The sequence below is a fragment of the Schistosoma haematobium genome, chromosome 5, assembly GCF_000699445.3.
Source record: "Schistosoma haematobium chromosome 5, whole genome shotgun sequence".
NCBI lineage: Eukaryota > Metazoa > Platyhelminthes > Trematoda > Strigeidida > Schistosomatidae > Schistosoma > Schistosoma haematobium.
Genome location: NC_067200.1, coordinates 99862 through 162768, shown reverse-complemented (window position 1 = coordinate 162768; position 62907 = coordinate 99862). Strand labels below are relative to the sequence as shown.

At 36.4% G+C, this 62907-nt stretch overlaps 2 protein-coding genes across 2 annotated transcripts; one reads left to right on the top strand and one right to left on the bottom strand.

Annotated features, from left to right (window-relative positions):
* Positions 1–9910: 9910 nt before the first annotated feature.
* Positions 9911–23032, top strand: TEKT2_2 (tektin 2 (testicular)). Its single transcript, XM_012945046.3, has 7 exons — positions 9911–10009; positions 11557–11751; positions 13871–14126; positions 16824–17038; positions 19516–19738; positions 21087–21310; positions 22811–23032. Exons 2-7 carry the CDS (start codon positions 11594–11596, stop codon positions 23022–23024), a joined length of 1290 nt encoding a protein of 429 aa, XP_012800500.1. The 5' UTR covers positions 9911–10009; positions 11557–11593; the 3' UTR covers positions 23025–23032.
* An 11921-nt stretch (positions 23033–34953) lies between these two features.
* MS3_00008903 (uncharacterized protein) lies at positions 34954–62663 on the bottom strand. The gene is made up of 8 exons (XM_051217250.1): positions 62633–62663; positions 61798–61875; positions 61651–61761; positions 58639–58836; positions 53262–53572; positions 44354–44587; positions 37263–37370; positions 34954–35592 (listed from the first exon to the last, which is right to left on the bottom strand). The coding sequence occupies exons 4-8, from the start codon at positions 58766–58768 to the stop codon at positions 35503–35505; spliced, it is 873 nt and encodes a 290-aa protein (XP_051064615.1). The 5' UTR covers positions 58769–58836; positions 61651–61761; positions 61798–61875; positions 62633–62663; the 3' UTR covers positions 34954–35502.
* Between the last annotated feature and the right edge of the window lie 244 nt (positions 62664–62907).

Below are 62907 nucleotides of genomic sequence, written 5' to 3'. Positions count from 1 at the left end.
TCCATCGACTGTCTACATTTATGCGAACGCTGCCTCCGGTGTCAACTCGAATACAACATCGACAGGTCGCTCTCCCTAGAGAGTTATCTACCTGTTCACATGTTTTTGTACGAGTAGATTCGGTACGCAAACCTTTGCAACAACCTTACGAAGGCCCTTTTCGCGTGATCGCTCGTCACGAAAAGACCTTCAAGGTTGATCGACACGGCCGCGTCGAGATCGTCAGCATTGATCGTCTCAAAGCAGCACACGTCGATGACAGTGCCCTATCTGACAACCTGAGATTCAATGCTAGACCTAGCAAACCTACTAGCGGGATCCTCAAATCATCTACAGGTCCCACGCTAGATACATCTGAGACCTCATTCTCACGTCCCAGTCAACAGCACGCGTCATCTGCACCGTCTACGGACGAGACGACAGTCTCACGTCCAGATCAGCAGACCACGCCGCCCTTGACTTCGGATGAGATTGCAGGCTCACGCGACGCGAACGAGACTGCCGTCTCACGTTCCGGTCGCCGAGTACGGTTACCCGTACGCTTCCGCGAATAGTCGCACAGTCAACAACCGATACGGTGTAGGGTTATTCCTATACTACACGTATGCTACACTCTTCTTTTTTTGATTTTCTTTTTGTTTCCTGAGCCCACGCCTTCGACCATCTACGTTTGGTTCCGTCGACTTCAGTCAACTTTGGCGAAAGCTGGCCTGATCACCCATGCTCTTGTCAACGTACTCAGTCGATATATTGGTTTCGAATGCTTGGCATATGCTTGGTCCCGAACATGGTCGTTATGGTCGCTTCTGGTTCATCGGCTCAACGTGGTTTCGCCCTTCGTCTGCAGCGTTTATGGTCCGGACCCGTACGAACGCCCTCTTCAGATTCTGGATACAAACCACTCTGGTGTAGCATGCCAATTCAAGCAACAAATACAGCACATCGCTCCTGGTACCGTTCTCCGAAAACGACCTTCGTTGGCAACTCGACGATCAACGATCGCTTTCCTGTTCGCCAATTCTTCCGTCCTACAATCGCTCGTCAGCCGATCAGTCCCACGATTCAAACCGCTATTTATCGAAAGTGTAAACCCTTTCTAGCGGGGGGCTCCTGTAGTGACTCACGTTTATCACGAGAACACGACTGGTTTAATAAAAACAATTATTATTATAACCAACTGTACCAGTGTTTGTTTTAATGTGCTTTTGTTTAACTGTGCTAATTGTAGCCATTTTGTGCTTCCATTATTGTTCCGCGGTTTTTGGTACTGTTCGCACGTACTCCTGTCTTCTGCTTTCGCTTGTACCTCTTCTTGGCACGATCTCGGTATTCGTTCAATACCACGAGATCGCCAACGAAATAAATCTGGTTACATTCAACTCTCGCCTTCTGATTTATCTGGCACGTGTTTCCTGGTAGCGGTGTTCACAGTTAATCTCAACTCGACGCCACGCTACAAAGTCAAATAAAACCGTTGAACCTAGGTAAAACTTTGTACTGCTAAACTGACAGAAAATGAGCGGCACCTTTGTCACTGTTAGCGTAAGACTTAATACCGTAGGATACCAATACTCCTAGATCTTCTTTAACTTTAAACACATCTAGAGGGGAGTTACGTACGATGTATGTATGGTGTGCAACACGTCTCTGATGAACTCCTCTACACTGTGAAGTTTTGATTGCAATATCGTTATTTTGCGGCAAGCTTTGAAGTCGAATCAGATCCTTCTGAAGTACTAGCTTATAATTTTGCCTGGTAAATTCTCCTCGTAGTTTAAAATCACCAGCGAAGTGTAATAAATTGGATTATACTTGCTGTGGAAGATCATCCATTTCGATCAAAAATGAGGTCATGGTACGGAACCACAGGAAACCTCACTAGGACATTTCTTAGTCCGATGAAAGGTAAAGTATTCTCTGTCCATAAAGAGCCGATCACTGAGAAATAAAGTTATTCGGTCCATAAATGATCATTTAATACTTAAAATTTTGTGCCGGATGTAAACGATCCAACATGTATACAATAAATCTATGACTTTCATGATTTAAATAGTGGGTATTCATGTTTGACGGTTACAGAGTTAGGAAAAACACATAATATACTCTTTTTTAAACATGATCTCTTAAACTCTGGCACTCAATGACCGCGTAAATTTTATTCATCGTATTATGTTCGGATTTTCCGAACAACGTAATTCACTGAGGGATATGGTTAATCCAAACCGCATTTAATAACCAGATGAACGAACGGATATATTCTCGAAAACCCTCTTATTTTTGTGTTGTCACAAAAAATCTGTGACAAAAGATTCTATACCTGTACTACCTAGTATACAGTGCAATTCTATTAAATGACCTTTTATTCTCGTGTTTCTAAACGCGTACAATCTCAAGTGATTGAGTCAACCTTCGTAAGGATTTTTTATTGATACTATGACCATTTTCGTCCCACATTTCTGTACTTGTTCTGAAAGATTCAATTCTCTTTCAATAAAGTGAGGATGAGACGTCATTGCAGTTTTCGAGATATGAGCGGATGTGGTCTCCAGTCGAGGTGCGACAAGATCACGAGTGATCATTCCCACCTTATTTCAAACAAAGTGGAAAGGTGAACAAACGCCAATTGGATTCCCATGATGGTTGTTGCCAGTATTCAAGCTTTCTGTTATCAACGACTTTGTATCACTTATCGACGAAGTTTCAGAGGCGGTGACCATGGTGGAAGTCGGCCTGGTGCAGCCCTCTATCTCGAAGTTGCATCGCCTGACTCTTTTTTACATTGGATATCTATCAGTTTTGTCCCCACTCTTCTCGTTAAACTGTGTCTTATCGGGATTCTTATGAATCAGTCAATGGCTTATAGCCTTCAACAGTTTCATATTGTCTGCTCAGGTGAGGAAACTCCTTCTGTAGCTCTTCAAGGGTAACTGTCGGTCCCAAGCCTGGACAAAGGAGCAGGGTTGGGCATGACGTCAGCAACCCCATATCTTAGAATACAGTCTTGCTAAAACAACGTTAACCAGAATAAACAATTTGAACTTCGTCCTCCGAGTTGAAGGGAGAATTATGACACCTTATGGCGAAATCTGAGGTTGTTCGCGAATCACGATGCCGATGCCGCCATCTGCAAACCAGAGCAACAACTATTACATGTACATGGAATGTCCAAAGAATGTCGGAAATTGGGAGGACAGGTCAAATGACTAAGGAAATGGGGAGATAAAACTTGATGGTTCTCGGAATAAGTGAAATCCGCTAGACCCTAGTTGGACGGAAAAGATCAGTTTTGGGGAAGCTTCCGTTGTTTCACACATAATAGCAGTTCCTGCCAAAGAAAGAAATGAAAGCGCTGTCATTGAAGATGGGTAGCAGTCAAAAACGCATGCAGGATTCAGGAAAAGGGGAAAAAAGACGGCAATTATAAACAGTAGGACAAGAACAGAGAAAGTCAGAGCACAGGCCGAATACACATAAGCAAACAAGAGAGTAAAGTGAAGCGTTAGATCTGAAAAGCAGGAATAGGTAGCAGGTTCGATAATCACATTGGAAGACGTTTCAAGAAACGGAAATATGAGATAACCAAATGATACAAGAAGAAATTGACAGAGAATTATAATACAACAGAGCAAATATTCATGAACTAAGAGAGCAAATCAACCACTGAGATTCATTAACAAAGGAAAGCATGGACAGAACACTTTGAGGAATTCTTGAATAGGCCAGCTACATTGAATCTGTATAATTATGGTCTACCATGATATTAGTACTGCTCCAATAATAGAATTTATCCTAAAATTGTAGACTTGTCGTGATATAACTAATCTATAAGATCTTACGTGGAAGTCACATCATCGTCTACATCAACTTACTGTATCACAGCAATTACCAATACATTATGGAGAACAATCTTAGGCTAGAGAAGGAGTAATATATTTAATATGAATAAAAGATATAGGGTAACATTCCTCAGGTACCATGATTGCATGGCCGAGCCGTGCCATCCGATCAACTCCAATTAATTCAACCCAATGTTCCCGCATTTTCCATCGTTAGGTATTTCTCCGCGTTAAATACTGAATATCTATTTTCCCAGTAGTCTCGTGTTCACCTTTGAGGATTGTGTGGTTATGGTCCAACGCCACTACAAACCCGCTGAACGTCGAAGTAGCACACAAACACACCTCTCTGTATAATGCGCCCCACCGACGATCAAAGAAACCAAGGTGGCCTGCAGACAACTCTGGAGTGAGAAAACCGTAGGACCTGACAACCTACCGGCTGAAGCACTGCAGTCAGGCAGAAGTAACTGCAGACATGCTTCACACTGTATTCAGGAAGACTTGAGAGGAAGAACAAGTGTCGACAGACTGGAAAGAAGGACACCTCATCAACATACCAAAAAAGATCACGCTACAATCTGTATCCGCAAACGTTTTCATTAAATTTTTCCCTGAACTTGGTGAAAGACTCAGTAGATGCTGAACTACGATTTTATCTGGCAGGATTCCATAAGGATCGGTTGTATACAGATCAATCAAGGTAGTACGAAACATTGTTGAACAAAGGAGAGAAGATGGTGTTTATTACCAATAATAATGATGACGGAGAGATAACCTCATATCTGTAGGGCAGAACTTTTCGTTAACTCACGGTTTCCTATGGTCTAGCGGGATGCAACTGACCAAGTGTATTGATGCCAGTTTTCCATGCCGAATACCTGAAATTGGTTTTACTTCTACTGCAAGCAAATCCAGACTATTGCGTTAACCCAAAGCCCGCCCACTTCTCCATAATTTTGCGCAGTTAAAACAATAATAGCCACGAAAAGAGGCATTTTTGTACCTACAAATCGTGCTCTCCTTACTACGGCTGCAATTAAACGCAACTCAATTTCGTAAATGTGCCCTTCAGCTTAGCAACCAATCAGAATGAGGCGGGAATTATTACATCCGCCATCTTCGTAAGCAATGACGGTAGGCTTTCTTCGTTCTGTACTTCTTTCAGCTATTTATTTTGCGTAGCTGTGTAATTTAATGTCTCAGTGTGCTAAAATGCCGCAGTCAGTGTAATGTCCTATATGTTGGTGTGAAGTTTATTTCGAATCAGCGATGTTTTCTGGGTTTTTGCTGCTTCTCCTCAAGTCAATGTTTATCTTTAGGCAATCTGGCTAGTCTTGTGTTATAAAATGTCGGCCGGCTTTCTTCGTTCTGTAATTTTTCCGCTATTTCTTTTATGTAGCTACAGAATTTCATGTTTCAGTGTGCTAAAATCCAGAGGTTAGTGTTAGAGCAAAATGTTGAAGCAAAATGTTGGAGCAAAATGTTTCCTGATTTTGCTCTGTTTTCTGGGTTTTACCTGCTGCTACTGAAGTCACTGTATTTATTCAGCGAAGCTGGTTAGTACTAACATATGACCTTACGTTTTTAAACGACAATCGGTTATGTTTTACGCTGTTTTCTAGATATCCAAAGCCGAAGTTCGTTTGTATTTAGCTAAAATTGTAGATATATGACTGACAAGATTATTTTGTAAATAGTTTTTAATATTATTTGTACTTGTTTTGTCAATTTTTCACTGTATGTACATTCACCATTAAATGACTGTACGTGTTGTTTTAGTCAATGACCTTGAAGACATTTTCCGTTCATTTTTACGCACGCGCATTTCGCTTTCTTGAAGAAGGCAGATCAGAAGTATGGTGGCGAATGGATGAGGAACCATGTGAATGGAAGGGATTCAAAACAGCTCAAAGTTTAAGAATATGTATATTTCTGTTACGTAGTAAGGGGGTGAACTTATCCGCAACGCAACCATGTAAACTTAATGTATCGCCCAGGGTCATCTGTGCGTTCAAGTAACCACAGATTTCGTCATTTCATAATGTATTTTTAATTAAATAACTAGATTATGTAGTCAATTTTTCTCTGTTTTTAATTTTTATTCGCCATGTCCGACTGCGTTACACTGTACGTCCATTGCATGCTGAGATGATATCTCAAGTCATAGTGAGTTTATTCACATAGTTGATTGTTTCCAGATAGACTGTCAGTGCATGATTTTACTGAAGAAAGGTTTGTTGTACTGTAAACTGTGTATCTATGAACAACTCCCTGTTGTCTTCAGTATGAAAGCAATATATATGTATCCTTCTTTTTTTCTTAGGTAAGTTCAACTGGCCTATATTTCGTGTTTTGGTTTTATCGGCTTAATTATGTCTATTTAACTTCTTTGAGCAACATGTCTTTGCAAGTGAAACAATAACTATGACAATTGCTTAGTTTATTGTTCGTGGTTGTCGTATAATTCAGTTTAGTTGAAAGAATTATGATATACTTAAGTATAGTGCTTGAAGCCTGCAACGAAACAGATCAGTTTAGTAAGTAGAGTTGCCTGTTTCTAATGTGTATACGTATTCAGATCAGTCTGATTAAAAATAGGAAGAAAGACGTGCCTTTGATGCTGTTGCTGTCATACATTATAAGATAGCGATAAGTATATACTTAAACATGTGTTTGGTGTTTATTTTTAAACTGTACATCTATCACTGACCATATTTCATGATCACTGTCATTAAGCAATTTCCCCAGCAATACTATCGGTAGCAAGATAGCTAAGTGTCTGGGCTTTTAGTTGCCCGCAAAACAGCAGTATACAGTCTTGGAAGATGAGTGTTCTGTGTCTCAATTAAATGCAGCTGGCTGTGGACAAACGTTAAGAATCTTTTTGACAACTGGGACTTTTAGTTTATCAGATACTTACTCTGCTTGTATGTTTTCCTGTTAAACTAGACACAGATGCATGGGAATACTTAAATGGGAGCAAAATAACAACAGCATTGCAATACGGTATTAAGCCCATGTTATGCTTTGCGCAAGTAATAGTAGCTGACCTTATCTAATATTCATGAACTCAAGGTAAATCACAACTGCATAAATTCTTTGCTAAAAAACATGTAATTTGTTTATTTATCTATTTCACATTTCTGACTAAATTCAACATTATTTTTTTCATTTAGAATGCAACAGGAGTGAGCCTTCACAGACCCTAAAAACTGTTTCCCCCTTGGAACTATGGCCCTATGGAACTGATTACGGGAGACCCAACGAATAGCAGATTATAAAAAGGATGCTTGACTTCCATTTTAGTCTCACAACCACTTCCAGTATTTTTTGACTTTTACTCTTTCGTTTGGAAAAAAACAACAAAAACTGCAGCTTAACATTACCAATACAACTTCTAAACGGGAACTTGATTTAAACCTTTGTTTGATATTCGATTCTTAATGAAAGTTCCCGAATAAATTTTTGAATCTAATGCTACTTTGTTTTATCTACTTAATCGTTGCAAGAAACTTGTGATAAGCGAGCCTCTCAGCACCTAGTTCATGTGTTCAAATGGTTGTGGATGGAATGGAATGAGCTTTCGCTTGACAGGCTTCCGTGTCTAGTCTCAGAGGGTCACCAAAACCTTTAGGCAGGAACCTAGGTATGTTAACAATAAAGGAGGAAAGAGAAATGGGTAAATCATAGTATGATACTACCCTCAATCCTTAAGAATAGATCCACTTGCCTCTTAAAGGACTCCTGGGAAGTCGCTAGGACTAGCTCGGCGGGCAGTGGATTCCAGCATTTGACAACTCCTAAGGAGGAGAAGTTGAGTCTACAGTCCGTTCTGCTATGTTGTGCCTCTAGTTTCTGGGACTAAGCTTAAGTAGGTGTTTTAGGGGATGTCCAGAAGTGTTAAGGTTATTGTAAGCCATTAGGTCACCTCTAAGACGTCTATACTCTAATGAGTAGAGGTTAAGTGATTGGAGGCGCTTTTCATAAGGTGATTTGGTGCATATCTTCGTCATTTTCTTGCGAGACTTACATACTCGGGTCCTCTCATAACTTATTCTAACCACCATGGGTTGTCACGGCAGCTGATGGATGGACACGCGTTACACATCCTAACCATACCTGCGCCTTATCTTATAGCTTCTAATTCAAATGACAAGCAAGCAATGCCCCTACCCGCACTAATGGAACACTAGTAACTCAAATGCACCCCGTATGGTACCTTACACTGGTTTACACACTCGCTTAGCTCTTTAGTGAGAATATTAATACGGTCCTGCTGAAAGTCCCATGAACCCTTTTACCTTCATCAAAACAAATAAGTCTGTATTTGCTGCATATAGCAATTTTATTTTTCAGAAGTAAGATATAACAGTTAGAATTGGAGTAAAATGGCAGTATACAGCAGATGCACATGGTACATGTCTTCATCGATTAACCGAAATAGATAATACGGATATTAGCTTAAAAGGCTTATTTAGAAAGACTAGTGTCTAATTTGAACTTACTGCGTGAGAAAGTTATACTGGAACTACGATTAATGTATGAATCTAATCCCCCAGGGCGTATGAAGCACCCAAACTGGAAGACAGTTGTCCGAAAATAATCCGAATATGAAGGTGAAAATTTGCAGGTATCCTTCATCGTGAGGGTGAACATATTAGGTAACGGTTGACATCATACCGTAAAAAAACACAAGTTTGCGAGTGGTGAAATATGATCTATGAAAAAGTGAGCTTAATAACAGTCACTTACCTTTTGACTCCCTGACCATGACCCTTCGGCTTCCTTTTATGACCGAAATTACACACTGATAGTAGATTTCCGGCTTTTCAATGCTAAGCTTGCTTTGACGCACGATGTAATGAGTACAACCCCTCTATTACTGCTATGTGGCATATTTTTCATAACAAACCGTCTGCAATAGATTGGTATCATCTGTGACTTCATCTATAGTTGTCGGAAGTCTGTGTCCTTTCAAATTCAATACCGATATACCCTACTGCTGTGCACTCTGTATTAGTTTCACTCGGTTGGATAGTGTTGTCCATAATACTGAAGAAAACTTCGAAAAAAACGCAGATTGTTTCCTTTCGTTTTGCCGATAACATCATCAAGGACAGTTAGGAACGAACATGCGAACAGTTCGTCACAGGCGGCAACAACAATTATTATAGCTAAATGAAAACGAACTTCGGCTTCCGATATTTAGAAAACAAGGTAAAACATAACCGATTGTCGTTTAAAAACGTAAGGTCATATGTTAGTACTAGCCTGCTTAGCTGAATATATACAGTGACTTCAGTAGCAGCAGGTAAAACCCAGAAAACAAAGCGAAATCAGGCAAATTTTTACTCCAACGTTTAGAGTATTACACTAACTTTTGGATTTTAGCACACTGAAACATGAAATTCTGTAGCTACATAAAAGAAATAGCGGAAAAATTACAGAACGAAGAAAGCCGGCCGACATTTTATAACACAAGACTAGCCAGATTGCCTAAAGATAAACATTGACTTGAGGAGAAGCAGCAAAAACCCAGAAAACATCGCTGATTCGAAATAAACTTCACACCAACATATAGGACATTACACTGACTGCGGCATTTTAGCACACTGAGACATTAAATTACACAGCTACGCAAAATAAATAGCTGAAAGAAGTACAGAACGAAGAAAGCCTACCGTCATTGCTTACGAAGATGGCGGATGTAATAATTCCCGCCTCATTCTGATTGGTTGCTAAGCTGAAGGGCACATTTACGAAATTGAGTTGCGTTTAATTGCAGGGAAGTCAGACCTTCGATACGGTCTCCCACTCTGGTCTAAAATTCAAACTGGTGATACCAGTAATACATATGAATTGTCATTCAAGAAAGCTCTTTTCACGCAGAATGCCGATTTTTTCATGAACTCGTTGTCGACCAAACTGACAGTAATTGTTGTACATGAGTACATTCAGGAAAGACGCGCTTTAACGGCACCGCTCATGGTCAGAACAACTAGACCGTAGTGTTAACGGGAAACGATAAATGAATGAACTACTTTCAATGCCGTTACTTATTTCATTTGCTTGCAGACATATTGAAGTCAAAAATCTTATCCTTGAGGCTGAACATTTTGTTCGAAATAACTTTTGTATCGTAGCAACTGCAGCGGTTATTCAACATTGTTGTAAGTTCAGCACTTTAAAAATAAAATTATTGCAGCGTAACTTTACAACGTTTACATGACGTCAATGATAGGAAGCTAATATTCGTCATGAAATAAGCATACAGCCTTGTATTTGTTTACTGTACGTACTGGAATAATTTTATCAGTATCTTTAAATTTAATAAATACGCCAAGGAACAGATTAAACATGTCTCGCACCTTTAAATAGGTCTTACGCCTACAGTTTGTTTGAGATCATTAAATCGACTTTATTCAGTCTTTATACTCAGCCAACCCAATCTCTCAATTTCGGGGAATATTTGACTCATTTCAGGGAAATTTCGGAGGAATGGCACCAAAACCTCAATATTTCCCCAAACCTTCCCCTAAACCTTGGTGAAGGTCCTTTGACTTTCGGGATTTCCTCAACATTCTCCAAAATTTCTCCAAACTTTGGAAATAGGGAAGTAGATACCAAGCGAACTGTTTTGATGATGTCACAGGTATTCAGTGTTTGATAACGCTTCTACCAGTAACACCTTCCAATATGATTTGTACCCACCGAGAGAAATCAAAAGACAGAGTCGAGGAGATCGGAAGAGTTATTTGGTGATAACCAAAATATCGGAATTCTCTGATCTAATCTGGCTAGCGATTGCGGTTGTTGTTGAGCACGGCGTTACCACACGTGATCTGGAGCGGATGCATGACCGAGCGCCTTCAGCTAGATGAGTCCACTAAAACATATAGTCAGCATCCAATGTCGAAAACTTAGAGCTATTTGTTTTGGGGATTTATTTACCGCTACAGTTTATGAAAAATATGTTCGAAGGGTGTTATCGTAGTAATGAAACAATGAAATACCAAATACTAATATTGAGTACGAAACTAATTGAAAATAGTATACAAAGCTAATATCGGGTAGTTCGAACATTATGGTCGCAGAAATGAAGATCTAACTGCCCTGTAAATTGTTCTTTCGCTTGTCAAAAGTTATAAGACAAAAAAATAAAAATTATGATGCATAGTTTCACAATTAAATTCATATTCAGAAAAAATCATGAGTTTATGTACTTGTTTTCCAATGGCCTTCCAAAGCTTCAGACTATCCATTTATCTAACCAACCGATCAGACTTTAATAAATTAAAAAAATGATAATCAGCTTCTCTTCAGGACTCCGTCTAAGATGTCGACGTAAGATTTTAAATATAGCAAGGTGAAGTTTCAAGTCAAGAGTCTTCTCACAGGAACCGGCGGAACGGATCAAAAATACAAAACAAATGTCTAACCAAATGGGTCTATGTGTCAAAGTTGAGCCATTCTTTTTTGCATGGGATGACCGAGTCGTTTAACTGACCCTTATTGCTGCATATATTAGCAGGTTGGGTTTTCTCATCTTTAATAATCACTTAGCCTGACCAGTCGCCCATGTTCAGTATAATTTGGGCTTTGTAAATCTAATAAACTATACTATACTTCCGAATCCGTTTTTTCATAAAATTTAATTTCATTAAAGCAATTCAAACTTTGATCCAAACTAATTTTTAGTCGTAGAACTTGGTCTCAGGTTTTTCTAGGTAAACTGTCGAACTGTCAGATTTTACATGGCAACTGTAACAAAACCGGATACAAAAAGAACGTATCTTAGTTGGTTTGAAAATCTCCACACTGAAGGAAAGGCGGCTGAAGGTTATCGGAATATATCATATGATAATCGTCAATTGGTTAGAGCTACACGCATCGAAACAGATATAAATACAAAGTACGTTAAAATTAATGCGTTTGATCTAGTAATAAAGTTTAAAACACATAGAACATAACATTAGATTGCCATTGGTAAATCTGTTTATATTCTTTCCATTAGGTGCTTTTTAGTTATTTCGTTACACTTATATGATCATTTTTCTGCGGCCTAGAGATAAGTTATTTATCGTCTGACATTTATTCCTCATCTCACATTGACCGGGTTATAGGCAGGTCTGACAAATTGGGTTTGAGAAAGTGCTTGCTATCATCATCGTTTCTCGAATTTTACATTCTATTATTGTTTAGTTATAATGAGAAGTTAATTGAAAGGTTTTTTCTTTACTCAGCTTATACCATCAGCTTCAGTAAAATCTGCAGTGGATTGAGTGTTTTTTAACCAATAGATTATAAACAATGAGAACTTGAGGAAGGATAGGCATGAATCTATATTATCGCACTTTACACCAACACAATGATATGAAACTATCAATTAATCCAGAATGATCATGGCATTAAAGTAATAAGATTAAAATGCACAGAAGTAAGCTTGAAAAAATAACACCCTAGCATAAAAAGTTTGAAAACTTTTAAAGCTCGAGGTATAGAGGAAAATAATGAACATATTATAATATGTTATTACTATGGAATGTTCGTGAATATGAGCTACAGTTATTGCGCTAGAAGTATGAAACCATTGAAACAGTTCAGACGAAGTCTCAATATGGCTATCGTTAACAAAATTTCAGCTTACTGGTATGCCAATCATTGCGAAATATAGATGTAAAAGGTGGGCGGTCATGATTCAGAGATTCAAAATTCATGTTATTGAATAAAGTTTTACAGCCCCAACTTCTTTATTAAATTTAACCGATACAGTAAGCCTTAACCCTAGAATAGTTACTCAGTGGTTATATTTGATGGAGTCAGTGCTTCAAACAACATTTGTAATCGAATACTAACAACGTAACTTGACTTTTACCTCAATGGCCTGCATCTGACAGTCATAATGCAGTGAGAATATCACCAACGATGGTGAATAGTTTTTTAAGTTACAGTTTTTGTAAACGAAAACGAATTACTGAAGTTTGAGTGTAAAGCTCTGAATAACAGAGAAGAACAAATGCCAGTGATATTATTAAATGACGGTCATGCAGTATTGTGAATTAGGCGGAGTCTTGTTCTTTAAGCTGAATCATTGGATTGTGAAGCTTTCACTGTTTTTCTTAACATTTCACTTCTATCTGAAGTTTGTGCTGATGTTATTAACCAAAAGAACAATGAAATCTCCACGATAAAATCATCCAGCGCAAAGAACAAAACTCCATTCAAATCATCAACTTGAGTGATAAATACTCCTCACCATCTCAAAATATTTTTGATCGACTAGATTTAAAAATACGAGTCATATAATTCCTATCCAACCATTAAAACGTGCCACGATTGTTGGCAGCCATGAACGTCTTAAAGGTACATGGAAGAGTTTTGAATGAATATAAAATAAATGTTCTTTGTTTTCTGGTCTATAATAGTACTTGAGTTGATATTGCTCATTGCTGAAAAATAATCACAAATTGGACATTGTTTATGATTTTTCATACTCATCACTGTTAATTTCAGTAAATATTTGTTTTAAAGTGTCGTACACTATATTAGTGACCATTTGTAGTTTTTTTTAAAAAGGAGATTATTGTAAAGCATTATTGAATGGTTAGGTGTAAATTATTAAGGTGTGCAGAAATTTCGGCTGAGTAGTCATATATTCCATTAGAGTTCAACTAAACGAATTCATAAAGAGACTCATGTTCATGATTTTTGTTTAGCATCCATTGGTTTACAGTTGCAAATTGAATGAATTTAGCAGTTTAGAAATATAAAGATTGAGCGCTCACCGAGAGACCCTATGGTCATGACTTTGATCATGTACACGAAATGTTGAAGAATCTCATAACGTGGCGAAAGACTGAGCTAATGCGTCCCGGTGTTCAACGGTTGTCCAACTAAGATCAGTCTGTGATGCAAACTATGAAATTCAAAAGTCTTGATCAACCATATTTATAGTAGCCACTATTGAATCGTCAGTTGGTATAAATCTATTTTTATTCTCTTGTCATACCACATTTGTCTTGTTTAAATAGATATGATCAACTCCAAACAAATAATCATTTATCTGATCGTATATGGATTGTACGTCAATGGCGTGATAAATTAATTACTCAATTAAATAAACTCAAGCAAAAAGATACTCATTTAAAAGCTGTGAAACATAAAACACAAGAATTTATGACTAAATTAAATGATTCATCTGATGTCAACATTGAATCTCTAACACATTTGGATCATAGACAAAATGATGAAAATATTATTGATCCTGTTTTTAAGGAATTAAACAAGGTAACCTTTCTCGTGTAAATAGCCATAAATTTTATTATATAAAATATTGTAGTCATTAATTTACTCAAACTTTTAGTTTGCTCACAAAACTAGTTCTGAAATCTAGGAAGTGAATAGGTTCGGATAACAGGATTATTAGCCAACTGAATAAACTTATCATTAAGGGATTAAGACTAACACTCATACTGAAAAGATAATCCTTGACTGGTGTATCAAGTTACGTGGATTCAAATCTCACAAAGAGGATTAGTTACCACGTGATTATGAACACTTTGTAATGACAAATATTTAGTAACATAAAATGTAGGCCCATGTATTTTTGAATATACCCTTCAACCATCGAACAACAAACAAACTGTACTATAATATCAAGTTACTTAAAGTAATAAGTAAGTAATATAGGAGATATCAGGTGTAATTCTTTATAATGACAGTTATTCAATTGATTAATAAAATCTGCAGTTTAGTCAAGGGTTAATTACATAATGAGCAACTATCATTATTCAAAAATTAGTTATTTACAAAATATGGATACTGTAGTGATTAATAGTAAAGATACAGGCTGGCCTAGCAATGTTTCAACATATAAATAATGTGAAATATACTTAAAAAAGTGCTAAAAGACAATGTATATAGGGAACATGAATAAAGTTAATTATCAGATTTATATTAAGTAGTCAGAGATTTGTAATTTCATGACTTCTAATTCTTAGTACCATTCGAATTATAATAATCTAATGGCAATGTAACCACTAGTATAAATCATTCAATATCTTAGGCTCCTTCGCCTCTAGTTAGTTGGAGGCCATCGTCAGAATATCTTAGATATATGTTTCTCATTAATTAATATTCATCCGTATGGGAATGTGTAACTGTAATTTTGAGGAAACTGAAATCGAATTCAAACCATCCAGTTTAACTAACGTCTAACGTCTGTTACTGATATTGATGTCATTATGATTGAAACTGAAATATGAAGAAGAATGATAGCTATAGTGAATAATCATGTTTCAATATTGCCCTCATATTTAAATAACCAGTCATTATAATTTTAAAACTCAATGTAATAATAGAATCAATAATTTTATTTGATTATGTATTGCATAATAACTGATTGGACGAATTCACATTCGACCATTTATAATTTATCTATTACCAGATTAAATCAACTTTGAAATATTTACCACCATAACTTTATATTGGAGCTTGCATTTTAGACTCTTAGTTGATACTGAATATTTTTTTAAAACACAACAAATCATTTAACTTAGTGATAAAAATGTGTGCCCATCAGCTGAGCGAACGTCACACAGCTAATAATAAGAGGAAACTTTAACTCACTAAGTTGCGGTGTAATCGTCGAAACTAAACAATCATTTAAACAAATCATATATATTACTCCGCTAACACAGATAAGGATGTGTAATCTGCAATCTCGATTAAGTGCTTGGCTGACTTCTTTCGACAACGTGCCTGGTTTAGAATTTTTCATCTTAAATGGTGTGTGAGTACAGAAAAGTGGTAAACCAATCGTCTCCTAGACTATCAGCTCTCCACTTAACGTTAAGATTTTGGGTTCGAATAGGTGTGTGGAAGACACTAATGAAGAGTTCAAATGTAAGTTGAGGGAATTACTCAATGCTCCTTATTTCCTAATGGTTTTCTGGTTGATGTAGTTCTATAAACAAAATTACCTGCAAACTGAACTATTCTTCACAAGTTATCAAACTGAAAAGTAGGACGTTGAAGGATCTCCTATGTTTGTGTATGGCAGCATACATAGAGTTTCAGAACTAATGTAAAATTTAATCAAATAATGATTATCCATTTAGAACCAATTCTTGATATCAATGTATGGAATAGAGAAAATAACAAAAGACGATATTAGCAATCAAGGAAAACGTTTCACTTTTTTTCTTGTAAGAAATTGAAATAATGAACTCAGGTATACATGTTTTGCCATTCATTAGACCAGAAATGAAAACGGAGCTGTCATATCCAATTCTTGCATGTCGCATAACAATGTGAGCAATATAACATGACAGTATTAAATATCTCTGGTTATTCATGTAATGTTTGGGCACTACACTTAAAAAAGTACAAGTATATATAAACGCTTGTCGACACAAAATGCCCAATGTCCGTCGGTTGGATAACATCAGCAACAGCCCACTATGGGAGAGAACAAATCAGCTTTCTGACGAAGAGGAAATTAGAAAAAGACCCTCGGAGTGGATAGAACATACATCATGGAAATCATCAAACTGCATCATGAAGCAGGTCCATACTTGTAATCCTGAAGGAAACAGGAAAAAAGGTAGACCATAGAACACATTACGTCAGGGATTGGAAGCAGGCATCAAAAGGATGAATAGTAATTGGAAAGAACTGGAAAGGATTGCATAGGACAGAGTTGGATGGAGAATTCTGGTGGGTGGCCTACGCTCCTCCACAAGGTGTAACAGACCTAAGTTAATAAGTACGTAAAGGCATTGTAGTTAGTGACTTGGTCACGTCTCACAAAAGTAAAACGGTACAGTGCGAACTGTTGTACACTCTACTTGATCATTAATTAAAATTCATATAATTAATTGATAACATTTTAGTATTGAATAACTGAACGATTAAATAGGGAAAATTTCTTTGAAAATTTTCACTGTATTCGATTAGTAAAATATTCATTTTTAATTTTATCAGGAACGTGATCTATTGAAAGAAATACAAACAGATCTTCAACGACAAATCGACGAAGCAATTCATTTATTAGTTGAAATAAATAATGTAGCAAAACCATTTTATTCGGATATTTTTAATAAAAATGAAGCTGTACATATCGATATTGATGTTTATAATTTGAATGAAAAGTCATCTTGTATTAGTCAAAAACCGTTCTGTGAACGTTTACCAGAAAGGTGAGTGAATAACCATCACTGATTGAAAACAGGATATTTATTCATCGAAACGTTTGATGAGTTGATACAGTTTGATCCTCTGGTTATGTTGTCACGTCCATATCTTTATTGGTGTATTAATATAATCTCACCGACTTCCAACTTACGTCACCTATAGAGATGGCGAGATATCCATCTATTAATTAAAGGACAAGTATACTGAGCAGCAGTTCAATCCGTCCTATTTTACGGCTGAGAAACTTAGACATTAAGAGTAGAAGACATGCGTAAGTTAGTAGTATTTGATCACAGATGTCTTAGAAATATGGCGTGCAATTGCTGGGATCACTGGGTAAGTAATAGTGAGGTTAGACGCAGAGTATTGGGGAACGATGGTGAATCAGTAGATGAGGTTGTAAATCTTCGTCGACTGAGATGGTTGGGCCACGTGTCACGTATGCCTGAACACCGATTACCACGACGTGCAATGCTGACTAGTGTAGGGAATGGTTGGAAGAAAGTTAGGGACGACCAAGCCAAAACGTCGTATAAGTGCTTGAAGTCACTAACTTCTATTATTAGACATGTTGGTAGATGCAGACTACATGGTTGGGGTCCGCGTGACTATCGTAACCAATGGTTGGAGACTCTTGGTGACATGCCTTAGAATCGATCACAATGGCGTCGATGTATGCACTCTTTATCTTCCCTTGAACCGTGGAATTAAAATTGCTTTATACTTTTTTTCCATGAACTAATTCTTTCTTCCTTTACTACATCTCTATGAACAATCTTTCTTATATATGGTACTACCATTGAAGTAACTACTTCTATGAATTTGGTGTTCATCCTGTTATGCTGATGAGGTATGGCAACTCGGACCGATGAATATATGTGCCTGGTCATACGTTTTAACTGACCGATTCACTTAATTTCCATTTGAAAAATAGAAGAATGTAAATCTATTTTTCTTAATAAGCATAATGAGTATATTGAAGATAGCTACTATTTTCTGACACTAAGTGTCTTCTTAAAAAATTGAGATTTGCGTGAATTTTCTTATAAACGAAGCTTACTGAAATCTTTTTCTTTTTTACATGGTGACTGAATAAGAGACAGCTTAGAATACTGAACAGATTTCTTGACGTTTTTTCAAAGATTTCAACGTCTATGTATTTCAAGATTTTTTCTTTTACTCTATAGAGTACTGATGGGATTCAGTCAGTCACTCAGTCAAAACTATAGGACTTTGTACATATACACAATGGTCTAGGCTTCTGCATGGCATTAATATAGCCTTATGAAATTGACAAGATCCATGACATGTGGGTTGAAATAATGGTAGTGTCAGCGATTGTAAAGTGGAATGGACAATAAGGCATGGAACGTATGAATTAATATTAAAATTAGAAGTAAAAGGAAATATAGAAAGTGAGTGGATAAGCTCCACTGAAACTGCTTTTGAACACAATCACCTAAGGTTTTCAAACGCTGACCATGGTTCTTGCACTGACTTAAACCAGTCAGTCTGCATCTATCAAATTGATTTTGATCATTTCTAACTTTCCACTAATCCCAAGCTAAATTAACCAACATCGGATTTCCAAAATCTGGTGATTAAATTTACATAAAACTTGTCCTATTCACCTTGATCGATGACAATTGACACTCATTGAACTAACTTTATATATTCCACTTACTCTCAGCATTAACCCCTTGTCTCTTCCACGAACAATTCTTTGAGGAAATCTCTAATTATACAATTTGAACTTAAACACGGCCTCTGGATTCAAAGATTGCGCTCGATAATCATGAATTAAAACTAACATAAATGTTTTTCATGCTGTTCATAACATATAAATTGAGGTTGCAATCACTCTCTGTGTCTATTGACAGAACAATATGGTATGAATATGGAAGTATATGTTCATTCCGTTAAGTGTTCATACACTTATCATCGAAAATATTAGAGTATCTTTGTTTTAATAAATTTGAATTTGTGACAGTAAACTACCTTTCAACTAACAAATTTAACGCTAAGTTGAAGGGATTTTGCGGAAATTGGTTTAATTTCTACGTTGCATTCGTTACAGATTGATTTTTTATGAGTACCATTGAAGCAAGCACTATTAAGCAACTGTTTCATCCTAATTTGGAACTCCTAATAAGTCTCCATCAATGACTCCTCAAGAGGTTGGGTCCAGGGCTTTAGACATCACACCGAATGAAGAACTACTAGAAACCATTAGAGACATGAAGGTCACGGGTTTTAACTCTGCGAGAGGTGAGAGCACACACTACCGAGGAGTCACATATTAGGACGAAACAGCAGTCAATTGCTTCCTAGTTTTCAGTAGTAATCTAACTAAGATCAATCTATGATGAATATTACTCGTGAACTAATTAAGACTTATCATTTTACCCCTAAATTTATTCAATTGTTCCATCATAATTCTCAATCATTCATTCAGTTATTCTTTTTCCCTATATTTACATAGCTCAATAGATTTGCAAACATGGGAGAACATAAGTTATCAAACTTTAGGAAATGCTGAAAATGTAATTGAAAAGGCTGATGATTTACTACATCGATTGCATAATAGTCTGCATAAAGCAATCAACAGGATGGCGAGTAAAGCTAGTCAAGTAGATAATGAACTACGTAGGCGTATACATGATACTCTTAGATCATTACGTGAAATCGAATATCAAATTAAAAGTGTAAGCTATAAATCTTATTAGTTGAAATGATTTTCATATATTCATTGTTTGAGTCATCTTCATTTGGGTGTGCTTTAAAATTTGTTAACTCTTTAATTTCTTATGATAAACATACCGGTGCCTATTGATTATTTATATCAGCTGGAGAATTATTAAGAGTCTGGGGACATTGGATAACTGATTCTTACGATATTGGAATTTATGGACAACACGTTCCCCCACGAGACTGAATCTAGGAACCAAGACTCTTTTTGCCTGCATGATATCACTTAGTCAATTAATCGAGGCTCTTGGTAAACTATAACAAAGCTAACCTGAAGAAATTCATGTATTACAAGGTTTAAGGATTCGAAATCAATACGCGGTTCAGTTTAGCTTCATAAGTAGCTTAATTATAACTTTCTGAAAAAAAATTCTTCAGCCGCAACAAGTTTATCAGTGCTGAAAATTACTTATTTTACTGATTATCAGTGTGTTGAAAAGATACATAAACTATGATTACTTCAAACGGTAGCTTTCATTCGGTTCACTGAATATTAGGGTAATACGAAACCGAACTACTAGATTTCTAATTTACAGGACAAATGTAAGAAAAAACTATTAGAATTCTGTCAGCTAGACTCGTTTACGTGACAATATTTTTGATTATATGGACGACAAATGGTCAATCATTGTGTCAAACAACTATTTACTCGATGACATTACATTTAATCACTTTCCATTTAAAATATTTTAATTTTTTTTAACTTAAAACAATTATTTTAAAGGTGTAATAATGTTTATCAGGAAGTTATACAACAATCATGCTTAAAAATTATTGAGAACTTGAATCGAAAATCTTTAATGGGACTGTTTAGACAGTTTTATAATATGCATGAAATATTTTCATAAAAATGTTTTAAATAACTTTCGGTATGAAAAATTATTTATTTGTTAAATTATATTCTAAACTTTTTAAATAAAGATGGATAGTGACTAGCATTGGAATCCAGGACGCATGTTTCGTCCTATTTTGGACTCGTCAGCTAGATGTAACTACATCCCAGAGTTGATGTTCACTCTGGGATTCGAACCTAGTACCATTCTCTTCAAACTTTGTCGCGTTATCCACTTAGAATCAAACGCGCGTCCTGGATTCCATTGCTAGCCACTATCCATCTTTGCTTAGAATACTTGTGAATCAAGGCAATATCGAGACAATTCGCACAGTATGCACATACGCCAATAAGAGATTGTTCAATTACAGTCCTAAAGATCAATGGGAAGATTTAAGTGAAAAATACTAGGTGAATTTATATTCTAAACTTTTTTTTCGTACACTTGTCATCAGCATGTCTTATCATTGTAGACTGAAAATGAAAGAGATGAACATTTAAAAGATATAAAAAGTTTAGAAGATACTGTACGTGCAAAAAAAGAAAGTTTAAAATTAGCCGAAACACGACTGGAGAAACGTCATAATAGATCGGGGAATGAAAATATTCGAGATGATCCACAATTAAGCCTGCTAGAAGAGTTATCAAGCCTACGTAATTGTATTGATATGTTAGAAGAAAAACTTACAAAATCTAGGTATTTCCATTTTTTATGCTTGCCTAGTTTTTTTTCACATTTTTATACTACTTATTGTAGATTAGTTCCAGTAGCATGATATGAAGTTTTAAAAGAGGAAAACATGACCATAAGCATTTTGAAAACTAACATTTATGATCAGTTTAAATACACTTATATCAAAAAGCTTATAGAATGAAAATAAGGATATATTCGGAATCGTTTCATTGAAGTCGGAAGATTTATTGATGGGATTGAAAATCTTATGTTGCTTTAGAACATGAGGGTATAGTTTCTCTTAGTTTGATTCATTTTGAAATTGAGTGGAGAGTAACCATACAGACAAAAGTACGAGTTCCTCACAGGGATAACATTGATCAGACAAATGCAGTCGTTAGGTTATTAGGTGTTTACAGTGAGTATAGACCCATACAGTTATCTAATCGTTTGCACCTAAAATATTGATTAGCAATGCTAAATATAGGAACTGAAAAACTTCCAACAAATCCTTTGAACCAACTTTAGCTTAGGACGTATTTCAATGAAATTCAGTGTAGTTAGTTTGATTGAACTGAAAAAGAAGTATTTATAAATAATCACTCAGGAACTAGCATTACAAGTTATTTTCATATATCTTGTACTGATCCCGCATGAAAAGTAGTTATTTCAATAGAATTTACTTTTTATAGCAATTTTAATGCGTTAAATAGGTTTATGTTCGTTTTATTTTAAATTTTGGCATTTCATAATTTCCCAGAAAGGGCCTTTGTAAATATTATAGTAATTTAATAGTTGATTTCATAAGTCATTTGAAGCTAGACCACCATGGAAAATGTGGAACTACTGGACGGTCGTTTCATCGTAGTGTGGGACTTCTCAGCAGTGCGCATCCAAGATCCCGCCGCGCGGAATTCATGATTTTCCTGTCTACATGGTAGAGATATTTAGAAATTCTTTGGAAAACTATATATCAATGTTGTTTTTCACTTGTGTTCTATTAGTTATGAAAGATAACTTCGTACATGTTTAAGTTTGGATTATGAATCAACTCTGCAGCAAAATAACTATAACACCAGACTTTTTCAGTTTATTAGTTAAAATATGTCTATAAAATCAAGTCAGTATTCGAGTAAAGAAAGAAAATTGTGAAATATAGTATATGAATGAGGAGGATTCGTGTACTTTAGCAAATTTCATTCACAGATGAAATGAATAACTTCCGAATTAATGACTCAATTACTGAACTTTTAACCATATGGTAAAACAAAATCTTGTTAAATGAATGTGTTCAGCATCTTAAATTGAGATAAAATGTAACGTAGTATGTTTTACTTAACTACTAAGCTTGTTACTCTCAATGGAGTATAGGCCGCCGACCAGCATTCTCCAACCCACTCTGTCCTGGATAAACGTAGTATGTACCGTATAATATATTTTTCTCTAAAATTAAAATGTTAAACTTTTCTAACATGTGAGAATAATCAATTTTCATTTATTTCAATCTATCCGGAAATATTCCAGGAGTATGTTGAATAATTTAGAACAGCAAATTGTTCAACTACATTATGATACTCAACAGAAACGTAATGCTTTACAAATTTATGAAGAAATTCATAATATACGTAAACGTCTTGATTATACTACAATTGTTGATAATGGTACAAATACAAATAATCATTTGTCATCATGTCCAATGATACCCAAAGGTATTCAACGAGAACCAGTTTTATTTTAATAAGTGAAAGAGAATTTATGAAACTTCAAAATTTTCTAATCTTATTTCATAACTTTAAAACACGTAAAGCTTAATTTCTATTGATCTCATTGTAGTTACGTAATTATTCTATTTTATTTTATAGTTCTTTGATATTTCTTTATTTCTTTATGATCAATGAGCATTGAATAACTATTTCTGTCTGTGATAAGAATGAATTATCTTATTTATTCATCATCATTATTGTCATTTTGTTTGAGAACAAAAAGAAAAATCTCACTAAATATGTCTTTCATTAAATATAAATCAAATATACTTGAGATGGTGAAGAAGATTTATAGCTCAACTGGATGATTTCGATGAAGTTTTGTTCTCCGAGCTGGATAGTTTGATCATGGAGCTTTCATCATTCCTCTGAACGACATCATCAGCAAAAACCACCAAAATCAAATATATTTATCTTGTTCTACTCTTATGTAATAATACATTATTATAAATAGTCAATAATTATAAATACAAATTCGCTTGGTGTCAACAGATGTTTATCATAAGTATCAATGTTAATTAGACTATTTAAGGAACTACTTATCAAATAACTGATTTTTGTAACTTGATATATCAGTTGAGTTGGTATATAAATAATATTAACTGATTGAACATAGTAAAATTAAGTGAGAATACCTAAATATCATTATATGTTTTGCAATAGATAACCCAATTACCAAGTATCATTACAAATGTAGTTAAGTGAGAATCAATATAATGAAACCAAATTAAACATTGTTACAATACTAGCAGTAATCGTTACGAATACTAAACATAACAAAGTAAGTTAGAAAGGAATGTTTAAAAAGGAAAGTGTAAAACTGAGGAGTAAAGTAGGTGTCATTACCAAGGTTTGATTTGATAATTTCGAATAAATTGAGCATTGGGTTGATTGTTATAAATAAAAATTATATATTTGTAATATCCCAATGAGTAGAAAATGGGATTTTCTGACGTTTCGTGACTTGGTGTAAGTCACTTCTTCAGAGAATAAATAACCAATTTTCTACTCATTGGGATATTACAAATATATTATTTTTATTTATGAGGAGTAAAGTGTATAGGATAAGGATTTTAATGGAAACAGGCTAATTAGGGTTGTCAATCACTAATTACGATGATCTTATGTATCCTCAAAAAAGTGATCAGTGGAATGGAATATGAAGGAATTTCCTTTCAATTAATTTTTTTTGGTCCTGTCTCTACACTAATATAGAGAAGCTAAGCAATACTAAGGTAAGTATAAATCAAGTAAAAATGTTACACATAAATGTAATTTTCCAATTGTTTATGAAAATATTACTGAATGATTGACTAATTAATTGAAAAAAGACAGATAATGCCTGTTACCCATAATGGAGCAAAGACCACTGACCAGCATTCTCCAACCCACTCTATCCTGAGTCTTTCATTCTCGTTTTATCCAATTGTTGTTCATTCATTTCATGTCTATCTCCATTTTTCGGCGTAATGTGTTCCTTAGTCTTTCTCTTCTCCTCTAGCCTTGTGACGCAGTTGGGTGCTTTCCTCAATGTGTATCCCATCCACTTCCAGTGCTTCTTCCTGATTTCTTCCTCTATTGGACAGTGGTTTGTTCTCTCCGACAGTAGTTTGTTGCTGATAATATCTGACCAACGGATCCGAAGTATTTTGCATAGACCATTGTTGACAAAGACTTGTACCTTCCGGATGATGGTTTTCGTAGTTCTCCAAATTTCCACTGCATGTAGTAGAACTGTCTTGACATTTGTATTGAAAATTCTGACTTCGGTGATGATTGGTAGTTGTTTTGAGTTCCGCCTGGAGCCTCTCTGAGGCTACTGCCAGTTCCAATCCCGGGTAAGGGAGAACAGTTAGACATGGGATAAGCGACCCCATTCTGCACAAAACTAACTCTCTAAAAAGCGCTAACCAGAAAAAATAATTCAAACATAAATGTGGAACATTTTTAGGAAAGTAAGAGCACTCATAGTTGTTATTACTATTATTTTATTATTATTATTATTGGTGTTTGAGTAGTGAAGAGGAATATGTACATCAAAATCATCCTTTCATTCAATTAGTCCTCGAAAATTATGTAACCTCTTCAAATCTCGCATAATTATTGCGTAATCCTTCAGTCTCGAATTTTCGAACAACTTTCATTTGATTGCTCTGAATCTTCTATATCTATTTTACGCTATTTGAAACTGATGTAAACTTTTCACAACTTCTATAATTTATCACATAATCTATCCTAATCTGTTTCTGAACTTTATTTTATCAATGTCCCACTCTTCTCCTTATGTTTTCCTAATTCTATGACCTCACACTTGTTCTTGTGCAGATATATCTAAATAGCTATTGTTGATAATATTTGATATTCTAATTCCTTTCGTCACCATCGTCAATAATTCCACATTATATCATAACTCAATATTATTTTATTACACATCAATGGTTGAAAACAGCTGATGAGAAACCATAAAGTCAAATGAATTCTTATTATTCTCTATGATATGGTAAGTAGCATTATGAAAAGGTCAGATGAGGAGTTAGCGTGTAGTACGTAATGTATCAGTGTCAGTTTTCGGACATCAACCATCATAGCAGTTTCTGGTGAAGTTAAACTTTTTACAAACCTATGCAAAAACACCGATTCTATAATATCGCTTTCAAAAGATCAACGCAGACCAATTTTACAGCAGCAGTAAAAAGAATTCTAAGCATCACAATTGAAAACGATAGAAATGATGGTACAGAGCTTGTCGGTTCAAGAAAATTCAGTAATGGTGTCCGGATTAAGGGGATCGACTACCTAATCACTGACCAACTCAATGAGCAAGTTTCGTTTTGATTGCGATCACGGTGTCATAAGTGAATCATAGTTCAGTAGGTACGAAGACATTTTCCAAGTTGAGCTTTCTTATCACGATGACTCTTTGAAGGTGGAAATTCTATTTCGTAAGCTTGAATCATCTGAATATGGAAAGTATTCGAACCTTATCTTGCTAAATAAACCCAACGATTTTTCCTTTGATTTTACTGTACAAAAACTAACGAATTTTTACTAATCAGGCTTCCTTATTTAATTAGCTATACAGTTGTCTTAGAACTGTTAAAGGACCTGAAGATGATTTTTTCGTATGCAGCATTTGTTAATGAGCACTGCGAGAGTTTTAGGCTGCGTTCGCTATCTGACGAACAATTTAAGTGTCTTATCTTTGTATGCGTGTTGCAATAATAGTCAGACTCATCTATTCGTATTAGAATTTTAAGCAGAAGCAAGTCACATCTCAACCTTACGTTGAAGGATATCACAAATTACTATCGTCATATTATTAATCGTGAAAATGATACTAAAATGATCGGACATCCAAATCTCAATTTGTTTGATTTGATCAAAAGTTCTCATTCATAGGGTACTATTAGTATCGCGAAGCATGATTCATAAACTTTTCGTCGCCCGAATCGAATATATAGTGTCCATGACTCTGATTCATGTCGCTCTACAGGGCCTCCCACTAATTGTTGGAACTGTAGAGAATGGCGTTTCTCCCCTTTTTGTCCATTCGATGAACATAAATGCACAAACTGTGGAGCAACTGGCTATAGAGAGGTATTTTGCAAACACAGAAAACCATCATATTACTGAATGTCGCAAAGGATCAACTGTTTACATGTTTTGTCAAAATCTAAACCTTATCCCTTACACAAATATGTATCCACTAGTGTTAATGGTCGTATTCAGTCAGTCAGTCAGTCAGCCACAACGTAGGACCAGGCACATATATGCATCGGTTCAAGTTGCCATACCTCATTACCACAACAAGATGGACACCGGATTCATAAAAGTAGTTAATTCAGTGGTGGTAATATCTAAAAGAAAGATTGCAATAAGGATATAATACAGGAAGAAAGAATTAGTTCGTAGAAAGAAAGATATGAAGCGATTTTAATCTCTTAGTTTAAGAGAAGACAGAGAGTGTATACACCGACGCCATTGTGATCGATTCTCAGCCATGTCACCAAGAGTCTCCAACCATTGGTTACGATAGTCACGCGGACCCCAACCAAGTAGTCTGCATCTACCAACATGGCTAATAATAGAAGTTAGTGACTTCAAGCACTGATGCCACGTTTTGGTTTGGCCGCCCCTAACTTTCTTCCAACCATCTCCAACACCGGTTAGCATTGCACGTTGTGGTAATCGGTGTTCAGGCATACGTGACACGTGACCCAACCATCTCAGTCGACGAAGATTTACAACCTCATCTACTGATTCACCATCGTTCCCCAATACTCTGCGTCTAACCTCACTATTACTTACCCGGTGATCCCAACAGACGCCAGCAATATTTCTGAGGCATCCGTTGTCAAATTCTAGTAGCTCACGAGTGTCTTCTACTCTTAAAGGCCATGTTTCGCTTCCGTAAAGTAAAACAGAACGGACTGCCGCGAAGTATACTCGTCCTTTTATTGATAGACGGATATTTCTCCTTCGCCAAAGGTGACGTAAGTTGGCAAAAGCCAAACGAGCTTTCTGAATCCGTGCCGAGATTTCGTCAGACACCAACTCATTAGAGTTGGTCAGACTTTCAAGATAAGTGAAATTGTCAACGCCTTTGACTACCTCACTCCCTATTCTTAGTTCAGGTGTTGACGCAGACCAGTCCTGAAGCAACAACTTGCATTTCGAGGGAGAGAGGTGCATTCCAAACAATCTGGCATTGTTGCTCAGTGCTACCAAAAGACTACATTTTATCAGCGTCTTCACCAAACAGGACTACATCATTTGCGTATTCTAAGTCGATAAGTGGATCTCCTGGAAGGAGATCAATACCCGAGAATTCAGTCGACGAGAATGTTATTTCCATCAGTAGGTCTATGATGAAGTTAAACAAAAATGGAGAAAGTGAACAGCCTTGACGGACACGTAGCAAACCGTGTATTAGTATGAGATTTCAGACACTGTCTATCGCAACAAGTTCATTCTCCATGTGAAAACCAATATACATCTTAATCACATTATTTATGTTTTTAATTTTGTTGTTATTTCTTGTTTCTATAAACCGATCAATTAAAATAGTTTTTCTTTTTCAAAAAGGATCAATGAAAATCTATCAGAAAACTGGATAACTTGATTGTTTAATATATCATTTAAATATATATTCACTTATCAATGTATTTCACACTTAAGAACAAAAATAACTCAAATTGATATCAGAGAAGTACAAAATAAGAACTGATTTTTGAGCGCTGATCGATATTATACCTTAATTTTAAGTGCTTATTAAAAGTTTTTCAATCACGAAATGGTTTGCAGTTACTCGGTGAAATAGTACAAACGATATGATGTGCTCTCAGTGAAAAGATCATTGAGAGTGTTTGATTAGAAATTGAACAAACTAAGGCATAAATCTCTGACAAAGATCCTAAAATTGATGTCATTATTACTTTTGATAATCTGAAATCAATATTTCTGTGTTCCTGAGGAAAAACCCACATATTAAACAATAGACAATATTATCTTTGCAAACTTTTAGAAAACCGTAAGAGACAAGAATTTCACTATAGGTCTCTTAACATGATGTTTCATTGAAATGAAACAAAACTAATGTCAATAGTTGTATTGAGACTGACGAGAATGTTAAAATGTATTCTGATATCAGATGTGTTTTATCTTTCTTTTTAATAAGCTGAAAGATTGAATTTTAATCAACTTTAGACTTGAATAATTTAACGTAGTATTTAATTTTTCTGCTTTCCATCTACCGGAGAGTTCATTTTGTCTCAGTCATTTATTTATGATCAGCATTCATTACTACGCAAAGTTGAATGAATGATAAATAGTACTATATTAGTCTAAATATTTAAAGTACTTGAATAATTAATTTAAGGTCCAATTTGCAATAGTTAACATGATCTTCATCAACACATCATGAATAGTCTTCTGATATTCAGTTATAAGGAATAAATAAAGTTAATTTGTAATTATGAAACTAATAATTAATCATAAATTTCACACACCATTCTTTTCATACATCAAACCATTCTGATACAAAACAAAAAAGAATAGTGAAATAATGAAAACATTTTACAGTCAATAACCATAGTTTATGTAATAAACAAAAAAACAACAAAAAAAGTGTGATGAAAAGCAGAAAGTATTAACAATTGATTGAATTCCGTACACTGTAAACTACAAATGATTTTGCCTTAAAAATGATCAGCATCACCTGACCATGACAAACAATACGTAATTACATCATTCTACAAAGTTATCTTATTAGAAAAAAAGTATTTTTTTTTAATGAAATAATTAGCATAACTTATATTTACAGAGCTATACCTTGTAAAACAAATCCAGGTACTTGGAAAAATTAAATGTAACTTTGTTTATTTTTTGAAAAACAACAAGACAAGTATGCTTTGTTGATGAGTGTCACATTAATAAACATGGAGAGAAAAAAAGAAACACCGAGGAGATAAGAAGATACCGGTCAAAACTGGTTTTATTATTTATAAATGTTTGTTTCTAAAAAAAAAAAGTTAAATTAGTTGTTGGAATAATTTTAATGATTTGCACAAATAAGAAAATGTTGTGTACTTCTGTTCTGCAGTTAGAAAACGCAAATTTAGTCAATGCATAAATGATCGTGAATAATGCTAAAATAATTAATTTAAGATTGAGCATTCAATAAATCTTGTCAACTATTAAGCAAAGAACAAAAGCTGGTGCTTAATGTTATTTATCAAATGCCCTGGTACGGCTGAGGATGTAAAGAGTTAACTCTCCCTATCCAAATGCTCTCACATGGTTACGCATATACAGCCACTGCCAGGGAATTCATACTCACTGAGATCTTGTGAGACCATGTTAATTACGAAATCGACAGGACAAAAAGTGAATGTCCAACGCTTTAACAGCGTCGGTGGACACAGAGGGTCCACCTTGGGGAAATGGAAAACACTGATTATAAAACAATGGTGCACATGGACCTCAGGATCTTATGGGAACAAATTGCGTATGAACCAATTATTGAGCACCGGCTATCATGGGACTGAATCTTCTGACGTTGCACCACTGCCTTGTGGGTCAGACCATTAGGTCGAAGGCTCGGGGTGTGGCCACCTGAGAAAACCACCTGCTTCAGTCTGGGCACCCGGGCAGTATCACACCCCACATACAAATCAAGTGACTTTTGTGGCGCTTATGTATTCGGTGCCTCTTGTACAAATACTTTTGCATTCAAATAAATAAATATGATTTTTTTCTGATCTCTCTTGTTCTTTCTACGTTTTTCAAGATAGAATATATTTCTCCCAACATATTATACAGAAACGTTACGTGTTTTCGCATTATTGATGCAATCAAACTGCCTTTAGTGAAATTCAATGAATCAAGAGAAGTTTCCAATTCTTAAGGCTTTATGTTCACTAAACTCTCATCTCAACCAATGATAGTCAGATTATCTGGAAGGGATGATTATTGATGGAAGGGGGTATTTGTTTCATTCATACTGTTTAAGCATGAAAAATAAATTTATCACAACAGAAATTTGATGTATTCAGCTTTACATCTTTCTACTTAATTTTGTAAGTTGGTTGATACATTGTATCATCACAACAGGTAACCGGCAAAGTGTAAGGTGTTGGTTGCATATAGTCGACAGGAAACCCTGTTTCTTTTGGTTGGAGGTAGTCAAACAACCAGCCATATGGAGACACCTAGACTAGTGGCTATATTGTAAATTAATCGAAAGAATTCGAATAGCACCAAGAAGGACTGAAAATATATGACACTGGTCACTGTCAAGTGACCAATCAATTGTAAAAACTGAAAACTGTTAGAGTGGTTGATTATATTTTCATTAGTCACATGTTAATGAAACACAAAGAATAAAATTGCTAATTAAGATTATTTTGAAACTGATTGCCGAATTATCTAGTTGCATCGATTTTTTGTATTAACAGTGACTAAAAATGTACACACTTATGAGATAATCTTACATTAGAAAATGAGATAATAACAACATTATAGACTTATATGGATAATCTGGGACATGAAAATGTAATTCAATTAGTTAGTTGGCTTGTACGTCTCTCTTATGTTGATAAAGTCTTTTCTCCATAAATTGAATTCAACGAATGGGACCATCAAAAATTAGAAACTAGTAAATTATTACTTTATTCCAATGTTGGATTCATCAACTTCATAAATGTCTACTGCCGTAAAATTCCAAATGAATCCATAATAATATCTCTGGTGATTCAGCCAGTATCTTTGAGAATGGATTTTAAGTAGAAAAGTTAATAATTATTTGTAATTCGACTCGTTTCAGTTGTTTAAAACATATTCGGTTATGTATGATTGTTCTGAATAAATCTGTTACATCTACAGTATCATGAAATACTTTCGATAGCATATGTTCAAAATTAAACTCTGGATAACTATTGCAGAAAAGAAATAGTGACTTGTCTGGACAAATTATATGCATCAGTACGGATTCGGTTTTCATTATTTTAAACAACTTGTCACCAAAAGATTCACATTCATCGTTAATACATCATAATATATGGATGTGATACAATCAAAGATGATCTTCATGGTTGAAGGATGCACATATTTTAAGCTAACCTCGGATCGAACTGCTAGTCTTCTGACAATGGTGTTCTCCTAACTATAAGCGTTCCCAGATTATCTTTCAATACATATCGATATGACAAGTAAAAATTAAGCCTGATGGTCAGATTTTATTATTTGTTCTTAAGATTATGTATATTACGTTATCACTTCACTGAAGAAACAAACTATGCTGGCGATGTGTTTCTTTTTGGATAACAGTTCGATTGGGTGACGAGGTGTTACATTAATAATTCAATTTTATGGGCAGTTAAAAGTTAGTCATTATACACTGTTAATCGGTCATTCTTCTATTCATCTTTTATAAGAAGTAAAAGATGTCTGTCATCACAAATCCTGGAATATATATGTATATATGCATGATATATAACATATACCATGTAACTGTGAATTATTTGGTTCAATCTGAAATACCGACAGTAATTGAGCAGATAATGACTAATTATTCACTCTAACCTACGGTATTTACTGGAAAAATACTCTTCATAATCCAGAAAAATATCTCATGCCTGAAAACTTTTTTAAAAAGTTATCGAATAGAATTGAAGTGAGATTCAATAAAAAGAAATCATAGTTGAGAATAATAATAAAACAATTAGACAAGAATATTAGAACAACACTAAATCCAGAAGATGGATCTCCTTTTGAATCTGTCTTACTGAAAGAACTTATTATAAGACTACAGGAGTTTGTCATTTTTCATTATTGAGGGACCGATTTATTGTGAAATACGACCTTTGTATGTGGTTGCCACCATTATTACCTCTGGTTACACTTGAACTGGAATTACTAGAACGCACCAGTGTGACAGTAGAGGTGATCTTCATCTTGCATGTGATTCGTTAAGAGACGTTAGTTTGTCAAAAAAACCCAGTATTTCGATGAACAACAGATCGAACCAGTCATCAACGTAATGATATTGAAACCAATGTGTATCTTTGATAGATTTTTTTCAACTTGTATAGGATATTCATCATGGCTTGATATCACTTTGAGTACCACTTAAAAGCCGTTTCGTCACAGAATGGGTCCCTTCAGTAGTACGCACCAAAGATATCAGCTACAATCAAACCTATGATCAGTCAACCACTTCACACGACCACCATTCAGTACCGTTTATGATATATAGGTCAATTCCAATATAATTGAACGCTTCATAAATTTAGTCATTCATCTTAAATGACGTAAATGTGAATACAACTAAGATAGGCTGAGTTTAACTTTTATCATGAACCAATGTAGCAGACTGAGTGATACAGTAAGTACTTAATACATAAGATTAGGCTATGACAATCGGCTGTATATCATTCAGTGTATGTACGAATTAAAAATCGTTTTACAAATTGTTTAGTTAGGGTTATCATTTATTAAATTTAAATAATGTCAGTTAACCAAATTAATCTGCTGTAAAAATTGAATTTTTCAACAAACAAAAAATATTACAATCAACTTTATAACTATTCAGTAAATCGATATTTGATAGTCAATAAGATTTCAGAAGTTTCTACGAACCAATGAAATTTTAAAGTTATTATCACACTAATTCAACTTTGATGTAGTTTCCAATTTACAGAATTGTTGGGATATTCATAAAAATATCCCAAAGATTATTCTGTTAAGTCTAATGCTATCCTTGAACGTGAGATGGCGTCGTCTTCCTATTGGTCAATATTTGTTTCACGTGCCATTTTCCTATTGGTCAATACTCACGGTCGTCCTAATTTTATAAATATGCATTGTCTGTAAAGTATTCTTCTTCTTCTCCTGGCCCCATAAACACTTTTCATCCAACGGTTCACGTTCTGATTTATTGGAGATTGGCGAACAGTATTAGGGTCGTACTGTGATATCTGGAGTTGGTTAATCGGTAGAATTTAGAATAGCCACCACGCGGTAAGCGATGCTCAAGCATACATATTTATACAAGCGCGACAATAATAACGGTACAACGATATAGATAAGTTGTTATTATACAGATGACTTTGTCCGTTATATAAGTTAACAAAAGAGCTTGACCAAATTAAATGTGAACAAACTCAAATGCATGTGAGCTGCTATAAACCATTGAATGTGAAAAAATCCACAAGACAGTGGATATTTAGGATTCACATTTTGTATAATCCTTATGAAGCAACGACTGTTAGATCAGCACATCAAGAAGTGATAGTCTAACCACTTGTAAGTTTATTTCACCTTATATTACAAAACAGTAACTGAAATGAAAGTTGACGATGTATTATGCGTAAAGTTTGAATAAGTCAGTGTTTCATACAGGTACTATTAACTGAAAATTCATCTTATAATGTTGGAAATCAGTGTTTAGTACACAACATTGTCACTAAATGAGAAGAATTTGTGAACAACAATCATTTTCAGGTATCGTCAATTCGAAAAGTCAGGTTTTCACATAAATTGTAGTAGAACTCTGTTTACACCTCAAAGTTGTACGTCAGATATTTTACTAACAGATTAGCATGACAACAGCGTTAAAGGTGCTTTAAATTGACGCGAACCACTTGTATGATCGCTAATAGCAGATCTATCTCATATATCACACTCTTACTCATACAATTTGTACGCAGAATCATAAACATTTTCGTTATCAATCGACAACCAGTATATTGAGTTGGATTCAGCTGTTGCAGTAAACAGTAAAAGTAATGGGTAATGGATCATATCTTTGAACATATTCTAGAATGGCTATGTTGAAAAGGAACATATCAACTGAATTCCCTGAATGTGTCAAATATAAATAGCTATTAATTAGTAGTAAGCACTGAACTAATGTGTGTATTGTATGTTCGACTGACTCTTAATTGCACTATAAGTCAAACAGTCTTTAGTGACTTAATCCGTATTCTGTAAACTGTTGTAATAAAAAACCTAAGTATGATCTTCTTTACAAATTTGTCGTTTTATGGTGTAATAACTACAACGGTTATATATTAACACTGTATTATTAATCAATCTTCAAGAAAACAAACCGATATACACGAATTTCCATGAAAATTTTGATAGCTAATCCATATCTTATTTTAAAGCTATCAATATTGGAACTGTTTATCCAGAAGTTTATTCAAGGCACATAATTATGCCTGGTTTAGTTAGTACAAGAATTACTTAGGTAGAAAGAAAAAAAATTCAAACAAAATACGCTTTAAGTAACCAATCTAATTAATAATCCCAAATAATTAATAGACAACCGAAACAATGTGATAAGAACATCCTGAGATGATTTTAAAAATTCTGATCGGTATGGAGAGCTTTCCTCCCTTATTATTTCATTCAGATGTTTATTGGGAAAAGGGGAATATAACTAGATGTTAAATTACATCAATCCATAAGAACGACGCTGAGATGAATCTAACTTTTTCTATTTATCTATCTACTCTATGTATTTACCTTAAGAAAAGTCCGAATAATAATCTTCACATCGATCTACTTAACATTGGAGTCACATTATTCATTAAAAAATAAGAATGAAACAAAATGAATATATTTTAGAGAAATTAGTAGTGAAAGTAGAAAAACAGGAGACAAAAGTCAACACTGAATATAAATTTGAAAGACTCTCTATATATCTGTTAAGTCATAGTCATTTATAATAATAAAACGGATCAGTGAACAAAGAGATTAAACATTAAACATAAACTATACGTATATCAATATGATCAGATGATGAATGAGTGAGTGTACATAAGAGAAGAACACATGAAATATATTTATATCACATATATGTCCGTTTAAAAAATAAGTGACATAATGATAATAATCTACATAGATAAATAATATAATTTACAAATAAACGGTTTATAGATTATCAATTGTTCACATTTCAGATATGCTATTAATATGATATGGATATTTATTCATTTCAATGAAATAATCTTCCAAGTTTAATAAACCATTGATATATTCCTGAAAATAAAAAAAATACATAATAATAGAGGAAAAATGAGCACAGTATTTGATAACTTAGTAGAAAAATAAAATTGTTATTATTATTATTATTATTGGTGGTGGTGGTGGTGGTAGTAATTAATGTGATTGTGTTCTGTATTATCTCATACCAATATAACTGTTTTAAGCACTCCTATGTAGTATCTAATCTGTCATTTTATGCTAATCCGGATAGAAGCAGGCTAGAAGAGGCTACATCAAAGCATAATTCCATTCATTAATGACAACATCAGTTCATATGGAGTAGACAAAGAAAAGTTTTTAATTTGTAAAAAAGCTTTCGCAGTGCTTAGTGTCATATAAGCTGGGTATTCTGAAATATATCTTTCTGAAAAAAGGCAGTCAGATTTTATCGAAACTCATCCTTTGTTGCACTGCACAAAATATTTCACAACAGTCTAGAAAAACTGAACGTAGATAATTGAAACTGTTTTCTCCAAAATCATGACATCCAGCCGTACATTATCTATTGAATAATATTTTTAAATGTTTAACAAGATACTCGATGTTCAACTATTTAAACAAAGGTTGAAGTCCCACTTCGAATAATTTGGTTTGGAAAATTAGGTATTATTACTGAGTTAAATTCAAATCTGAAAACACAAAATGTTTGCTTGATAAATTATTTATATCATTGAACTGTAAATCTTATTATTATTATTAATAATGGCTTTATTCAATATAATATTTTTGGTACGTTATAGAATTCGCTGCACAAAGTATTTCAGCAAGTTTTGTTTTCTTATTTCTCGATCGATCTTTCCGATAAATACTGAGTGGTCGTCAGCTAGAAGTTAGCTATCCAGTCAATCAACATCGAAATAATGTACATTCTTTTCGCTGCATATTACCAACAACCATGATATCTCTGATTGGGCCTTTTGTAACTTGTACAACGAAAGGTTGTACACTTTTTACAAACGCATCTGAATAGGTTATGAGACTAATAGACATAATGATATGTTAAAACAAACAAGAAAACAAATAACTTGTTGAAATATCCAAATGGCAAGAACAGTTAACCCAGATATTCAAGCACGTCACCTTGGAAAATGGACATTTAGTGAAGAACTTCTGAATTAAATTAATTATATTTTTTATACTTTCTAATGATTTTATTCAAATGAGCTTATGTTGCATATAAATAATTTATGTTAAAATTGATCTGAATACCAACTAACTAATGAACTTTCATGATATATTGAATAATGAGAGGTAAATGTATTTAAATTATCATTTCCATTCGTTGATATAAACAGTTACGTGATTAAATCGAAAGCTCACACAAATAACGTGTTGATCCATTCACTATTAGACAGACAGAATAGTGAGGTATTTTGTACTTTAGCTCCCTAGTAAGCACAGGATAAATGTTATCATAAGGTGTTGAATTTGAAGTTTCAAATTACAGTGACAATGATTAGATAACTACAGGAAAACAGGAAATACTGGACAGCTATTTCGTTTTAGTATGGGACTCATCTGTAGTATGTATCCACAAACCCAACAGTAATTGCAAACAGGAACTTCACGTATCGCAGTGAGCGCCTAATTTCCATAAGTTTACCATTTTAAATGATAATAACAATAACCGAGTAAAATAAATAATAACGTAAATAAAAACGTACAGGTGATGGAACTGAAGGCCCAGTCCCGTTTAAACCACCATTACACGGGAGTAGATGGGGAGAGATTGCAGCATGAAGACTTTCTAATGATGTATTGTGCATAACAACCTGTGATTGTGTAATAAATAGTAATTATTAGTCTCGGGATACAAGTAAAGAAATTTAGAAAACAGTGACGAGAATAAGCGTTTTACTTTCTAATTAGTCATAATGTCTAACTCAGAAGCGAAACCCGTATACCATACTAGTGAATTCACTAATTTATAAGAACAATTTGATTGATAAATTCTGTTAGTGTATTGGATACTAATATTAAAAACTGTGTTTGTGTATTAAATGTAAGTTGAATTGTTCAAAACTGGTTATTCGGTGATAAACTTATCACAAAGTAGTCAATAAGTCTAATCCCATCACTGTTTATATAAAAAAGTATATATACAACTGTGAACATACTACAATCGCCACAAATCCCCATATTGATATATTAAATTGTCTTAATTTCACTTAAACAATGTTCAAATAAAACTAATACAAGGTATGAAATACGTCAGTAAGCGTAATTGATTTTTGAGATTTTAAACACTGAATATGTCTCCGTTTGAACTTTTAATTTTGTTCGTTATAAATCTACTACTTAGCTCATATCTATGCTCTGTGCTTTAGCATTCTACCCTTGATTTACTTATCGCTTAATTTGTTATTTTTCAAAATGTTACTTTGTTCCATACTTTATATGAAGGTGCTTAGAGACGTTATTGATGAATTTTGCCCGTTCTAGAGACACAAAAAATGTTTCTTGTATTTTGAGTTTAGTTATAGGAACAAATGTAATGTTGTGGTATCAAAGTCCCAATAGACTTTTACCTATCCATAGATAAATTACTCTGCTTTTATTCTACTACTTGTCATTATGATAAACGTAGAGCCTGGAACAAATGCGTATAAGCACAAACTGCCACACCAGATCCGTAATATGAGGTGGAATGAACAAAATGAGTGGAGAAATGATCAAAATAACTGTAAAAACAATGATAATGTGAAAGACTAAACACTGAGAGCATAGTTTGAGAAGACAGGAAAAAAGATATGTGAGAAGGGACACTGATAGTAAGATAAACAATTAATTCATCTTCACCATGGTGACCGATTGTCAGCCATATCACTCAATGTCCTGAACTACTGATTCTGGTTATCGTGTAGTGGATAGCCAGATAGTCTCCATGTGTTAACACAGCTTAGGTCAAGTCAACGAATACGTGGAGTGATGCCACGTTTCGGTTTGTTCACCCTTAGTTTTATTATCATTCTGATAGGGTTGGTTCAAACTTTTCACAAACACCCATCTATTGTCATCTCTATAGCAATTAAGTAAAAGGTTAGAAGTTGCTTTAAATCACTTACAACAATAACTTACCGGCTCAAAATTGAGTACACAAACTTGTACTTTAAAGTAAATTACATCAATATTTTCACTTCGTCAAAATGCACGTCGGTCATTTAAAACCAATAAATATTGAAAGCTAATCAAATGGATTTTAATTTTGCATACACAATTTCCTTGACTCAGTTTGTACATTTAAGTCAACTAAACTATATGAGTTTGTGGCAGTATCGAACACCGTTAAAAGTAGCCGTTACTGTCGTGTTCCGTAAATTTTATATCAGAGATGAAAGTAAGTAAAAATTCTTATTGAGATAACGATGTTTTATTGATCAGTATTTACTAAAGTGTGTTGACAAATGAAATGTATAATTGTTGGAAGAAGTCATCAGATACCGCTCTGGTCTAGAGAGTATAACATTATATATTCTCTTTAAATTCACCAATCTATCACAATAAACATTTCACTTAGTATAAATCATTTATCCTTGTAAAGTCATTAGACCTCCCAATATTGATAATACTAATAATAGTTTAGGAAAATCCCAGTTTCAATAAGGTATAACTCACAAATATGTGAGTTGCCTTCCAGGCTCCATGTACAGATTAGCTTCATATAACAAATACCAAACAGACTTTTGACATAAATTATTATTTCCGTAAGTACAATGAAAGTTAGGAACTAAAAAAATGTTGATTAGGATCGGTTTCTCCTGGTATAAGATGAAGTGTGCATAATTGACAATCATAATAAGTAACACTTTTCCAGAAACAATCAATCATGAAATGACAATTAATAATGTAAAATATAAGTCTTAAATTCAGATCAGCAATATTGTGGTCAACTCCGCCTGTAGCTCTTCTAGAGTTACTGCCGGTCCCAAGCCCGGATAAAGGAGGGGGGGTTGGGCATGGGGTTAGCGACCCCAACCCGTAGAAAACTAACTCGCTAAAAATACGCTTACCAGAAAAAATAATTCAAGCTATTTAAACTCTGTCCTGGGAGTTAGAAGGTCTTCATTTAGAAGAATTATGACGCTTCATGGTGAAAGCCGAGTTCCTTCGGAAGCCACGAGGCCGAAGCCCCTTCTAACAACCAGAGCAAAAATTTTCATAGGTACATGGAACGTCCGAACAATGTGGGAGACCGGGAAGACCAGTCAAATAGTAACGGAAATAAGGAGATATAACTTGATAGTACTGGGAATCAGCGAAACCCACTGGACCCAAGCTGGACAACAAACGCTAAATACGGGAGAGACGCTACTATACTCCGGTCACGAAGAGGAAAATGCTCCACACACTCAGGGAGTTCCTATGATGCTTTTCAAAGTAGCACCAGATGCACTTGTAGGATGGGAATCTCACGGATCCAGAATCATCAAAGCATCATTCAAAACAAAGAAGGAGGGGATCACAATGAATATTATCCAATGTTATGCACCCACCAATGATAGCAACGACGACATTAAAGATCAATTCTACTAGCGGCTGCAGTTAATCATAGAGAAATGTCCAAGAAAGGACCTAACCATTCTAATGGGAGATCTAAATGCCAAAGTCGGAATAGACAACACCGGATATGAAGATATTATGGGACGACATGGACTGGGACAGAGAAACGAAAATGGAGAAAGATTTGCAAATCTATGTGCATTCAACAAACTGGTCATAGGAGGCACAATATTTCCACACAAGCGTATACACAAGGCTACATGGATCTCACCGGACCACACTACAGAGAACCAGATAGATCATATCTGCATCAATAAAAATTTCCGAAGGACAATGGAAGATATGAGAACCAGGAGAGGAGCTGATATGGCTTCACACCACCACCTAGTTGTGGCCAATTTAAAGCTAGAGCTAAAGAAGCACTGGACAACTGAACAAGCAGCACTGCGAAGGTTCAATACAGCCTTTTTTTGAGATATTAACAAAATCAACGAATTCAAGATAACTCTCAACAACAGGTTCCAAGCCTTACAAGATCTACTGAAGGAAGAAGAAACTACTATGGAGGACAACTGGGAAGGTATCAAAGAAGCATTAACCTCAACGTGTCAAGAGGTTCTGGGCTTAAAGAAACACCATCATAAGGAATGGATCTCTATAGAAACACTGGACAAGATCAAAGAAAGGAAGAACAAGAAGACAGCAATTACCAACAGCCGAACACGAGCAGAGAAAGTCCAAGCACAAGCTGAATACATAGAAGCGAACAAGCAAGTGAAGAAAAGCATTAGAGCCGACAAGAAGAAGTATGTGGAAGAACTAGCAACGTCGGCGGAAAAAGCTGCTAGAGAAGGAAATATGAAACAGCTTTACGATACAACCAAAAAACTAGCAGGGAAATACAGTAAACCAGAGAGACCGGTCAAGGACAAAGAAGGCAGGCCAATCACTGAAATTCAACAACAGCGGAACAGATGGGTAGAATACTTCGAGGAACTACTGGACAGGCAGGCTCCAATGAATCCACCGGACATCGAAGCAGCGCACACAGATCTTCCTATAGAAGTCAATCCACCAACGACTGAGGAAATCAGAATGGCCGTCAGACAAATCAAGAGCGGGAAAGCAGCAGGATCCGACAACATACCAGCTGAAGACCTGAAGTAACGACAAACATGCTTCACCTTCTATTCAAAAAGATTTGGGAGGAGGAACAAGTGCCGATGGACGGGAAAGAAGGACACCTCATCAAGATTTCAAAGAAAGGAGATCTGAGCAAATGTGAAAACTACAAAGGCATTACACTACTGTCAATACCAGGGAAAGTCTTTAACAGAGTTTTGCTGAACCGGATGAAAGATGCAGTAGACGCCCAACTTCGAGATCAACAAGCTGGATTCCGGAAGGATCGGTCGTGCACAGACCAAATTGCGACATTACGGATCATCGTTGAACAATCAATTGAGTGGAACTCATCACTATACATTCATTGATTATGAAAAGGCAATTGACAGTGTAGATAGGAGGACGTTATGGAAACTTCTTCGACACTACAAAGTTCCTAAGAATATTGTCAATATTATCCGGAACTCATATGGCAGACTACAGTGCAAGGTCGTGCATGGAGGACAGCTGCATTCCAAGTAAGGACAGGAGTCAGACAAGGCTGTTTACTCTCTCCATTCCTCTTTCTTCTGGTGGTCGACTGGATTATGAAAACCTCGACATCTGAAGGAAAACACGGAATACAATGGACAGCTCAGAATCAATTAGACGATTTGGACTTCGCAGATGACCTAGCCCTCCTATCGCATACACATGAACAAATGCAGATAAAGACATCCAGTGTAGCAGCAGTCTCTGCATCAGTAGGCCTCAGCATACACAAGGGAAAAACCAAGGTCCTCAAATTCAAAACGAAGAACAGCAATCGAATCACACTTGATGGCGAAACTCTGGAAGATGTAGAATCCTTCACATACCTGGGAAGCATCATCGATGAACAAGGAGGGTCAGATGCAGACGTAAAGGCAAGGATTGGCAAAGCAAGGGTCGCATTCCTACAATTGAAGAACATATGGAACTCAAAACAACTTTCAACCAATATCAAAGTCACAATCTTCAATACCAAAGTCAAGGCAGGTCTACTGTACGGAGCTGAAACTTGGAGAACTACAACAACCACAATCAAGAAAGTACAAGTATTTATAAATAGCTGTCTACGCAAGATACTCAACATCCATTGGCCGGATACCATCAGCAATAGCCTTCTGTGGGAGAGAACAAACCAGCTTCCAGCTGAAGAAAGAATTAGGAAAATATGATGGAAATGGATAGAACATAAATTACGCAAATCGTCAAACTGCATCACGAGGCAAGCCCTAACTTGGAATCCTGAAGGGAAGCGGAAAAAAGAAAAGCCAAAGAACACATTACGTCGGGAAATAGAAGCGGATATGAAAAAGATGAATAACAACTGGGAGGAGCTGGAAAGTACTGGCCAGGACAGGATTGGATGGAGAATGCTGGTGAACGGTCTATGCTCCTTCACGAGGAGTAACAGGCGTAAGTAATATTGTGGTCAATAATTTGAACGCTTTCTTCATTATAATAATTAGATTATTTATAATAGATTGACAAAGTATGAATATCACTAAGGTATTTTGTGTATAGATTCAGGTACTGGCTGGCTACCAATTAACAGACCCTTATAGACATTGAAAAAGAATTCACGCCAACTGATTGAATAGTCTGATTTTAATTTGGTTCTTTAAAGATGAACAAATGTTGTTAACATGATACGATTGTTACAAATAGTTCCGAATATCATTTCTAAATTCAGCAATCTCACGTAATAATGATAAACTGTGATTACAACTAACCATGCTTATAACCAACTTTTACATTGAATATTGAATGAAACAGTCGGTTGATCGATGATCAAATTTTTCATTGAACAATATACTTCTCAACTGCTATCAATATTCAGAAAATTCACTATGTCAATCAGACTTCATGTAATCGACTTTAAATTATAATTTATGTGTAAAAAGCTGACGATATTAATCGGGTATTAAAATCAAAGTCAGTACAGTGAAGTTTAAACGTTTGATCATACTGACAAAAGGGCTAATTGAACTTAGTAACTAGTCATCGACTATTTGCGGTGTATGAAAAACTCTGTATTGTGTTTCTCGGCAGTGATAAACAGAAAATGTATTCTGAGAAAGTACATTGTAAAATAATGGATTTAAAAAAACACTGCGAAAGATTTACATTTTTAAAATTTACAACAATAACCATTGTGAAGACAATTATTGTACACACAATAGTGAAAATGATTTATAAGCTGAAAAGTGTATTTACTAACCAGAAGCTACATCGAAATTATAATAACCATACAAAAAAATAGATTACAGAGTATTACTTAAAATCATTTTCTTAAAATACTGTCCATGTTGTTTACTATAGCTTAGATACACGATAACTGTAAAAATTCAAAGCACTTGAATGAGACAGAACTATTAAGTGGATAATTAGGTATTGTAGATTGACAAATTATTGGCTAATCCAGAAATATAACGGTTAGTGATAGGGTGACAACCAGAGTATGATACGACTTCGTTTACAATCGTTAAGTTTCATACCAAACAGACATTAATGACAAAATAGAACAAATATAATTGATAATAACGATCATAGTGATAAAAGACAGTACGTAAGGTTCAAAAGGAAAGAGGCAAGTTACCTAACATCTTCAACTTAAAATTATCTTGTGAGTCTAAAATTCCCAATGTAAATTAATCAATAACGTCATTAGATGATGTCTTATATTCAGGTCACATCCAAACTCCAATCCGTTTTCATGCTATTTATCACTAAGCCTTCGGATATGAGGTAAGAGGATAAGGATTAATAAGAAAGTATACTTTTTGAAGAAGATACTTGGTCACTTATCCACGGAAGCCTGTGTTAGGAAATGTACTATTTCCCAAGACGTTCCACCAGTTTTACAAATAGTAATCTGAATTTCTAAAACCTGTAAGCATAGCTGGATGAAATTGAAATGATCAGTAGTCATTCTTCGAGAAAAACCTTAAAAAATTGTAAATGCCCTAATGTTTTCCATATGTCGCCGCTGGTTGGAGTAAAACTGAAACGTCTGGTTTTATTTTTGTTCTCAATATTTAGTAGCTAAATCAAGAGTTATTGGGAGTATAGTTTGAATTCAGAATACATATATATATAAACTTACACGTGCTTGATTTTTCGGTTTTAACAAAGGTATTAATGTTGAATATATTTTAGAAAACATATAAGGACTATTGAAAATATGGACAGCTTTTACTCGTACTGGACTTGAACCTTGTAAAAAATGTACTGCTCGATGTAGAAACCAAGGAGACATTAAATTAATGGCATGTCTCCAGGAAAAGCCTGATAGGTCCACTAGAATTATTACTCCATGCACTTGTACAGCTGGCCAAGACTAAACAGAAGACAAGAGAGATGAAATGATAAATAAACATGTAACATAAAATGTATAAAAATACAGATGACATTTTTCTTACAAATTAAGATGACTAATTATTGGAAAATGAAATACTCCCGAAAAATCCAACCGGAATCAGTTGGTAAAGAAGTTCTTGAAGTCATTGTTTCGGAACTTTTTAAATGTACGCTTGAACTACAAAACTAAATGGCGCTGAACTCGTATCTTAAGCATGCTTCGGTATTTTCTATAAATATCCACATTGTATCATAGTCGATTTGAATTGTGATAAACTTCAGTGATTTTTCTTTGTCATTTCTAGTGTTTTGAAAAAGGATTAGGGTTATCTGTTGTATTCCTTGTACTTTCCAAACGTAGCTGAGACCTTGACGTGATGGTCAGGCTAGTCTGTCGTGATGACTCGACCGAGCTATATCGGCTAAAACACATGTTCCTTTACGAACTACTATGCCAGGAAGGTTGGCTGTAGAATGATAAGACTAAAAGCAGCAACTTAAGGCCCGACGGCGAGGTTGTATTACTAACTGTAGAGGAGTGTAACATCAGTAAGTGGTTTCTCTTGGACTACTAGCATCTGTGGCGATACTACCTTCGCACAACGGAAGAGTTGGAAAAGGTCGACCGTAAAAGTTTCACACCTCACCCTAACCCACAGATTTCCCTCTCCGGTAGTAAGGCATTCAGAAGTGTGGAAATAACTCGTTAAAAAAGCCGTGCGCGACCGGCCTGAAACAGTTATCCTTTTGGCTCTGTGGTCACGCTCCCATGCCGCTAAGAGCACCACTAATTTGGCTTCCTTTTCAGATCCCTTAAGAAGAAATATCCCTCCACGGTGTGAGCAACCCGGAAGTGACGACCTCCCACATACTTTTATCAACACCCGAGATCATCTTGTTGACGGTAGAATCCCTTCCTCACTTCTTATTAATTCTTCCATCCACATGACCAACCACTCTCATTTATATTTATCACCACGCGGCACCAGTGCTAATGATTTGAGTTCACGAAATGTTATTCCTGATCTCTTGAAACCGCACTTCAAATTACATGTTGGAGTCTTTAATGCTCAAATTTTGTGTAAGATAGGACAACAGGCTTCGTTAGCTAGCACTCTAGAATCTCGAGCCACCGATGTATGCTGCGCCTCCAAAATGCGCATACAGGATCCAAGCACGGTCATTCATTTGGCCTCACATTGTCAATATAAAGAACCTACACGATTTACCCTTTGATTATCTGCAGATCTCACTGCTGATTCCTGTGGCCTCACTGGTGTAGGTATAGCATTAAGTCCTACGTCAGAACAGGCACTTCTAGACTGGATCCCAATAGACAGTAGTAGGTGATTTTAATGCTCAAGTAGGTAAACTAAACTAAACTGAAAAGAAATTAGACGGATTTTTTACGGTGTTGCAGCCGAACGAACAGATAATGACGACTGTCTGTTGCAACTACGCTCAGATAACCTTCCATTTCTGTGAACGACCAACTTAAAACATCAAGAGAAACATCTTCTGACGTCGCGACCCCCACAATAGACTCATCGATGGACTAATATAGATCACATTGCCATTAGCTATCGTCGGAGGGATTCTATTGAAGACAGTCGCCCATTCTGGAGCACAAGTTTAGACACAGATCATGTGCTAGTTTGAACACGCACTTGTCTGAGTGTTACTGGATGTAGAACAGCCACATCAAGAAAACCTGAGAGTCTAACTTAGTAATAAAAAAATTAATAATATATTTCAGAAACATCTATGGAGGGAGCTAGTCAACCGCCAAAATGATATCTACCCCAAGGTACCTTGGTAGGGTATCCAAAAAGCTGTGGAAACAGCAGTGATATCTACTAGTAACTTAAACCAAGAAAGGTTAGGAAAAGAACGCTGGATCTCAGTGGCGTCTACAGAACTGATAGATGATAGAAAATTCATCTCATCTGGCTTTGAACTCATTAATATTCAGAGGAATCCTAAAGGTAGGCTGATAAAAAGCCAAAGCAATGATCGTGAGCAGCGGTAGGTGGAGAAAGCAGAAGAGATGTGGAAAGGCAGCAGCGATAGGTAACGTTAAACAACTGTTCAGAATGTCGGGGAAACGCATATTAAAACTTCGTCTGTTAATGAAAACATCTCGCAAAAAGGCGGCATCATTATTCACTCTCAATCCAGAAGACCGAACTGAAGGACTAAACACCTTATGGGACAGTTCAACTAGCGTTTAGTCAGACTTCAGTTACCCACTATCTCAAAGCAACCTGAATGGGAAACTGATGTAAGTCCTTCAACACTTAGTGAGCATGAAAAGGTTATAAGTAATCTAAAGCGAGGGAGAGTAGCAGGGTCTGGTGTACTAACCCTTGAGATTTTTAAAGATGGTGATCCAGTTTTAGCGGCTAGATTAACTAAAATCTTATCTGCAATCTGAGAACTAGACTTTATCTCATCTGACTAGTCTCAATCGCCGATCGTTCCACTTTACGAGAATGGACAAAAATCCTCTTCCAACAATTACAGAGAAATGAGTTTAACTAGTATGGTGTCTAGAATATTGGCCCCAATAACACTTCGACGTCTAACTGGAGCTCATGGAGAGCAAATCTGAGAAAACCAGACCGGTTTCAGACCTGGACGTCGATGTATAAATCAGATATTCAGTTTTCGGCAGATTATGGAACATAGACATATTTTCCGAAGCCCTACTATAGTTGTATTTATTGACCTTAAGTCAGTATTCGACTCTGTTGATCGTGAGGCTCTATACAGCGTCTGTCTTGAAAGGTGTACCAAAGATGTACATTGACCTTGTACAGGATCTCTACTCGAACACTTCTGGTCGAGTCAGAGCTTATGGTGAAATGTCGGAATTGGTCACTTCAAGTGGCGTTCGACTTGGTTGTTCGCTTTCTTTATTGTTATTTAACTTTGTCATAAACATTCTTTTGGCGGCAATACTGATCGTGTGACTTTCCAGGGGTTGATTTTCTACCGGGAGATTCACTCGCTGACTTAGAATTCGCAGACGATTTAGTTGTGTTTGCTGAAGAGGCTGACAAGATGCAGTCTACTGACCACCTTAAGCAACAAAGCAAGCATGTTCGGGATGCGGTTCTCTCCCTCCAAATGGGAAATGTTAATTCGGGGTTCGCCCGCGTCATCACCCGAATTAGTGATAGGAGGTGAAGTAGTTGAGCGCGTCGACCGCCTCACCTATCTTGGGAGTCTCATCGTTCCTGATGGTCTGGTGCCTAACATAATCTCAGCACGAATTCAGGAGGCTCAATCGGCTTTTGCCAACTTGCTCCGCTTGTGGAGAAGGTGAGATATCCTTCCGTCAAGCAAACGACAAGTTCACTGAGTAGCAATTTGTTGTGTTCTACTTTATGGATGTGAGACATGGCCACAAAAACAGGATATTCGTGGGTTACTATTATTCGATTATAGGTCTTTACGAAGCACTGTTCGTGAAATTTCAGACCGTGGAGTAAGCAATACCTGAGTTAGGAATAGAGTACTAAGTAAAGATTGCAAATCGATCGATGAGGTAGTAAATTTTCATCAACTGAGGTGGTTAGGACATACGTTACGTATGTCCGACCACCGTCATTCTCAACGCGCGGTTTTATGGAGCAGAAGCAGTCCGAAAGAAAGCTAGGGACGGCCAAACCATCAGCCCATGAAGTCACTGACAGTTCGACTTAGCCAAGTTAATAGATACAGACTGCTTGGTCGGGGTCATTGTGATTATCGTAAGCAATGGTTAGAGACTTTGAATGACACGGCTCGAAATCGTTTGCAATGGTGCGAGTGCATCTGTTCATTTTCCTCCCCCAAATCCTGGGATTCTAAATTCCTCACAACTTGTTTTTGTTTTTATTTCACTGATTTATATTTTGTTCTCGAATCTTACCTTTGATGCCTAATCTTTCCTATTAGCTTTAGTACTGTTACTACACCTGTTATTCTGGGATTTGTCTTGATAACATCTCTCTTTGCTAATGGGGCAACTTGAACCGATGTACATATGTACCAGGTTGTACGTTGTGACTAACTGACTGACTGTTTCTTTTACTTTATCATACCTGATTACCAAATTATGTAACAAAGCCAGTACGTGATACCTAGTGACCTATATATATATATTGCAGCAAAATCGAAAAAAAGATATATATACCCAACTCTCTTCGACAGTATTAGTTGATTTTAACCGGTCAGTATTTTTTGTAACTAGCGTAAGCGGAAATTATATTTATTGTTGGTGGAGTTTTGCTCATTGAGCTCAATGGTTTGGTCGTGATAAGGACAAGTCGAAAGTCAGCAATAACTAATCAAGATCAAGATGAACAGAACAAGTTGTGAGTCATATGTGAATACTTAACTTCTGCACGAAGTTTTTGCTAATGATATTGTTCGGAAGAACAATGAAAGCTCTATGACCAAACCATCCAGCTCAAAGAAAGAAACTTCATCAAAATCATCCACGTGCGCTACAAATCTCCGTCACCATTTTAAATAGACACCATAACTGATGAATCTTTTGCAGGCGACTAAAGTGTTTTGATACATTCAATCAAAGAGATTAAGTGTATGACCATTTATCCACGTGGTTACAAAGTATTCCACCATTCTATTCTAAACTATTAATCTTAATTTCCGACTGAAACTTCTAATCCTAAAATTAGCGCTTTTTGGGTTTTAATGCAGGGAAATATTCATTCATATCAACAGTATTATGAATGACTACATATTGGATTTTCTTTCGCAAGGTCATTCAACAATTGCTTAAGATCATCAGTAAAGTATACTGTCATCAAAAACACACCTTATTTTCCAGTAAAAGGCACCATCAACAGAGCATTAGTAAACGATACGCACTTAACTAGTTAATTAACCAACCCAGTAGTTAAATGTTGGTTGGAATGATCAGTAACAAATTAAGAAGACGTGTTACGTAACATGGAATGTTCGTACAATGTGGGACACCGGAAGAGCCTTCCAGATTGCTGCAGAAATGAGAAGATACAACCTAGAGGTACTTGGGATCAGTGAAACACATTGGACACAAGTTGGACAACAACGACTAACTACAGGAGAGCTCCTGTTATACTCCGGCCATGAAGAAGAAAATGCACCACATACACAAGGAGTTGCATTGATGCTGTCCAAACAAGCGCAAAATGCGCTTATAGGATGGGAATCTCATGGACCAAGGATCATCAAAGCCTCCTTCAAAACAAAGAAAGAGGGCATTTCAATGAACATCATCCAATGCTATGCGCCTACCAACGACTATAATGAAGACGCTAAAGATCAATTCTACAATAGGCTGCAGTCAATCGTCGAGAAGTGCCCAACAAAGGACCTGACCATTCTGATGGGAGATTTCAACGCCAAGGTTGGAACGGACAACACTGGATATGAAGACATCATGGGACGACACGGACTAGGAGAAAGAAACGAAAATGGTGAGAGATTTGCAAATCTATGTGCCTTCAATAAGCTGGTCATAGGCGGCACCGTATTCCCACATAAACGCATACACAAAACCACATGGACTTCACCGGATCACTCTACACAAAACCAAATCGACCATATTTGCATCAACAAAACGTTCAGGAGGACTATAGAGGACGTGAGAACCAAGAGAGGAGCTGATATAGCATCAGATCATCACTTACTGGTCGCCAAGATGAAATTGAAACTCAAGAAGCACTGGACAATGGGGCAGACAGTATCACAAAAGTTCAATACGGCCTTTCTCCAGGATACTAACAAACTCAACAAATTCAAGATAGTCCTCAGCAACAAGTTCCAGGCCTTTCATGATCTACTCAATGGAGAAGGAACTACTGTGGAGAGCAACTGGAAGGGGATCAAAGAGGCAATCACTTCAACATGTCATGAGGTCCTGGGTCACAAGAAGCACAATCACAAGGAATGGATCACTGTTGGTACACTGGATAAGATTCAAGAAAGGAGGAACAAGAAGGCAGCGATCAATACCAGCCGAACAAGAGCAGAAAAAGCCAAGGCACAAGCTGAATACACGGAAATAAACAAACAAGTGAAGAGGAGCATCAGAACCGACAAACGTAAATATGTGGAAGATTTAGCAACGACGGCGGAAAAGGCTGCAAGAGAAGGAAACATGAGACAATTGTATGACACGACAAAGAAACTCTCTGGAAATCGCCACAAACCAGAACGACCAGTGAAAAGCAACGCAGGTAAGGTAATCACCAACATTGAAGAGCAACAAAACAGGTGGGTAGAACACTTCAAAGAACTGTTGAATCGACCAGCTCCACTGAACCCACCCAACATCGAAGCAGCACCCACGGACCTCCCAATCAATGTTGGCCCACCAACAATTGAAGAAATCAGCATGGCCATCAGACAAATCAAGAGTGGCAAAGCAGCAGGACCGGACAACATCCCAGCTGAGGCACTAAAAGCAGACGTAGCGGCAACTGCAAGGATACTCCACATTCTCTTCAATAAGATTTGGGATGAGGAACAAGTACCAACAGACTGGAAAGAAGGACTTCTAATCAAAATACCGAAGAAAGGCGATCTCAGCAAGTGTGATAACTACAGGGGCATCACTCTTCTCTCAATACCGGGAAAAGTCTTCAACAGGGTATTGTTAAACAGGATGAAGGACTGCGTAGACGCCCAACTTCGAGACCAACAGGCAGGATTCCGTAAGGATAGATCCTGTACAGACCAAATCGCAACTCTACGGATAATTGTGGAACAATCAATTGAATGGAATTCATCACTCTACATCAACTTCATTGACTACGAAAAGGCATTTGACAGCGTGGACAGAACAACACTATGGAAACTTCTTCGACACTACGGCGTGCCTCAGAAAATAGTCAATATCATACAGAACTCATATGATGGATTACACTGCAAAATCATGCATGGAGGACAGTTGACAAAGTCATTCGAAGTGAAGACCGGTGTTAGGCAAGGTTGCTTACTCTCACCCTTTCTCTTTCTCCTGGTGATCGACTGGATCATGAAGACGTCAACGTCTGAAGGGAAGCGCGGGATACAATGGACATCTAAGATGCAGTTGGACGATCTAGACTTCGCAGACGATCTGGCCCTTCTATCCCAAACGCAACAACAGATGCAGGAGAAGACAAACAGTGTGGCAGCAGCCTCAGCAGCAGTAGGTCTCAACATACACAAAGGGAAAAGCAGGATTCTCCGATACAACACAAAATGCACCAATCCAATCACAATTGACGGGGAAGATTTGGAAGATGTTAAAACCTTTACATATTTGGGCAGCATCATTGATGAACAGGGTGGATCTGATGCAGATGTGAAGGCGCGGATCGGCAAAGCAAGAGCAGCATATTTACAACTGAGGAACATCTGGAACTCAAAGCAACTGTCAACCAACATCAAGGTCAGGATTTTCAATACAAATGTCAAGACAGTTCTACTGTATGGGGCAGAAACCTGGAGAACTACAAAAGCCATCATCCAGAAAATACAGGTGTTTATTAACAGTTGTCTACGCAAAATACTTCAGATCCGTTGGCCGGACACTATTAGCAACAACGTACTGTGGGAGAGAACAAACCAGATCCCAGTGGAGGAAGAAATCAGGAAGAAGCGCTGGAAGTGGATAGGACACACATTGAGGAAAGCACCCAACTGCGTCACAAGACAAGCCCTCACATGGAATCCTCAAGGCCAAAGGAGAAGAGGAAGACCTAAGAACACATTACGCCGAGAATTGGAGATAGACATGAGAAAAATGAACAAGAATTGGATGGAACTAGAAAAGAAGGCCCAGGACAGAGTGGGTTGGAGAATGCTGGTCAGCGGCCTATGCTCCATTGGGAGTAACAGGCGTAAGTAAGTAAGTAAGTAAGTAAGTTACGTAACAATACAACAAATTGTATGCATACGGTCAAGAAAATAAAAATAAATCATACAACATTATTGTGAGTAGATGATAACGTAAAATTGTTTTAATATGCTAAATAAAACCGAACAAGAAATCAGTACTTAACTCAACTATAGTTCAAGGGAAATAATACTAGGAAGGACAAACCAATAGAAACATAAGCATAGTGTTAGACAGGATAGATTTTGAATTCTAATTTAATTCCGGTCGATGTTACATTTGATTTAGATGCATCAAACTAAATATTCTTACTGAAGAGTTTATTAAGCTACAATTTGTTAAGAAAATACATATTTGTGTAACCAAGATTAGGTCACATGGTTTAGTGTGGAAACCAGTGGATACTTGTTCTGCTGGGCAAGTCGAAGTGAGTGAAGTTGTAGTCTTATCTGAGATGCTGGCTATGATTGGTTGTTGTTAGTGATTGTGCCTCAGCCGTCTGTGTATATAAATATTATGATTACCTTCTCATTACTATAAGGGGATTATGGAGATTGAATATTTCACAGTTTACATAGAAGACTGGTTTTATCCGGATAAACTGGACCTTTCGTTAGTGATACACTGACGAATAGTTAGCCCAAAGACATTATGAGCTTAACGTGGGAATGTACAGAGAATTGTATGTATATACCTCTGAATAGGAGAATATATAAATAATTACTATAGGTAATTAAATATCAAATACTAAACTATAATAATATCGCAGACTTACCAATAATAATTCTTCGATGACAAGTACATTAGCACGAAATATATCGTTTGTTGACCATTCTGCAGGGTTCCATAGACCTGGTCTAAAGTAGATAAGTGCTCTACCTTCTGAATCTGGTTGAGGCAATCGACATACAACTCCACTTTGAAATACGTGTTCAACTAATGATGGTCTTAAATCATTGAATATATCTGGATAGCGTAATCTTAATATGTAATAATTTGTATACAGTCTGAATGCATTATCCTGATTAAATTTTTTAGCACGTAGAAAACGCAGAAGAAATTCATCAGCCAGACATCCTTGTAAACCTCATGAAAAAAAATCGAAAAGTATGGCTTCATAGTATTGCGTGATACTCCTAGTTCCTTTGCCAACAAAAATAAAAAATTTCCTTTTATATTCCTCAGTCACTACCACACTAGTTAATCTAATAGTGAAATTCGTAGTATACGAGTTACCGTTGCTATAGAGAGCCAATCAGAAGTAGCCTGATGGGAACGTCAACCGTCCACTGGTTAAGAAATGGCCTGGTTTCCTAAGTGGTAAAGTTATATATATATGAATATTCATGAATTTTACTCGGTAGCCCAACATGCTTTCTCATCTACTCTTGTGTTCTCGCTCAAGTAGTCAGGTGGATATTAGCACGTAGCACACTGTGTATCAGTATCAGATTCCGAAAACCAACTGTCACAACGGTGATTTTATTGAAAATGGTTGACTAGATCAACAATTATTACTTTAAAACATATTGAGCATTCGGAAGTAGTCGAAAGGCTATTCTGAATTCAGGTTTCGTGATAGTTGTTATTCGTCAGTAAGGCGTGAATGTCAGTCAGTCAGTCAGCCACAACGTAGGACCAGGCACATATATGCATCGGTCCTAGTTGCCATACCTCATTACCACAACAAGATGGACACCGGATTCATAAAAGTAGTTAATTCAGAGGTGGTAATATCTAAAAGAAAGATTGCAATAAGGATATAATACAGGAAGAAAGAATTAGTTCGTAGAAAGAAAGATATGAAGCGATTTTAATCTCTTAGTTTAAGAGAAGACAGAGAGTGTATACACCGACGCCATTGTGATCGATTCTCAGCCATGTCACCAAGAGTCTCCAACCATTGGTTACGATAGTCACGCGGACCCCAACCAAGTAGTCTGCATCTACCAACATGGCTAATAATAGAAGTTAGTGACTTCAAGCACTGATGCCACGTTTTGGTTTGGCCGCCCCTAACTTTCTTCCAACCATCTCCAACACCGGTTAGCATTGCACGTCGTGGTAATCGGTGTTCAGGCATACGTAACACGTGACCCAACCATCTCAGTCGATGAAGATTACCAACTCGTCAACTGATTTACCATCATTCCCTAATACCCTGCGTCTAACCTCACTATTACTTACCCGGTGATCCCAACAGACGCCAGCAATATTTCTGAGGCATCCGTTGTCAAATTCTAGTAGCTCACGAGTGTCTTCTACTCTTAAAGGCCATGTTTCGCTGCCGTAAAGTAAAACAGAACGGACTGCCGCGAAGTATACTCGTCCTTTTATTGATAGACGGATATTTCTCCTTCGCCAAAGGTGACGTAAGTTGGCAAAAGCCAAACGAGCTTTTCGAACCCGTGCTGAGATTTCGTTCGATACCAACCCATTAGGGCTGATCACACTTCCAAGATAAGTGAAGTTGTCAACGCCTTTGACTACCTCACTCCCTATTCTTAGTTCAGGTGTTGACGCAGGCCAGTCCTGCAGCAACAACTTGCATTTCGAGGAGGAGAGGTGCATTCCAAACAATCTGGCATTGTTGCTCAGTGCTACCAAAAGACTACATTTTATCAGCGTCTTCACCAAACAGGACTACATCATTTGCGTATTCTAAGTCGATAAGTGGATCTCCTGGAAGGAGATCAATACCCGAGAATTCAGTCGACGAGAATGTTATTTCCATCAGTAGGTCTATGATGAAGTTAAACAAAAATGGAGAAAGTGAACAGCCTTGACGGATACCACTTGAGGTTGCAAAATCAGATGACAGTTCGCCATAAGCTCTGACTCGACTGGTAGTGTTCGAGTAAAGAGCCTTCACAAGGTTTATGTACTTCTCAGGTACGTTTTTCAATGACAGACACTGCCACAGAATCTCTCAGTCAATAGAGTCGAATGCTGCTTTTAAGTCAAGAAAGACCACCATTGTCGGACGCCGATAAGTATGCCTATGTACTAGAACCTGACAAATGGTGAATATGTGGTCGATGGAGCCACGACCAGGTCTGAAGCCAGCTTGGTTCTCTCGTGTTTGCAGTTCACGAGTCTTAGTTAGGCGTCTGATAATTATCGAGTCCAGTATTTTAGATACTATATTAGTTAAACTAATCCCTCTGTGGTTGTCACAAGATGATTTCGACCCTTTCTTATATATTGGGACGATAAGTGATTGTGACCAGTTAGATGGGATAACGTCTAACTCCCAGATCTTAGCTAAAATATTAGTCAACTTAATCGCTAAAATTGGACCACCATCCTTAAAGACTTCTGGAGCCAATCCATCTGGACCAGCTGCCTTTCCTCGTTTCAGATTAACTATAGCCTTCTCAACTTCAGCAATGTTCCATTCACATTGTCTGGGGATGGAGGGTAATTGTAGAGTCGCTGAAGGCCAGTTGAACTGTTCCCTAAAGTTTTCCGCCCATCGTTCTAAACGTCTGGACTGGGAGCAGATGAGGGTGTCGTCTTTTTCCGAAATAGTCTGATTTACACTTGATTAATTAATTCCAGTTTCTTTTATTAGTCCATAGAGCTGTCTTGTATTCCCTATAGCCGCCGCCTTTTCTATCTCTTTTGCTTTCGTTGCCCACCACTGCTCACGGTCGTTTCTTAGACTTTTTCTTAACCTAGATCTGATTTGTTGTCGCTCTTCATCATGTTCGGAACCTGATGGGGCGAGTTTGCGAGAATCCATCAGTGTGATAGACCTTGAAGAAATCCACTGGTTCTTTGTAACTCTCTGGTTTAAGTCACTAATAGATTTCATTGCTGTTTCCACAGCTGTTTGTATATTTTTCCAAGCAACATCTGGGTCAGCCTCGTTTTCAGAACTACCTAAGTGTGACCTCAGTTGTTCCTGGAACCTACTTTTGGTTTTTTCGCTACTCAACTCAGTTCTAATGGGTCTTTTAAATGTGGCTTTTTTGCGTCCAGCGAGGCGCAAGCAGATACGTGCCCGTACTAGGGCATGGTCGGAGTCTAAGCAGGTACTCAAGAATGAGCGACAATCTTGTGCCGACCCTATCCAACGATGACTGATGGCAATATGGTCTATTTGAGTCCACCGTTGATTTGGTGCAGGGGGTCGCCATGTTAGACGATGTCTCTCCTTATGCCTAAAATTTGTTTGCTAAAAATAAACGATTGTCTGAGCATAATTGCAGCAGACGATCACCGTTATCTGTTCGTTGTGTCGGAATAATAAAATATCCACCTAAATGCCTTTCTGTTTGGTTTAAACTACCTATCTGAGCATCAAAGTCGCCCCCTACGAGTACTATGTCTGAGCGTTTAGCTTTCTGAAGTTCGGACAGCTTTCTGTAAAATTCATCTTTCACTTCATCTGAGCTGTAGTCAGTGGGAGCGTAGGCAGAAACGACAAAAAGGCAACGACGTGTGTCCCTATCCTTCCGAGTTCTTACGTAGCCGTTTAGCCGAACAGCACATAAACGACTGTTAACGGGGATCCACTCTAGCAGTGCTTGTTCGGCCCTTATGCTTAGTGCTATGCCTTCACCTGCCAGTCCACGAGAACTGGCCATCGGGTCACCAGATACACGGAGGGTGTATCTCGTTGGCTCTCCGTTTTGACGAGGTGAGGTCAAGTGAATGACCACACTGGAATCCTGTATGCGTGTTTCGGAGACACAGCATACATCAATGGTAAGAGACTCTAGGGTTTTAGCCAAGGAAGCCTGCTGACCGATTTGACGTAGGGTTCGTACGCTGAAGGCTCCAATGTGTAGTGTGGAGAGAGGTTTCAGTAGACCTGAGACAGTGTTTTGAGCACTATAATCGTTGGCTATGGTGACACTTGAAGAGGAAGCCGAAAGAGGAAATTTAGAGTTGAAAGTCGATGTAGGAGGAATAATAGGAATTGGAGATGGAGGTTGATTATGAATACAGTGGTCTTGAGTGCTGTTAGAGGTATGAGGGCGGTTATCACTTCCCGGTTGCCCACACCGTGGAAAGGTTCTTCTGGAGGTACCTGAAAAGGAAATTGGATTAGAGGTGGTCTTAGTGACCTGGGAGCGTGACCGCAGTGCCCAAGGGACAACTGCTTGAGGTCGGTCACACACGACCTTTTTATGGGTGATTTTTGTGTTAGCTCCGTACTTGTTGGGACCTTACCGCCGGAGACGGATGTCCGTGGGATAAGGCGAGGTGTGCATTTTCAGGGTCGACCTTTTCTAACCCCACCCCTCCATGTGCGAAGGCAGCATCGCTGTCATGCTGGTTGTCTGAAGGAAATACCTTACTGTTGTCACACCTCTGTACAGTCAGCAGTACGACTTCGCCTTCGAACCTTGGGTTTGTTGCTTTTAGTCTTACCGCTCTTCAACCGACCTGTCTGACATGGTAGGACCTTGAGGAACGGTTGTTCCAGCCAGTATAGCTCGGTCGCTTCATCACGACAGGCAAGCCCGACCACCACGTCAAGGTAGCAACAACGGTCGGGAGGCGTGAATGTAATCTTGAGGGGACTGGTGCTACATATGGCAGCCAAATTAGTGTCAGCCTAATGAACGGCAGTAACTGACATTCTGTAGGATTGACATATTTATAATGAATGAACCCTATGTAGTGCCAAATATGGAAGTGGTCACTACTAATTGATTATTAACTAGCTGCCAATACACTTACAATTCTCTTGGGAGTAGGGGGAAAAGTAAATGTTAAAAGAATAAACCAGTACGAGGAAAGCGTTTTTTACTGTTGCTAAAATAGAGGAACTTCAGCAAGAAAAACTTAAATTCGAAATTGCAATCAATGAACAGCAAAAACAGAGAGTAAGACATATCCAACAAAATCAATAGTACATATTGTCTATCTTAGTCATAACCTTTTCGGTAATCCAATATCCAGGAGATAATCCCTTAAAATACTTTGACCAGGCAGAATCAATTCAAACGAAAAAGTGCATTAAATATTAACAGGGGACTTAACCATTAAAAAGATTAATATAAATTCAAGTTAAGCAATAACATCACAAAAACAATGACCAAGCCTCTTTCTCCACAATCATAATCATCATAAAACAAACAAACGTAAATGTCCAATAAATTCTATGAAAAACAAACTGACAAATAAAACCGATTTACTTTGTAACTGAATACGATGTCTTAACTCAGTAATGGCATTCTGTCGTTGTTGCGGTTGTTCGTTTAATTCTAAAAATGCTTTTTCCAATGTTTGAGGGGATAATTCTATCATATTCAAATTTGAACCCATCGTTTATTGAGCATGAGGAAATACATAATCATTATCATTAAGTTAAATCTAACCGTTTCTAAAAAACCCTGAAGCAAAGAAAACTCAATGAGAAAAGTTATTGAAAAAAAGCAGCGTTATGTTTATTAACGAACATAGATTGCATAAACCTCATGACCGGAAACAACAATAGATCCATAAGAAGCACTATAGATCAACGTCTTGTAAACATATGTCAGTCGACCAAAAGACTAAGGGTTAAAAATCATCTATAAACTAAACAGAAATTTATTAAAGACGACGACCTTCCGTTTCTAGCATTTACAAAGCCTTCGTCATATATCTAAAAAAACCAGAACTGTGTCCACAAAAGAAACTTGTTGAACCTCTTCTGTTTTTAGTTATACAAACCAATTACCTACATTTCCTCTCTTTCTCTATAGACCTGCCATTTCAAGCCGACTGATCCCTGTTTCTATGTTCTTTCTAATTATAACTCATTTCAAATTCAACATTTTAAATAATCGTGATACACAACCCCTTCACCGCAATTTTTGATTTTATCTAACTCCTGTGATTTTCTGATGAATACTGAAGGCTTCGAAAGTTATGTTTTCAGCTTCTTAACAGGTGAAAAATTTTCAAACGATTATTTATTTTGGTCATTTGTCACTGTCCAGCAAATTATTGTCATTGTCAACAGAAATATTAGTGACTATCTTTTAAAAAAAGAGTATATATCTGCAATTTTACAACGCCGATAATGAATTCTCCGAAAACAAAACTCTTTATTAAGCTTCACCTTCTTGTTTTAATCTAATTACTAATTGATCAAAAGTAATCAGAATGCAACTTTATATTCATTAATATGCTATTTAAAATAGAATTTCATAAAAAGTACACAATCTTTTTAAATAGTAGCGTATAGAAAGAAAAATTCACATTGAGTTACCCTAGTCGAGAATAATTTCACAAACATATTTGTCTGAATTTTTGTATTTAGAGAGCATCAAAGTTATGTTATAAGGTAGTATAACTATTTTCAAACAAGAGTCTTGATGACCCAGCAGGCAATAATGCACAAAGTTATCTTATATTCCAGGGGAAACTTTTATCAAGTTTTCTATTTTTCTATTTATTTTCCATATCACCAAGTAATGATTAGCATGAACGTAGATGGAACATCATATGTAGCCAGTCAGCCGTAACTTCGAATGAGGTACAAATATGAATCGGCCCGACTTATAACAAGTGCCCTGGTACGGCCGAGGGTGGAGAGAGTCAGCTCTCTTTTTTCAAATGCTCTCACATCGCCTACTAGTACTATCATCTGTCTGTTTAGTAAGTATGGAGTATTAGATATATATAGCAAATCAGTTTATTGGATAGTGAATCATTATCAAGCAAACTGGTTAGGAAATGTATGATATAAGCTAGACCGCCTCCTACCTTAACGGGTGATGTCCTGTGTAGCAGTAAACTAAAAGTAGTGCCAAAACAAAATATGATATTTGTCTATGAAATCATTAGTAAATGAAGTGATTCGTCCTGGTAGATACAGACTTTCTCGCTACATTTCGAGCGATTGCTCTAATCAATGTTTAGGGACCTTGGGTGAGAAACGTCAGCATCAATTCCGATGGCAAAGGTGAATCAAACCTTCATCTTCCCTTAGATTCTGATTCTTGAAATCCCTTTATATCTGTTTTCACTAACCTTTAGACCTAATGTTTCCTACTAAAACTGATCATATTTAAACTTCTAATACTCTGGGGTTTGTCTTAATAATTCTACCTCTCTATGTTAATGCGTTGTGGCAATATGAACAAACACACGTGTTGAGTCCTACGTCGCATATGACTGACTGATTACTGGATCCCGAAAGCGTAGGGTAACCATGTAAACACTCATGAAAAATGGCCTCATCTGAACAAATTCAACCACCAACATATATGTTCGAACCGCTTTTCACCTACTTTTAGTAAAGCAATCGGGTAGTATCAATAGTATTCATCCTAAATATGTTGATTATAGTCGTATTACTTTTAGCTGCCGAGTTACAGTAGCATGTTACTTAATCGAAACGAATGTTAAAGATTGTATAGAGTTGATAGCCTATAAAGTTCAAACTAAAATAAGTCGAAAATGTTGGGGTTTAAAAATTTACAAGGGCTTCAGCCATATATGAGATGAAATATAGATGTATTTGACTCGAAGTGTATCAATAGGAAACACCTGGAGTCTTTATAAAACTAACTTTTATTCTGGGGTTCTAATAGAATATTTCCCCATAGAATCTGTCTCCAGACATATAAAATCAGTCAAGTCTATCTGTCAAACGTTTTAAAAGCCTAGTCTTGTTTATTTTAATCATAATATATTAACTGAAATGAAGATGAAAACCAAAGCCCCATTTACATTTTAAAAAATAAAATTTCCAATAACAAGAAGAGTGGGATAATTTTGCATAAGTCTAGTTTGGAAGGTAATCAATTACAAACAGCAGTAACTGACTAGTTATTACGAGTTATTCCACTAAAGAAACATTAAATCAAGCACGGAAAATAGTAAATTACTGAATTCCGAAAAAATAGAGTATAAAGGTGCATAAGTTAATCACAAAGAGGTAGCATTTACGGCTTGGTGCGCAAATTGTCTATTCACGTATTTTATTTGTATACTATCAACATAAATAATTGACGACATGCAGGAATTAATGCCTAATGCTCTGGGTAACGCATCACTGCAAATATATGGCACAATTAGACATCTCATGACTCTTAATACAAGCAGACAATTAGAAATGTCTTAAGCTGTGTAATAAAGTTCATCTCAAGTAACAAATCAAAAAATCCACAAGGAGATTAAAAGATCTATCAGCTTACAACCAAGATAGGACTTACAGAAGACTTACGGCTTGATAAATTCACAAAAGATATGGTGAGCGGAAAAAACAAAACGGTAAAAATCCTCCGGATGTGTATGGCTAAATCGTAAGTTACAACGACAATGGGCTGAAAATGAAGCTCAAAAATCTGATGGCCACGTACTTCAATTTAAAAATAATTGATGAGATACTTTATTCAAATACATATTCAGGATTTTGAAACATAATGTTTGTACATTCACTGCAACAAATATAGTTGAAGTAGTGCAGAAAAAAACATTAAAATTCAGTGAAGTCTTGCATCGATGAAATTTATTTGAAAAATTATTTATTTGAAATTTAATGTTGTGCTGATTACCTAAGATTTCGACATCTTGGGCTAGGGTTAATCGATGTTCTAATCGGTCTAAGAACGGACTGTACCTCGTAGTATTAGGCTTATAAGCTTATTGTACAATAAATTATCATGAAATCTTAAAACATCAAAGAATAAAGGACAGTCGATAAACAAAAATTCAGGGTCGAATATAAAAATCAAACACTGGTATACATTAGAAAAAATGAAGCACCGAGCCGCTTAACAAAGAAAACGAGTTGGAGAATCCGTCGGATAAACTCTGTTCAACGCAACGAAAGATCACGGACTTACTCCAAACATCGAGACCACAATCGCCAGAAATCTACTGACACACAGGCGGCCTGCAGGTATTTAATGGAATAGTTATGGAATGGCACGACTCAATTAAAATTTCTCATATACTCACAAAAGAGAATCCATCTTATTCTGTCGATCTCAGTTGTAACTTATATTAGATAAGCTCACAAACAAATAAGACAAACCCTACGAATTCGATCGCTTTCCATAGGATATTTCGTCATCATAAATCGATAGAAAAATGCTGTAAAATTTAAAAACCCTGAAAAATCTCCAGTAAAGATAAATTATATCGTAGGCTTTGCAGCATATACAGGCCGCGGCTATATTTCTCATCGGTTACCTGGCTTTTCAAGTACGTGCGTATCTAAGGTCACACAAAATAGTGAGTTCAAACTATTTGTTAGTATAAACTTCGTCTAATTGTGCAATATCATTCGAAAAAGACAGGACTTTACTTTATAGACGAGCTCAAAAAACTTCAAACGTGCAAAGCAGGATTAGCGAATTATCTGTTCATTAGGATATGCAACTTGGTAGTTGAAAGAGGCACATTGTTATGAAAAACTGAGCATCAAAACAATTAGGTCGATAATAGAATTGATCCGAAAATAACAG

What these genes read in the sequence shown, in the direction of transcription:
- MS3_00008903 (XM_051217250.1), bottom strand. Translation starts at nt 58,768, where the DNA reads ATGGGTTCAAATTTGAATATGATAGAATTATCCCCTCAAACATTGGAA. An exon ending in TCATCGAAGAATTATTATTG is followed by an intron (nt 44,588 to 53,261) that starts GTAAGTCTGCGA and finishes TCTTCTGTTTAG; the next exon opens with TCTTGGCCAGCTGTACAAGT. An exon ending in GGCCTTCAGTTCCATCACCT is followed by an intron (nt 35,593 to 37,262) that starts GTACGTTTTTAT and finishes TTTTATTTTCAG; the next exon opens with GAATATATCAATGGTTTATT.
- TEKT2_2 (XM_012945046.3), top strand. Translation starts at nt 11,594, where the DNA reads ATGGCAACTGTAACAAAACCGGATACAAAAAGAACGTATCTTAGTTGG. An exon ending in GAAACAGATATAAATACAAA is followed by an intron (nt 11,752 to 13,870) that starts GTACGTTAAAAT and finishes TTGTTTAAATAG; the next exon opens with ATATGATCAACTCCAAACAA. An exon ending in TCGAATATCAAATTAAAAGT is followed by an intron (nt 19,739 to 21,086) that starts GTAAGCTATAAA and finishes TTATCATTGTAG; the next exon opens with ACTGAAAATGAAAGAGATGA.